Source organism: Heptranchias perlo, chromosome 36 (genome assembly GCF_035084215.1).
Source record: "Heptranchias perlo isolate sHepPer1 chromosome 36, sHepPer1.hap1, whole genome shotgun sequence".
In the NCBI taxonomy this organism is placed as follows: domain Eukaryota; kingdom Metazoa; phylum Chordata; class Chondrichthyes; order Hexanchiformes; family Hexanchidae; genus Heptranchias; species Heptranchias perlo.
Genome location: NC_090360.1, coordinates 20184580 through 20256668, shown reverse-complemented (window position 1 = coordinate 20256668; position 72089 = coordinate 20184580). Strand labels below are relative to the sequence as shown.

Genomic DNA, 72089 nt, shown 5'->3' with positions numbered 1-72089 from the left:
ATTGGCTTCTTCGACAGCACCTCCCAAACCCGCGACCTCTACCACCTAGAAGGACAAGGGCAGCAGGCGCATGGGAACAACACCACCTGCACGTTCCCCTCCAAGTCACACACCATCCCGACTTGGAAATATATCGCCGTTCCTTCATCGTCACTGGGTCAAAATCCTGGAACTCCCTTCCTAACAGCACTGTGGGAGAACCTTCACCACACGGACTGCAGCGGTTCAAAAAGGCAGCTCACCACCACCTTCTCAAGGGCAATTAGGGATGGGCAATAAATGCCGGCCTTGCCAGCGACGCCCACATCCCGTGAACGAATAAAAAAAAAAGAAAAAAAAAGTGCTTTGGCATGTCCGAGGTTGTGAAAGACGCTATATAAATGCAAATCCTTCCTTTTAGTTGTTCAGAACAGATCTGTTCACTCCTGGGGACAACTGCGGCCTGTGATGTGTAGTACCTGCCCGCTATATAACGACAACTCCTTTCCTCTTTTTAATGATGCCCTCACTCTCTGCAACACCCAAAAGCTGTCATTGCAAGAATACACCTAGAGGCATGGAGAATAATGGGAAGACCCCTGTGTGGTTGGGTCATACGGACATTCCTCTTGTTAAATGCATATCTAGGTCTTCTCTGACGAAAGGTCTTCAACCTGAAACATTAACTCTGTTTCTTTCTCCACAGACGCTGCCTGACTTGCTGAGCTTCTCCAGCATTTTCTGTTCTTATTTCAGATTTCCAGCATCTGCAGTATTTTGCTTTTGATCTCGGTCTTGATTTATTAGTCAAGGCGGTGTGTTTCGATGCAGCCAATCCTGTGCAAAGCTTGGCATCCCCGCCCCTTACCTCCAAGGAACAGTATTTGTTCTAACTACTGATCATATTCCATAACGTAGCTCCAATTAGTTTATTTTACAGTACACTTGGCTGCAGCATAGCTTTAGTCCCCGAGAACAGCTACACATATAATTCTTCACACGAAAGGATCCCTTAATGCCAATTCTCATCATAGTGTTGTCATCAAGCACTCCTAGATCAGCTAGATGCAAATTAATGCACCCCTTACAATAACAGTATATTTTGTCCATTTTTCACATCGGTCTAATGCGTGAGATGGCCCATTGAGGGGCTATTTTGAGCTCCATGCCCACACCCACTGGGAACTGGATTGAGACTGACCAAACTCATTGCACACAGGACCCTTAAAGCCAACAGAAAGAGGAGACTTTCCTCCCATGAGACTGGGCTGGATTTGAATCCAAGTTGGGCCGAATGACCTGTTTCAGTGTTGTAAATTCTATGTAATTCTAAGTCCCAGAGTCCATGTGCCCGTGCCTAAGCCACTGTGCCAACCACTTCTGCTGTGGCTCAGTGGGCAGCACTCTCACCTCCTGATGTCAGCAGGTTGTGGGTTCAACCCTCACTCCAGACACTTGAGCATGCAATCTAGACTGACACTTCAGTGCAGTGCTGAGCGAGTGCTGCACTGTCAGAGGTACCGTCTCTCGGATGAGACGTTAAACCAAGTCTGCCCTCTCAAGTGGATGTAAAAGATCCCGTGACACTGTTTCGAAGAAGAGCAGGGGAGTTCTCCCTGGTGTCCTGGCCCACTATTTATCCCTCAACCAACAGCACAAAAAAACCAGATGATCTGGTCATTATCATATTGCTGTTTGTGGGACCTTGCTGTGTGCAAATTGGGTGCAGCATTTCCTACATTATAACAGTGAGTACACTTCAAAAGTGTTTCATTGGCTGTAAAACACTTTGGGACAGGTGAAAGGTGCTATTTAAATGTACATGTTTCTTTAAACAGGTTAATCTTTCTGTTAAAATCGTGGAAAAGGGAATTTCACTGATTGTTTGTACTGTAACATTTCCATCAGTAATTCCTACTCTAGATTTCTCTGAAGGAAAAACAAATAAAGTTGAAAATTTGCATCCTGCTTTTTATTTAAATTTCAGAACAACAACTTGCATTTATATAGCGCCTTTAACATAGTAAAACCTCCCAAGGTGCTTCACAGGCATGTTATCAGACAGAATTTGACACCGAGCCACATAAGGAAATATTAGGACAGGTGACCAAAAGCTTGGTCAAAGAAGTAGGTTTTAAGGAGCGTCATAAAGGAGGAGAGAGAGGTAGAGAGGCGCAGAGGTTTAGGGAGGGAATTCTAGAGCTTACGGCCCAGGCAGCTGAAGGCACGGCCACCAATGGTGGAGCGAAGGAAATCGGAGGTGCACAAAAGGCCAGAATTGGAGGAGCGCAGAGATCTTGGAGGGTTGTAGGGCTGGAGGAGGTTACAGAGATAGGGAGGGGCCAGGCCATAGAGGGATCTAAAAACAATTTGTTCCTTTGTCAAAAGCTTAGTTCCAGGTACTGACTGTAACCCAACTTACCACCCACCTCCTGGACCAGGTCCAGGCAGTATTGACGCAGTTATCAGTACTTTGATCAGGTTGAGCCACGGTCATGTTCATTGGCCTGAGGATGGAACATTATTTTCATTTGGCCAGCTTTTAAATCAAATAACTAGAGCAGAGACAAATATTTTCAACAGGATAAGCCAGGTCAATGGGCTGAGGGAGGAAACTTGTTTTCTCAGGTCAGGTAAATGAACTGGAGAAAGGGACAACGCAGTTAGTGAATTGAACAGCCTGGAGAAAGCAACAGATCTGAACAAACACTGAGCCATAAATCATTCAGGGCTGTGGTCACTTTAAGAGCCGCAGGGAGGTGTGCTCCAGATGGATTGCTCCTGCAGCTTGGGTCTCAGTGGGGTGACATAAAACTACAGGCATTCCACCCATTGATCCGAAGCTTTATCTAGGTATCGACCACCTTCGTGGGTGTCTGAAACCGGGGCTTTCAGGGTTCTGTAGGCTCCGCGATGTCCTTCAGCTCTCTGCCTTCTGTGCCTAGGCAACAAATTCAGACCAGCATTTGCCGTGTAGCTCATTCTGGACATTTGCTACGCTGCTTTGATCTCCGCTGAGGCGAGGGGTAGGGAACTGCTGGATTGTGGGAAAGCAATTATGCAACAAATAAGATCTAATTAGGCTTAATAAAAGTTAAAGAAAATTTCTGCTCCAATTCGTAGGCGACGGAGAATTTTTATTCTCAAATACAACATTTGCCACTAATGTTTCTGTTCACCTGGGTGAAGTGGGCTAAAGGCTAGCCCCAAGTGGAGAATGACTCTCATTGTTATTACCAGTAAGGAAATGTTGTTCGGATTATCTATCGCCACAGACAAATTGCTGACAAACCTTTTCACCGACCTCCCAAGCTTCCCTCATGTGTGAGTTGCATTTAACCGGCTGTGACCAGTTTGGATGATATTAGCTTTGAGCAACCAGTGCATATTTGCTGACTGCAAGCCTTCTCCAATATCTGGTAACCCTGTACACAGTGCTGCCTGACCCCCTTCCAGTAACAACCAGTCAGAGTGGCCTGCAATCTGATCCCTATGTTGGATAAACTGACATTCAATGCAGATTCCAAGCAAGCCCCCATGTTGGATGAGCCCAGACTCCACACTGACTCGAACCCTTACCCGATACTGTATCACACCCGTTTCACAGCACTTCCCATTCAGTCACTAGTTCAGATGAACTGACCCCATTAGTAGATTGACTTGTAGCCAATCTGGAGCCTAATACACCATCCAGTTTAGTGACAACTCCTTATGGATTATCCATGCCATGTTCTCTGGAATGCTTACTTCCCTATCTGATGGACCAAACTCTTGGCCAGAAAATGATGCTGTCGTCCCCTGTACCCACTTGTTCAATCCCACGATATCTGCAACCTGCCACCGGTCTTTCCACTTTTACTTTCTCTGCGAACACAGAAAATGAAGACAATTTGCCAAATGTTCCAAAAAGTTAAGAGCTGCTTCACTTTGTTGACTCCTCGTTTGGCAGGTGTGGTATGATTGGCTACAAGTCAATCTACTAATGGGGTCAGTTCATCTGAACTAGTGACTGAATGGGAAGTGCTGTGAAACGGGCGTGATACAGGGTTCGAGTCAGTGCGGAGTCTGGGCTCATTCAACATGGGGGCTTGCTTGGAATCTGCATTGAATGTCAGTTTATCCAACACAGGGATCAGATTGCAGGAGTGAAGAGTAGAGAGTGGCCAGCAATGTTGGTCTTTCTGGATGGATGACCTAATGTGGGTCAAATAGTAGGAGGCACCCAGGCAGTAGGTCTACGGCAACTGAGTCCAAACACCGTTTACGCTATTTTCCCGAGGTTTTTGCCGCTCTTCTGCAGAAGTTAAGGCAGAAGAATAGCAGAAGCTGTGCGGGAACTCACCCCTGAGGAACCTGGCATGAGTCAATGGGCTCTTGTTTCAGACTGTGAGCCACAGCATTCCACAAATTGATCCATCTAACTGTAATGCACTTCTCCATGCCTAGCCCATTAAAAAAAAGAAAGACTTGCATTTATATAGCACCTTTCACGACCTCAGGACATCCCAAAGTGCTTTACAGCCAATGAAGTACTTTTGAAGTGTAGTCACTATTGTAATGTAGGAAACACCGCAGCCAAATTGCGCACAGCAAGAGCCCACCAACAGCAATGACCAGATAATCTGTTTTTCGTGATGTTAGTTGAGGGATAAATATTGGCCAGGAAACTGGGGAGAACTCCCCTACTCTTCTTTGAAATAGTGCCATGGGATCTTTTACATCCACCAGAGAGGGTAGATGGGGGCCTCAGTTTAACATCTCATCCGAAACCCGGCACCTCCGACTGCACCTCAGTATTGCACTGGAGTGTCAGCCTGGATTTCACGCTCCAGTCTCTGGAGTGGGACTTCAACCCACAAACTTCTGACTGAGAGATGAGAGTGCTACCCACTGAGCCACGGCTCACAAATGAAATCTTCAAGGCTGATGTTAACCCAACATTGAAAGTGGGCAATTGTGAGGTGACCTAAAAGTAAACAACAATAAAAACAACTTGCATTTATATAGCGCCTTTAACATTGTAAAATGTCCCAAGGCGCTTCACAGAAGCAAAATCAGACAAAAATTGACACTGAGACAAATGCTTGGTCAAAGAGGTAGGTTTTAAGAAGCATCTTAAAGGAGGAGAGAGAGAGGTGGAGATGTTTAAGGAGGGACTTCCAGAGCTTAGGGCCTATATGGCTGAAGGCACGGTGCAATGGTGTTGCGAAGGAAGGTGGGGGGGGGAATGGGGGGTGTACGGGTGTCGGCAAAAGACCAGAGTTGGAGGAGCACAGAGTTCTCAGATGGTTGTAGGGCTGGAGGAGGTTACAGAGACAGGAAGGGGCGAGGCCCGGAGGGATTTGAACACGTGGATGAGAATTTTAAAATGGAGGCATTCGGGGACCAGGAGCCAATGTCGGTCAGCAAGGCAGATCTGGAATATTACTTCAAACTAAACCGCAACACTTGAACAAGGGGCTATAAAGTAGCAAAGATCAAACTGAGGACTTATATCAAGAACTTCTTCATACAAAGGCATGCAACACATGGAGGGTAATTTTCGGAGAACACACTGGCAGCGGGAACCTATCCTGCCTGCAACGCATATCAGAACATCGTGGGCGCACTGTCAACGGGTAAGATTCTCCACCACCAGCGCGCGCGCAGAAAATTACCACCATGGAGTCGAATTCGAGGTAGCAAAGATTGGAATTATTTAAGAATCAAGATGCAATGTTGGTCTTTCTGGATGGATGACCTAATGTGGGTCAAATAGTCTCCCTCATCTGTATCTATGTTGTGATCTTGTGAACAACTGCTTTCCTTTATGTCCATAAATAAATAAATGTATATCCTGTGATGCTATTTTATCTCCAGGTCCTCTAAGAATTCAGCATTTCCAGCAAGTGTATCAACATGTCACTAACGGAGTGAATATTGATTGGGGGCTACAAAGATAGTGTTTTTTGCCTTCAAGTGAAAAGGAGAAATGTAAACAAATATGAGTTATCGAATGCTGCACTGAAGTCAAGCCCAAAGCCTTCAGCCTTGAATTTGGAATTTGACTGTGTGCCAACATTCTGTTTGCCCATCTATAATGTTGTGTAACAAGTAAATTTGCTGCACATTGTGTACCATGTAAGGAATGAAAACCACTGGTTAGATCACCTTGTTGCAGTTCAGGCTTCCTAAGCACAGTTTCCCTTTCAGTGGTTATACCAGATTAGCAAGTGGACCCTTACAATTCAGGAGTTTATGTCTTAAGTTGCATATCCCAAGGATAATAATTTTACTGTTTTGCAGTGATCCCGCACACTGCAATTTATATAGCATTCTTCTCATTACACCTGTCAATCGCAAGATGGAAAAACACCATACGTTAAACCAACCTCATACAGGCTAAGATCACTAATTAAATTTATTTAGAATTAAATGATTTACAAAAGTAAGGAAATTAGACTATAAAAACAGCACAATAAATGTACAAAAAAGATCTAGAAAGAGTCCACATGATATTAATTTATGCCTTTCAAGCTTCAGACTAGAACGAACGTGCTCTAATCAAGCATTTTTAAAATTTAAACTGGACAGCTTTCCTTGTATACAACACCTCTCCATTGTGAGCATTACCTTAGGAATATAGGAACATAGGAACGGGAGTAGGCCATTCAGCCCTTCAGGCCTGCTCCATCATTCAATTAGATCCTGGCTGATCTGTACCACAACACCATTTACCCGCCTTAGCTCTATATCCCTTGATACCCTTAATAACAAAAAATTATCGCTCTCTGCCTTGAAAGCTCCAATTATCGTAGCATCCACAGCCTTTTGAGAGAGAAATTCCAGGTTTCTACTGCAATCTTGGAGCAATCAACCCAAGTATATATTCTTCTGTATTACCACTCGGGTTCTCCCTGACCAAACCTCGGTGTTTTCACACTATCCTGTTGACACGTGAGGTATCCTCCTGTACGGGAATACGAGGTATGTTGAGTGAACATGCTTAACATAGTCTTCAAAATGCCCATTATATCACTCTACCGGCATGTTTACCTGGAGATGATAATGGGTGGACTGAGCTGATTTATTTGACAGTGTTTCCACCTGTGTGAAACCAACCCACGTTTCTACACATGCGCATTACAAACCTGAATCCACTGATCATCCACTGGTTATATCTTTGCCGTTCGTGAAATTCCAGACATCACTGAAATGAGTAGAATGCACAGGTAAGGCATCAGTTTGCAATGGTCAGTGTACGTGTGGTAGAGCTAGCAACTGCCCTTGATGTCAAGGGTGCAAAATTACTGGAAAGCCCGATCTGAGATGGTGCGGTGTACAAGGAGGAGCTACCAACTGGTGAGATCGGTCCCATCAGCACAGAGCGAGCGGGCAAGGGCGGGGAAATCAAGCGAGGACTCATTTTACCAGATGCCCACTGGGTGTGATTTCATCTACATGCATCCTGCAGCTGTATTCGGATGGAAGGATTGGTTTTGGGAGAACGTCTTTAAGGATGTGACAGAAGGACCACTCACAGGTGTAAGTTGCTGGGACCAAGCATACCTTCCTGCATTGTGGCATGCATTGTAATCACTCTAGGTAATACGGGTAGTGTGAGGGGGAGGGAGCACTGTGGCATGTACAATTTGGACACCTTATTCATATAAAGTCAGCGTGGGTAGTCCTACCTTGGCTGGCCCAGTGAGGTCTAGAAACTTCTTTCTCACTTGGTGCTGGCTCCACTGAGTGTTGTAGTCTACATTCACATGGATACATTAATGAATCACACCAGCACATCTTGCAGGGACTGACCTTGCAGGGTAAGTTCCGATAAGTGCTCCTGTAATGCAAAGCTCTGCACCAGAAGTGCTGAATCATAAAATTTATCTCAATTATATCTATCTATTGTGAACATGTGTTTGCTGTAAAATCTCCTGCTCTTTATATGGCCAGCGCATCATTAAGACCAGCAGGCAGCAGGCCTTTCTTAAACCTCCATTTCTTAAGGACAGCACCTCCCTTCCCTGTGACCTCGGCCCCTGAGAGAGACAAGAGCAGTAGTGTTTTGGGAACACTATCAACTTAAGTTCCCCTGCAAGTTTCACACCATCCTAATTTCAACATATACCATTGTTCATTCATCTTCACTGGGCCAATATCCCGGAATTCCCTGCCTTACACCATCACCACAAGGAGAAGGCCCACCACCACCTTCTCAGGGAAACTAGGGGCGGGCAATAAATGTGGCCTTGCCAACATCGCCAACATCCTGAGAACAAATAACAAAGAATTTGCCCTGTGTCTTTAGTGTCTTAGTTAGAAGCACTATGATGTCTGAGGTGGAGGATTGTGGGTTTAAACCCCACTGCAGGACTTGAGTATATAACCTAAGCTGAGGGAGTGCTGCATTGCAGAGTCTAGAACTAGGGGTCACAGTCTCAAGATAAGGGGTCGGTCATTTAGGATCGAAATGAGGAAAAATGTCTTCACTCAGAGTGTTGTGAATCTTTGGAATTCCCTACCCGAGGGGGCTGTGGATGCTCAGTCATTGAGTATATTCAAGACTGAGATCGATGGATTTTTGGACACTAAGGGAATCAAGGGATATGGGGATCGGGCGGGAAAATGGAGTTGAGGAAGAAGATCAGCCATGATCTTATTGAATGGCTTACTCCTGCTCCTAATTCTTATGTTCTTATGTCTTATGTCGGTGGTGCTATCACTTAGATGAGATGTTAAATTAAGGCCCTGAGTCCATGTTCAGGTGGATGTAAAAGATCCCATGGCAATACATGAAGAGGAGCAGGAAGGTGTCCTGGGTAATATCCTTACCCCAAGCAACACCATCCAAAAAACAGATTAACCAGTCGGTCATTCATTTATTCATTCGTTGTTTGTGGGAGCTTGCTGTGCACAAATTGGCTGCCGACATGACAACGGTGACTGCACTTCAAAAGTGATTCATTAGTCATTTGGGATGTAACAGAGTGTTGTATAAACACGTTCTTTATTAATCTGTAGGTGCTGCACTTTAAGAGTTTGCGTTAAATTTCAGCCCGGTTTAAAGATCGGTTACAAAAACAGAAAATTACGATTAACTATGATTATTGATTCATTTCTGCTGAAATGCTTGAATTTTTTGAGGGTATCTACTCAAAATATTTGACCCTCTTTCCCTCCCATTTCTTTTTCCCTGCTCATGCATGTCCTGATGGCCTGCACAGGTCAATATCACTCTTGGCCAGGTACCGAGAGATAGGAGAGAGTGACTCAATGAAAACAGCCCTTTGGATTGCTTCCTTCCATCTCCCTCTCCTCCACCTCCCAACTGAGAGGTGCCTGACCCTTGCTCAGAGCAGTGTGTTAGGGATAGGGAATCTAGCAAACGTTATATATCCAGTGAGTGCTGGTAATAGAATGGCACAATGATGCCTTCTAATGCGTTATTGATAACTGTATAGTTGTCACTATCTGTTCATTTTAATAAAAGATGTATTGTAGGAGGATTGGGTGATGCAGTGCGTTGTGCACTCCATCCTTTCATCTCTGGGACCCGGGTTTCATTGCAGCCCAGAAGAAAAGTCTTTTCCCTCTCTCAGCTTTAAGGGTCGGTGTATGGAACGAGTTGGAAGATATTCCATCCAACTCCTAATGTGCGTGAGCCCAAAGCACAAACTATCCACGATTCAGTAATAATCGGCAATCACACTCATTCTTCTGCAATCTCACGCTCCCAGTGAGGAAACTCACTCCCGGTGAGGAACAGCACTCCCAGTGAGGAAAGTCACTCCCGGTGAGGAAAGTCACTCCCGGTGAGGAACAGCACTCCCAGTGAGGAAACTCACTCCCAGTGAGGAAAGTCACTCCCAGTGAGGAAAGTCACTCCCGGTGAGGAACAGCACTCCCAGTGAGGAAAGTCACTCCCGGTGAGGAAACTCACTCCCGGTGAGGAAAGTCACTCCCAGTGAGGAACAGCACTCCCAGTGAGGAAACTCACTCCCGGTGAGGAAAGTCACTCCCAGTGAGGAACAGCACTCCCAGTGAGGAAACTCACTCCCGGTGCGGAAACTCACTCCCAGTGAGGAACAGCACTTCCAGTGAGGAAAGTCACTCCCGGTGAGGAAAGTCACTCCCAATAAGGAACAGCACTCCCAATGAGGAAACTCACTCCCAGTGAGGAAACTCACTCCCAATGAGGAAACTCACTCCCAGTGAGGAACAGCACTCCCAATAAGGAACAGCACTCCCAGTGAGGAAACTCACTTCCGGTGAGGAAACTCACTCCCGGTGAGGAACAGCACTCCCGGTGAGGAAACTCACTCCCGGTGAGGAAACTCACTCCCAGTGACGAACAGCACTCCCGGTGAGGAAACTTACTCCCAGTGAGGAACAGCACTCCCGGTGAGGAAACTCACTCCCAGTGAGGAACAGCACTCCCGGTGAGGAAACTCACTCCCAGTGAGGAACAGCACTCCCGGTGAGGAAACTCACTCCCAGTGAGGAACAGCACTCCCGGTAAGGAAACTCACTCACGGGGAGGAAACGCGCTCCCGGTGAGGAACCGCGCTCACGGGGAGGAAACTCACCCATGGGGAAGGGAATCTGGACTGCAACATTTTGGTGCCACTTTTGGCGCATTTCCTTTGAGTTCAGCTTCCCTGCTGGGAGAGTGGGATGGGATTCAGCCCCATACAGGCCACAAAGATGGCTGCTGTGGGAAAGGGATGCATCAGATTGGTGCATTTGACTGGCGCTGGTCAAAGGGTGGGCCTAAGGAGCATCAGGGGAGATCTTTTATTTTGGTGTTCCCGGCAGAGACTGGGGACACGGTCCCAGCCTGCCTTATACCATCCATTAATTGTTAAGAAGTGGAAAATGTGCTGTACTGTTGGGTCAGAGTAAAGGAACCATCAGCCCTCAGGTGGCTACGCTAAACCTGGCTGGGAGTGTTACCACTGGGCATCTGGATCTGGTCCCATTCTCCAGTGTTTGCGTCTCTCACCAGGAGAAGCACCAGAATTCAAAAGACAATATAAAAAAACATGTGCCCACATTTCCAGATGTATCACAGTCCCAGTGCTCCGGAGATACGATGCTCTCCACAGATTGTTCCCAACAGGTTTCAGTTGGATGGCTCCCTGGCAACATTTGAAGGGGAGCCTTGTGCCTCACCATTTACTTGCACATTTATTCTTGAGTAGTTTGTACAAAACACAAGTAGAGCAGGGAATAGCAAATTAACACGGAAATGTTGTGCCTTACTGTAAACTGGACCAATCAAATCCCCTTTGGATTGAAATACATTCATTATGGTTTTAAAAAAAGAAAGACTTGCATTTCTCTAGCGCCTTTCACAACCTCAGGACGTCCCAAAGCGATTTACAGCCAATTAAGTACTTTTGAAGTGTAGTCACTGTTGTAATGTACAAAACGTGGCAGCCAATTTGCACACAGCAAGCTCCCACAAACAGCAATGTGATAATGACCAGATAATCTGTTTTTAGGTGTTGTTTGAGGGATAAATATTGGCCAGGATAGAACACCCCTGCTCTTCTTCGAAATAGTGCTGTGGGATCTTTTACATTAATGTCTCATCCAAAAGACCACACCTCTGACAGTGCAGCACTCCCTCAGTACTGCACTGAAGTGTCAGCCAGGATTATGCCCTCTAGTCTCTGGAGTGGGGATTGAACCCACAAACCTTTATACTCAGAGGCAAGAGTGTACCCACTGAGCCACGGCACAATGAAAGTGCAGCCTATTTAAACGTATCCTAGTCTGAAGAATTCCTCCAATGTCGGTGGATTTGCTGTGAACACTGACACTGAGAATTTGGACTGTAATCAGAATTCACTGCCGGTGAGGAGAAAATAATGGAAAGAACAGGTTCGCTCTTGAACGTTTCGCAGCCGGTGTCGCTAATCGATGTTTTCCCATAATTGCTGCTGTCTTCCAGGCCAAAACAAATGCCACAGTGTGTTCCTTCAGATATTCAGGGAAAGCAAGGCCAGCCTGGGACTTTGACCCCATTTCAGGACTGACGGAAAGACAACATTTCCACCATCTACAAGGCACAAGTCAGGAGTGTGATGGAATACTCTCCACTTGCCTGGATGAGTGCAGCTCCAACAACACTCAAGAAGCTCGACACCATCCAGGACAAAGCAGCCCGCTTGATTGGCACCCCATCCACCACCCTAAACATTCACTCCCTTCACCACCAGCGCACAGTGGCTGCAGTGTGTACCATCCACAGGATGCACAGCAGCAACTCGCCAAGGCTTCTTCGACAGCACTTCCCAAACCCGCGACCTCTACCACCTAGAAGGACAAGGGCAGCAGGCACATGGGAACAACACCACCTGCACGTTCCCCTCCAAGTCACACACCATCCCGACTTGGAAATATATCACAGTTCCTTCATCGTCGCTGGGTCAAAATCCTGGAACTCCCTTCCTAACAGCACTGTGGGAGAACCTTCACCACACAGACTGCAGTGGTTCAAGAAGGCGGCTCACCACCACCTTCTCAAGGGCAATTAGGGATGGGCAATAAATGCTGGCCTTGCCAGCGACGCCCACATCCCATGAATGAATAAAGAAAAACACCTATGGTCGAGGACTTGATGAACACAGTATTTGAGAAACAAGCCAGTGATTTCACCACAGCAAACAACTTGTCAGCTCCACGGTTGGAGAGCTGGGAAATTCCTGGGAGCTGCTTACCCTATGCGTAATTGTGTCGGAAAACCTGTTTCCGCACAAATTAATGTTGGTGGAGCGAGAGCAGCTCCGAGGAATTTCCCGGCCTATGTTCAGTACAAAAAAAAAACAAGTTGGCCTGAAATTCTTCTGTGTTTGTGTCCAGAAACACCCACAATCTGGCCGCAGACCAATCTCCAGATTCCAATCTGGAATCCATTATTAAGGAAGTAGTAACAGGGCACTTAGAAAATCATAATATGATTAGGCAGCGTCAACATGGTTTTATGAAAGGGAAATCGTGTTTGACAAATCTATTAGAGTTCTTTGAGCTGTTAGAAATCATGGGGGGCCAAACAGAGTAGATAGAGAGAAGCTGTTCCCATTGACAGAAAGGTCAAGAACCAGAGGACACAGATTTAAGATAATTGGCAAAAGAACCAAAGGCTACATGAGGAAAAACTTTTTTACGCAGTGAGTGGTTATGATCTGGAATGCGCTGCCTGAAAGGGTGATGGAGGCAGATTCAATCGTGGCCTTCAAAAGGGAATTGGATAAGCACTTGAAGGACCAAATTTGCAGTGCTAGAGGGAAAGAGCGGTGGAGTGGGACTAGCTGGATTGCTCTTGTAGAGAACCAGCATGGGTTCCATGGGCCGAATGGCCTCCTTCTGTACTGTAACCATTCTATGATTCTATGATTCTATGTAACTAGCAAGGTAGATAAAGGGGAACCAGTGGAAGTAGTATATTTGGATTTTCAAAAGGCATTCGATAAGGTGCCACAGAAAAGGTTGTTAGACAAGATAAGGGCTCATGAGGTTGGGGATAATATATTAGCATGGTTAGAGGATTGGTTAACGGACAGAAAACAGAGAGTAGGAATAAATGGGTCATTTTCGGGTTGGCAGGCTGTAACTAATGGGGTGCCACAAGGATCAGTGCTTGGGCCTCAGCTATTTACAATCTATATTAATGACTTAGATGAAGGGACTGAGTGTAATGTATCCAATTTTGCTGACGATACAAAGCTAAGTGGGAAAGTAAGCTGTGAGGAGGACACGAGAGTCTGCAAAGGGATATGGACAGGTTAAGTAAGTGGGCAAGAAGGTGACAGATGGAATATAATGTGGGGAAATGTGAAGTTATTCACTTTGGTAGGAAGAATAGAAAAACAGAATATACTTTAAATGGTGAGAAACTATTAAATGTTGGTGTTCAGAGGGATCTGGATGTCCTTGTCCATGAAACACAGAAAATTAACCTGCAGGTACAACAAGCAATTAGGAAGGCAAATGGTATGTTGGCCTTTATTGCAAGGGGGTTGGAGTACAAGAGTAAAGAAGTCTTGTTGCAACTGTACAGGGTTTTGGTGAGACCACACCTGGAGTACTGTGCAGTTTTGGTCTCCTTATCTAAGGAAGGATATACTTGCATTAGAGGCGGTGTAACAAAGGTTCACTAGATTGATTACTTGGATGTGCGAGTTGTCCTTTGAGGGGAGATTGAGAAGAATGGGGCCATATTCTCTGGAGCTTAGAAGAATGAGAGATGATTTCATTAAAATGTATAAAATTCTTAGAGGGCTTGACAAAGTAAATGCTGAGATGCTGTTTCCCCTGTCTGAAAAGTCTAGAACTAGGGAGCATAGACTCAGGATAAGGGGTCGGCCATTTAGGACTGAGATGAGGAGGAATTTCTTTACTCAGAGGGTTGTGAATCTATGAAATTCTGTACCCCAGAGGGCTGTGGATGCTCAGTCATTGAGTATATTCAAGACTGAGAGTGATAGATTTTTGGACTCTAGGGGAATCAAGGAATATGGGGATTGGGCAGGATAGTGGAGTTGAGGTCAAAGATCAGCCATGATCTTATTGAATAGCAGAGCAGGCTCGAAGGGCCGTATGGCCTACTCCTGCTCCTATTATATTCTTATGTTCTTATAATCTCGTGGCTTAAAACATCGCAGAATTTTGGGCGTAAGTGTGTTACCCGCGTAGCTCAAGTCTCTTCGATCTTTTATGTCCGTTCATCAAACCTTCTGTCTGAATGAATCTCTGCCCACAAAACTGGCCATGTCCCCAACTCTTGAACCCAAGTATCCCCCAATTGCGCTTGCTCAGGGGTCTCTCAACATTGCGGCCAGATTTTCAGGCACAGCAGGAAACTAATTGTAATTAGTAACTAATTCTAATTTAAACTAATTCCCCTTACAGGTATTGGTCCAAATGTATATCTCCTTGCACAGTTTGCATCTACTTTAAAGTCTGGTGAAAATCTGGTAATATTTAAAACTCAGTTTGTACTAATTCAGGATTGTTCACTTTTCTGCTCGGCCTTAATCAGTGAGCGGGGCTTCAACCATGGCCTGGCTTATTTGGAAGCCCAGTGTCAAAGTTAATTCTTATTTAAGATCTAGGCTGTTAAAACCTGTTTTTGGGGGGTTTTGTAAACATCCTCAGGATTTCCTAAAGCACCTTAAACATTCACTCCCTTCATCACCGGCGCACCATGTCTGCAGTGTGTACCATCTACAAGATGCACTGCAGCAACTCGCCAAGGCTTCTTCGACAGCACCTCCCAAACCCGCGACCTCTACCACCTAGAAGGACAAGGGCAGCGGGCACATGGGAACAACACCACCTGCACGTTCCCCTTCAAGTCACACACCATCCCGACTTGGAAATATTTTGCCGTTCCTTCATCGTCGCTGGGTCAAAATCCTGGAACTCCCTGCCTAACAGCACTGTGGGAGAACCTTCACCACACGGACTGCAGCGGTTCAAGAAGGCGGCTCACCACCACCTTCTCAAGGGCAATTAGGGATGGGCAATAAATGCCGGCCTTGCCAGCCACGCCCACATCCCATGAATAAATTAAAAAAAACATTTGGAACTGATAGATCACTTTTTAGTTACTGTTGTTATATAGGTAAACACAGCAGCCAATTTTCACACAGCAAGGTCCCACAAACAATAAATGAATGAATAACAAAGATAATCTGGTGATGGTTGTGTTAGCTAAGAGAGGAATGTTGACCGGGACACCAGGAGAACCCCTGTTCTTCTTCAAATAGTGTTATAGGATCTTTTACACCCACCTTTCAGGGTCCAAAAAGGGCGACATGAAGTGGAAACTAGGAGCGCGACATTACGGGTCAGAAACACGCCTGTTTCTGTGTTGTACATTCTATGTAATTCTATGTCGTACCTGGCCAGTTATTTTAAACATGTTAACACCTCCGCTAAAACAGCACACCAATGAATGCCGTACAAGTGCATTAAGTGTCCGCCTGCTTCAGAGCAACCGTTCCAACTGGCAATGCTCCCAGTCTGATGGTCCTGAAATGGAATCATTCTCTCAATGCCCAGTACAAGAGCAAAAGTCCTTGATCTTTCCAGCAAGCCTGCATTGAGCTGAAAGGGTGAAGTTCAGGGCATTATTTGAGGAGGGGTGGGTGGGGAGGGGTCAATCATCCAATCTTCCTGGCTCAGGACACTGTTCAGTATCTTTTTTCAGGATATCAGGGGAGGGGGACAGTTTAGAGGTTAGTGTTTTGGCATCCTTAGAGTGGACTTCAGTGACACTTTGGCCTGATCCACCACATCTAGCGAGCTGCTAAACTGGACATCAAATGTAATCACAGTCCATGTGATATAGATTGCCTGATAGGGGTGATTCTGCAATCACTCCCTCCCTCTCAACAGGATGCGCGGGAAGGAGACAGGGATAGAACACTGGGAGTCCGGAATTGCGAAATAACGCTTGCGTGATTGGGGTGAGTGTGCGATGCCTCACTCTCAGTGGGGAGCAGTCCTTGGAGGGAACACATCTTGGGAAATCGAAGGGGCATAGTCCATTAAAAAGTCCACGCCCAAAACATTAACATGTCTTTTCACTTTACAGCAACATTTTTTTACAGAGCACCAATGAAACCTGTAGTGGAGGAGGATCATGTCACAGACTCATGCCACAGAGTCTCAGAGCGTCTTTTCCGACAAGAAGGATTAGTTTCACCGATGCAGCAAAAATCACATTTGGAAATTATTCCTCTCCAGTTAAGGGTGAAGCCCTTGATTCCTTTGCATATTAACTTCTGTGACCTTGATTCAGTGAATGTTGACGTATGTTTAGAGAAGTTCTGAAGTACCCAGCAGTCATCACTCGACTGTGTATGACGTGTGTTCCTTAACAAGATTCACCAAACGTTCATGGTCACTGAGATCGTGCAGGGATAATTTCAGATAAGAAAAATCCACACAACACATTGGGAAGCAAACGTCCTATGCCGACATCTTAAAAGAAAGAGCTGCAGATATGTAGTGCCTTATCATGTCACTCAGAAACATCCCAAAGCATCTCACGTACAATGAATGACTTTAAAGTGCACTTACTGTTATTATGGAGGTAAACTTGGCAGCCATTTAATGCACAGTGAGATCCCACAAACAGCAATGAGATGAGACCCATGCACTGCAGTTCCCTCCCTTGAACCCCTCCGCCTCCCCCTCCTCCTTTAAGATGCTCCTTAAAACCCAACTCTTTAACTAGGTTCTTGGTCTCCCCTCTTAATATCTCCTTCTTTGGCTCAGCATCCATTTTTAATGATTATGCCTCTGTGAAGCACCTTGGGACATTTTTCTACGTTAAAAGGGCTACATAAATGCAATTTGTTGTTGTGTGGCCAATCAATCTACTTTTGGTGGTGTTGTTTGAAGGAACCATATTGGCCAAGACAATGAGAGAACATCCTGCTCTCCTTCAAACTAGAGCCATGGGATCTTTGACCGCCAACTGAACTCATCCAAAGAGCAGCACCTCTGACAGTGCAGCTGTCCCTCAGTACTGCACTGGAACACCCTAGGCTACATACTAAACCCACAACTTTCTGACTCAGAAACAAGAGTGCTACCAACTGAGCCAAGCTGACACCGTTTGATTTAGAACTTTGGTAACTCACCGCTGACTCAGCAGGTTAATCCTGAATTCAGCAGCTGAACCAGGAAGACCAGGGAGATCATAGGCAGGAATAAAATGTAGAATTGACCATTGTGTACGCCGATGGACTCTCAGCGGCTAATCCCTTAGCGTCTAAGGCTAGAAGACTCTTCCCTGCAGAAATAATAAGATAAAAATTGATGTTTTATGATATCTCAGAATACAAGGCAGCTCTGTTAATGCTGTACAGTAAAGTGGGTGAGATTGGGAATTTGATGGGAATCAATGGCAGAAAACGACACCACATCATTCCTTGATACTCAGTGATCTGGTAATTCTAGCAGTGGGTAGAGTGTACATCATAAATGGGGCTTACTTGCTAGGTGAGGAGTCTCTCCCAGAAAGTTTCAATTTATTTTAATACTTTATTTGATGCACTTTCCAGCATTATGGGATCAATGTTTTCTGCATATATTAATATTTTCTGATGTGTTTATCACTTAATATAAGAGACTATACTGCATAGCGTTAGGCAGAGAACATCTGTAAGAATAAATTATGTGCTCTGTGGAAGCCTGGTATCAACCCAGCCTGTTTCTTGTCTCTTGTTCCCAAGTTGCTTTTTCTACGCTAGAATCACAAAACTGCACTGACCCTGGAAATCCATGCAGCCGACAACAGCATTCGAGCACTGAGGGCAATTGGATAATGTTCCCCTGTCCACTGTCCTAACACAGACGCTGGCCCATTTATTTTAAAACATTGGACGGGAGGATCTCAGATGAATGTGTTAAAAGTACACCCGCTAAAATGGTCAACAGTCATTTCTAAATGTTGGTCTCAAAGTGAGTCGCTGATAATATAATAGTGAAGTATAAAAAAAAGCTTCTTGTTACAGTAACTTCCCCATGTAAAGATATAAATGTGCTGTTACATTGCTTTTTGAAGACAGAACAGTTTATGTGGCAATTATGGTTAAACCACTTTTGATCACAATGACTCTGCAGGACAAGAGCTATAGTTTAGAAAGAGTAAAGATGGGAAGCAAAGGTTGCTGAGATGACAATGGACCAGGATATTGCTCAGGATATTGACCAGGATAGCATTGCATGTCCAGCAATCTGTTCGATGACCTAAGGGTCACAAAACACCCAACAAAGTTAAACTCAACAAGAATTAGAAAATGGAAGTTTGTTTCTAAAATGGTATAAAAAGAGTTACAAAGCTTCACTCAGTAGGAACGCTGGCTACCGTCAAGGAAAGTACCGTGAATGGCTTTGGGTAGACTTCACTCATGATTCCCAGGAAGCTTATAGACTGTGTGAATTGCTCTGTAAGTAGTCTTAAAATGAACGTTTTGAAACAATAATAAATTAAGTTAATTGTCAGACATATTACTGTCTCTAGCTTTTTGAATCTGTTATTAAAAGGATATGGAATTATCCCAACACCCTAGATTCTCACAAGTTCATCAGGAGTTGGCTGTCCCCATTGCCTCAACCTTATGTTATTTGTCGTATTGATGACAGAATCTGAAGTTTTTTAATTCATTCTTGGGACACGGGCGACGCTGGCAAGGCCTCATTTATTGCCCTTCCCTACTTTCCCTGAGAAGGTGGTCGTGAACCGCTACAGACCATGTGGTGAAGGTGTTCCCACAATGGTGTTAGGGAGGGAGTTCCCGGATGCTGACTCAGTGACGATGAAGGAACGGCGGCGGACCTGATCGGGAGCAGCGGAGAGAGACCGAGAGCGGGGATAAAAAGAGCGGCGGACCGAGGCCCGAGACCAAAGCGGTGGGGGACCTGATCGGGAGCAGAGGAGAGAGACCGAGAGCGGGGATAAAAGAGCGGCGGACCGAGGCCCGAGACCCGAGAGGCGGCGGACCTGATCGGGAGCAGAGGAGAGAGACCGAGAGCGGGGATAAAAGAGCGGCGGCCCCAGGCCCGAGACCAGAGCGGTGGGGGACCTGATCGGGAGCAGAGGAGAGAGACCGAGAGCGGGGATATAAAGAGCGGCGGCCCGAGGCCCGAGACCAGAGCGGCGGCGGACCTGATCGGGAGCAGAGGAGAGAGACCGAGAGCGGGGATATAAAGAGCGGCGGCCCCAGGCCCGAGACCAGAACGGTGGGGGACCTGATCGGGAGCAGAGGAGAGAGACCGAGAGCGGGGATATAAAGAGCGGCGGCCCGAGGCCCGAGACCAGAGCGGCGGCGGATCTGATCGGGAGCAGAGGAGAGAGACCGAGAGCGGGGATATAAAGAGCGGCGGCCCGAGGCCCGAGACCAGAACGGTGGGGGACCTGATCGGATCAAAAACAACAACAGAAAACCAAGGAGTGACGTCACAGGACAGCAGGTAAGTGATTGGTTGGTGAGTATTACTGTTTTTTTTTCTTCTTCTTCTCTAAATTAGGGCATTGGTTTAAACTAAGAGCTGGGAAACTAAGCAGCTTTTATAGCAGGTAGTGTGTTTTTTTTTAGTGAACCTAGGTCCCTAGTATAGTTAACATTTTCAAATTTCAACGTAATTTAAAAGGGGTAACTAAGCTAAGGCAAATCATGGCAGCAGACCTCGCACCCGTGATATGCTCCTCCTGCAAGATGTGGGAAGTAATGGACACTACCAGTGTCCCTGCCGACCATGTGTGCAGGAAGTGTGTCCACCTGCAGCTACTGACCGATCGTATCTCGGAGCTGGAGCTGCGGGTGGACTCACTGTGGAGCATCCGCGATGCAGAGAAACTCGTGGATAGCACGTTTAGCGAGTTGGTCACACCGCAGGTAAAGGCAGTACAGGCAGGAAGTGAATGGGTGACCACCAGGAAGAGTAAGAGGTGCAGGCAGGTAGTGCAGGGGTCCCCTGTGGCCATCCCCCTCTCAAACAGGTATACCGTTTTGGATACTGTTGGGGGAGATGGCTCACCAGGGGATGGTGGCAGCGGCCAGGTTCATGGCAACGTGGCTGGCTCTGCTGCACAGGAGGGCAGGAAAAAGAGTGGCAGAGCTATAGTGATAGGGGACTCGATTGTAAGAGGAATAGACAGGCGTTTCTGCGGACGCAACCGAGACTCCAGGATGGTATGTTGCCTCCCTGGTGCAAGGGTCAGGGATGTCTCGGAGCGGCTGCAGAACATTCTGGAGGGGGAGGGTGAACAGCCAGTTGTCGTGGTGCATATAGGTACCAACGATATAGGTAAAAAACAGGATGAGGTCCTACAAGCTGAATTTAGGGAGTTAGGAGTTAAACTAAAAAGTAGGACCTCAAAGGTAGTAATCTCAGGATTGCTACCCGTGCCACGGGCTAGTCAGAGTAGGAATGACAGGATAGCTAGGATGAATACGTGGCTTGAGGGATGGTGCAAGAGGGAGGGATTCAAATTCCTGGGACATTGGAACCGGTTCTGAGGGAGGTGGGACCAGTACAAATTGGACGGTCTGCATCTGGGCAGGACTGGAACCAATGTCCTAGGGGGAGTGTTTGCTAGTGCTGTTGGGGAGGGTTTAAACTAAAGTGGCAGGGGGATGGGAATCGATGCAGGAAGTCAGTGGGAAATAAAGTGGTGACAGAAACAAAAGGCAGTAAGAGAGAGTGTACAAAACATGACCGGACAAATGGTCTGAGAAATCACGGCAAAGACCAAGGGAAGTCTAGATTAAACTGCATTTATTTCAATGCAAGAAGTCTGATGGGCAAGGCAGATGAACTCAGGGCATGGATGGGTACATGGGACTGGGATGTTATAGCTATTACTGAAACATGGCTAAGGGAGGGGCAGGACTGGCAGCTAAATATTCCAGGGTACAGATGCTATAGGAAAGATAGAGCAGGAGGTAAGAGGGGGAGTTGCGTTCTTGATTAGGGAGAACATCACGGCAGTAGTGAGAGAGGATATATCCGAGGGTTCGCCCACGGAGTCGATATGGGTAGAACTGAAAAATAAGAAGGGAGAGATCACGTTGATAGGATTGTACTACAGACCCCCAAATAGTCAACGGGAAATTGAGGAGCAAATACGTAAGGAGATTACAGACAGCTGCAAGAAAAATAGGGTGGTAATAGTAGGGGACTTTAACTTTCCCAACATTGACTGGGACAGCCATAGCATTAGGGGCTTGGATGGAGAGAAATTTGTTGAGTGTATTCAGGAGGAATTTCTCATTCAGTATGTGGATGGCCCGACTAGAGAGGGGGCAAAACTTGACCTCCTCTTGGGAAATAAGGAAGGGCAGGTGACAGAAGTGTTAGTGAGGGATCACTTTGGGACCAGTGATCATAATTCCATTAGTTTTAAGATAGCTATGGAGAATGATAGGTCTGGCCCAAAAGTTAAAATTCTAAATTGGGGAAAGGCCAATTTTGATGGTATTAGACAGGAACTTTCAGAAGTTGATTGGGAGAGTCTGTTGGCAGGCAAAGGGACGTCTGGTAAGTGGGAGTCCTTCAAAAATGTGTTAACCAGGGTTCAGGGTAAGCACATTCCTTATAAAGTGAAGGGCAAGGCTGGTAGAAGTAGGGAAACTTGGATGACTCGGGAGATTGAGGCCCTAGTCAGAAAGAAGAAGGAGGCATATGACATGCATAGGCAGCTGGGATCAAGTGGATCCCTTGAAGAGTATAGAGATTGCCGGAGTAGAGTTAAGAGAGAAATCAGGAGGGCAAAAAGGGGACATGAGATTGCTTTGGCAGATAAGGCAAAGGAGAATCCAAAGAGCGTCTACAAATACATAAAGGGCAAAAGGGTAACTAGGGAGAGAGTAGGGCCTCTGAAGGATCAACAAGGTCATCTATGTGCGGAACCACAAGAGATGGGTGAGATCCTAAATGAATATTTCGCATCGGTATTTACGGTTGAGAAAGGCATGGATGTTAGGGAACTTGGGGAAATAAATAGTGATGTCTTGAGGAGTGTACATATTACAGAGAGGGAGGTGCTGGAAGTCTTAACGCGCATCAAGGTAGATAAATCTCCGGGACCTGATGAAATGTATCCCAGGACGTTATGGGAGGTTAGGGAGGAAATTGCGGGTCCCCTAGCAGAGATATTTGAATCATCCACCGCTACAGGTGAGGTGCCTGAAGATTGGAGGGTAGCAAATGTTGTGCCTTTGTTTAAGAAGGGCGGCAGGGAAAAGCCTGGGAACTACAGACCGGTGAGCCTGACATCTGTAGTGGGTAAGTTGTTAGAGGGTATTCTGAGAGACAGGATCTACGGGCATTTGGAGAGGCAGGGACTGATTAGGAACAGTCAGCATGGTTTTGTGAGAGGAAAATCATGTCTCACGAATTTGATTGAGTTTTTTGAAGGGGTAACCAAGAAGATAGATGAGGGCTGTGCAGTAGACGTGGTCTACATGGACTTTAGCAAAGCCTTTGACAAGGTACCGCATGGTAGGTTGTTACATAAGGTTAAATCTCACGGGATCCAAGGTGAGGTAGCCAATTGGATACAACATTGGCTTGACGACAGAAGACAGAGGGTGGGTGTAGAGGGTTGTTTTTCAAATTGGAGGCCTGTGACCAGCGGTGTGCCTCAGGGATCGGTGCTGGGTCCGCTGTTATTTGTTATTTATATTAATGATTTGGATGAGAATTTAGGAGGCATGGTTAGTAAGTTTGCAGATGACACCAAGATTGGTGGCATCGTGGACAGTGAAGAAGGTTATCTGGGATTGCAACGGGATCTTGATAAATTGGGCCAGTGGGCCGATGAATGGCAGATGGAGTTTAATTTAGATAAATGTGAGGTGATGCATTTTGGGAGATTGAATCGGGCCAGGACCTACTCCTTAATGGTAGGGCGTTGGGGAGAGTTATAGAACAAAGAGATCTAGGAGTACAGGTTCAGAGCTCCTTGAAAGTGGAGTCACAGGTGGATAGAGTGGTGAAGAAGGCATTCAGCTTGCTTGGTTTCATTGGTCAGAACATTGAATACAGGAGTTAGGATGTCTTGTTGAAGTTGTACAAGACATTAGTTAGGCCACACTTGGAATACTGTGTACAGTTCTGGTCACCCTATTATAGAAAGGATATTATTAAACTAGAAAGAGTGCAGAAAAGATTTACTAGGATGCTGCCGGGGCTTGATGGTTTGACTTACAGGGAGAGGTTAGATAGACTGGGACTTTTTTCCCTGGAGAGTAGGAGGTTGAGGGGTGATCTTATACAAGTCTATAAAATAATGAGGGGCATAGATAAGGTAGATAGTAAAAATCTTTTCCAAAAGGTAGGGGAGTCTATAACGAGGGGACATAGATTTAAGGTGAGAGGGGAGAGATACAAAAGGGTCCAGAGGTGCAATTTTTTCACTCAAAGGGTGGTGAGTGTCTGGAACGAGCTGCCAGAGGCAGTCGTAGAGGCGGGTACAATTTTGTCTTTTAAAAAGCATTTGGACAGTTACATGGGTAAGATGGGTATAGAGGGATATGGGCCAAGTGCAGGCAATTGGGACTAGCTTAGTGGTATAAACTGGGTGACATGGACATGTTGGGCCGAAGGGCCTGTTTCCATGTTGTAAACTTCTATGATTCTATGATTCTATGATTCTAACGGCCGATATATGTCCATGTCGGGATGGTGCGTGACTTGGAGGGGAGCTTGCAGATGATGGTATTCCCATGAGGTTGGTGCTTTAGTCTTTCTTGGTAGTATAGTTCGCTGGGCTGGGAGATGCTATCGAAGTGAGATAGGCGAGTTGCTGCAGTACATCCTGTGGCTACGATACACTGATGGTGGAGGGAATGGATATTGAGTTCACTGGTAGGGGAACTAATCAAATGGACTGCCTTGTCCTGGAATGGTGTTGAGCTTTTTGAATGTTGTTGTGGCTGCCCCCTTCCAGGCGAGTGGCGAGTCTGTCATCATACCCTGACTTGAGATATGGAGATAGGGACAATGCATTGAGGGATCAGGCAGTGAGCCACTCATTGCAAAGTACCAGCCTCTGCCCTGCTCTTGTAACCACGTTGTGGATATGGCTGGTCCATTTAAGCTTCTGGTCACCAGCGACCCCCAATTGATGGTGGGGGACTCGGTGATGGTGGCGCTGTTGGAGGTCAAGGAGAGGTGGCTGGGCCTTGCCTTGTTGGAGATGGTCAATACCTGGCACAAGTGTTATCTGATTCCTGTTATCCAAAGCCTGAATGTTGTCTAGGTCCTGTTGCAGGCTGGCATTGCCTGCCTCATTGTCAGAATGGAGCCGAGCATTGTAGAATCATCAATAAACAGCCCCACTCTTGACCGTATGATGAGGCAACAGATGAAAAGTAGAAATGATTGGAGCCAAGGGCTTTATCTGCAGTACAGTCCGAGGAGCTGACAGATGCAAAACTTCAGCTATTTAATTCAGCTCTCTGCTGTTTAGCCTTCAGCCATCCCTCCATCTATGCCATCATTTTACTTCTCGTTTTGCCCCACTCTATCTGCCTTTTGCCCCACTATCTATTTCTTGCCCCCTCTCCATTTTTGCCCCATTCTATAATTCTTGCCCCACTCTCTAATCCTTTAGAAATCATGGTTATGCCCCAGCTAGGAACATAGGAACAGGAGTAGGCCATTCAGCCCCTCGTGCCTGCTCCGCCATTTGATAAAATCATGGCTGATCTGTGATCTAACTCCATATACCTGCCTTTGACCCATATCCCTTAATACCTTTGGTTGCCAAAAAGCTATCTATCTCAGATTTAAATTTAGCAATTGAGCTAGTATCAATTGCCGTTTGCAGAAGAGAGTTCCAAACTTCTACCACCCTTTGTGTGTAGAAATGTTTTCTAATCTCACTCTTGAAAGGTCTGGCTCTAATTTTTAGACTGTGCCCCCTACTCCTAGAATCCACAAACAGTGGAAATAGTTTCTCTCTATCCACCCTATCTGTTCCCCTAAATATCTTATAAACTTCGATCAGATCACCCCTTAACCTTCTAAACTCTCGAGAATACAACCCCAATTTGGGTAATCTCTCCTCGTAACTTAACCTTGAAGTCCGGGTATCATTCTAGTAAACCTACGCTGCACTCCCTCCAAGGCCAATATGTCCTTCCGAAGTTGCGGTGTCCAGAACTGCTCACAGTACTCCAGGTGTGGTCTAACCAGGGTTAGAGTATTGAGTCCAATTCTGGGCACCACAGTTTGGAAAGAACATTGAGGCCTTAAAGTGGGTGCAGGGGAGATACACTAGAATGGTATATGATGAGGAACTTCAATTACATGAAGAGAATAGAGAAGCTGGGATTGTTCTCCTTAGAGAAGAGAAGGTTAAGGGGAGATTTGATGGAGGTGTTCAAAATTATGAAGGGTTTTGAAAGAGTAAATAGGGAGAAACTGTTTCCAGTGACAGAAGAGCACAGATTTAAGGTAATTGGCAAAAGAACAAAAGGCGAGATGAGGAGAAACATTTTTACATTGTGAGTAATCATGATCTGGAATGCGCTGCCGGAAAGGGCGGTGGAAGTAGATTCAATAATAACTTTCAAAAGGGAATTGGATAAATACTTGAAGGGAAATATTTGCAGGGCTATGAGGAAAGGGACGGGGAGTGGGACTAATTAAATAGCTCTTTCAAAGAGCTGGCACAGGCACGATGGGCCGAATGGCCTCCTTCTTTGCTGTATCATTCTACGATTCTATGATTCTTGCCCCACTCTCTCTGTTCTTTGCCCACTCTCTCTAGAAGGATATGCCGATATGGTTAGACTAAGTAGAGAGGGAGGAAGCTCTTGTGGAGTATAAACACCGGCATGGACCTGATGGGCCAAATGGCCTGTTTCTGCTCTGCACATTCTATATATTTGCCCCACTCTCTATATATTTTCCCCCACTCTATTTCTTGCCCCACTTACCCTCTATTTGGCCCTGCTCACTCTTTTTTTAAGTAAAACAATTTCTATACTTCCTTTAGGAACTGCCATTGAGCTGATAAATCCGGTACCCGTGAATTGTGTAAATAGTTATAATTTGTAATTTAATTTTCCTGAACCATTTGGCTTGAATTTTCAGCACTGTTCGAAATAAAAACTGAACTTTTACTGATTTTCACTGAAATTACCTGGCTTTTTTGGGACTCCAATTTTCCCCTTTGATTTTCTCATAGTTTTTAATGCTAAACTATTAAAGAGCCACCACAGTTAAGATGGGCCGAATTCACAGAAACAATACAGAGAGAAGCAGAAGAAAAAGATGAAGAGGCTTTCGTCAAATTCACAAGCTTCTATTACTGAAGACAGAAGGAAGAGTGGTGGCTGTAACAGAATGCGACAGGTGTACAGTTCTGAGAACCATTGACGGGGATTTACACTCAAAGTTAGGAGGAGAGTGTAATTTGTGAGCTTGTGTCAGTAACCTTGAAGTTTCGGAAAAAGCAAAAACTTTCTCCGACATTCTTCTTGTCCGCTTGTGATTGCAGATCGAAATACTTCTACCACGTGGAAGTAAGTAGTGCAGTCCAAACACATTTTACACAATCACTATTTGTCCATTGCATCATCTTGCCAAATCTGTTTCCAAAAAAAAACCTCCCCCTGGACACTCCCCTTGTACCCTCCCCTCTGTGTCCATCAATCAGATCCAGCTCCTAGACAGGACTTTCCAAAAGCAAAATGGGGGGATCTACATTGAAATATCACAAACAATTTGCAATAATTAAGAAAAATATGCAGCCGATTAAGTAGAGTTGGACTCGGCATAATCAGGTAGCGACTGACCACTGTGTACCACTTCTGTATGTTACAGTAATTGATTGTCCTGGTGTAAAACTGATCCATCCTCTGCCCCGCCTAGGACAGTATCTCCCTGCTCATTTTGAAACTCACATGATGTTGGTAACATTCTCTTTGCCTTATATAGAAGCAACAGGAATCTATCCAGCTATAGCACTGAATTCAGGGACTCAGGGACTTTTCGATCCCTGCCTCCTGACTGAAGGAAACAGTCACAGGAAATCCCACTGAAATTGGAACACTTACTACACTTTCTAACCCTAAATATGAGTCGTCCGGTGAATGGTATCCATAGCAACTTCCTACATGATGAAGAGATGTTCATGTTCACTTCAGAGTCTGTGGGAGAGGGACATCCTGGTAAGTAAGAGCTGGTAAAAGTCACTAATGCATTTACCAGACAGCTGCTAACATAGTCAGTGGCATGTGTGCTCCTGCATATGGCAGGGAGGGGGAGATCTTTATAATGTGGTGGGGGTGATAAGTGACCGACCTTGGTGTGGAGCAGGTGTACGTGACACTGACTGTGGGTATATGAGGCTGACTGCAAAGTACATGGACGGTACATGCCAGTGATTGCACAGTATCTCTACGGAGGGGTATCTGACATTATGTGATCAAGAGTTATGTGATGGTATCTGTAGCGAGGAGGTAGAGAAAGGGAGAGCTTGCATTTATATAGTGCCTTTCACATCTTCGGAATGTCCCAAAATATTTCGGACCCACTTCACCGTTGAGGTTAGTAACTGCTGCTTTATAGGAAAACTTGGCGGCCAATTTGTACAAAGTAAGGTGCCATAAATTGCAAATCAGATGAACGAGCAGTTAATCTGCTGTGGTGGTATTGGTTTAAGGATGAACGTTGGTCAGGAGTCTGGGGGAACTCACATCGTGCTGCTCTTTTACATCCACCTGAACAGACAGGTGGAACTTCAGTTTAATGCCTCATCCGAAAAGCAACACCTGACAGTGCAGCACTCCCTCAGTACGGCACTGAAACGTCAGCCGAGATTATGTGCTCAGATACTGGAGTGGGGCTTGAACCCTGGACCTCCTGACTCGGAGCTGAGCGATATCGAAGAGCCAAGCTGCCAATTATCTGACAGTATCCGGAGGGAGCCATGTGACAGTATCTGTACTGGGGACATACTGAAGGGGAGGGGCGCGTGCGACTGTACCTGCACCGGGGAGGGGCGCGTGCGACTGTACCTGCACCGGGGAGGGGCGCGTGCGACTGTACCTGCACCGGGGAGGGGCGCGTGCGACTGTACCTGCACCGGGGAGGGGCGCGTGCGACTGTACCTGCACCGGGGAGGGGCGCGTGCGACTGTACCTGCACCGGGGAGGGGCGCGTGCGACTGTACCTGCACCGGGGAGGGGCGCGTGCGACTGTACCTGCACCGGGGAGGGGCGCGTGCGACTGTACCTGCACCGGGGAGGGGCGCGTGCGACTGTACCTGCACCGGGGAGGGGCGCGTGCGACTGTACCTGCACCGGGGAGGGGCGCGTGCGACTGTACCTGCACCGGGGAGGGGCGCGTGCGACTGTACCTGCACCGGGGAGGGGCGCGTGCGACTGTACCTGCACCGGGGAGGGGCGCGTGCGACTGTACCTGCACCGGGGAGGGGCGCGTGCGACTGTACCTGCACCGGGGGTAGGATGATTCCTATTTTCCTGCTTTCATTTCTCTTTGTCTACTCTGCTCTGATGCCCCTTGAACCCACCCCAAGAAGAAGGCTCACCACCACTTTCTCAGGGCAACTAAGAATGGGCAATAAATTCCGACCTTGCCAGTGATACCCTCATCCCGAGAATGAATTTTTAAAAAAGAACCTGTTGACAAGTCCTTCTATACGCACCCTGTATGATGTATCTCTGTCTTGCCATAACCTACAGAAGTGGATCTCCATATGGTGGTGGGCAGAGACCACGCAGTCACTATTACCTTATCTCTTACACTCTTCTTTTTGCAGAAGGCAGCACACAACAGAAGAGAGATGAATTACCCATCCCTAGTTGCCCAAGTAGTGGTTTGGTACAACCGAGTGGCTTGCTAGGCCACTTCAGACGGCAGTTAAGAGTCAACCACTTTGGTGTGGGACTGGAGTCACATATAGGCCAGATTGGGTAAGGATGGCCACCGGGAGCGGGCCCTGCGGCCTTCACCGGGAGCGGGCCCTGCGGCCTTCACCGGGAGCGGGCCCTGCGGCCTTCACCGGGAGCGGGCCCTGCGGCCTTCACCGGGAGCGGGCCCTGCGGCCTTCACCGGGAGCGGGCCCTGCGGCCTTCACCGGGAGCGGGCCCTGCGGCCTTCACCGGGAGCGGGCCCTGCGGCCTTCACCGGGAGCGGGCCCTGTGGCCTTCACCAGGACTTGCCAGAGGAGGCCTGAGAGGGGGAAGCAGGTGGCCTGGCCCCAGATCCAGGTTTGTTCTGTCTGATGCTTCCTTCGCACTCCATCCTAGATACTCCTGCAAGCACTGATATGCAAGTGGACATACATTGCCACCACCGTGCCAGCTGCTTAATGTAGGCAGCTCTCCATTAAGTTGTCCTGGCGACATTCTCCAAATGGTTTATTTTTCTCTTTCTGTCTCAACAGGTATCTCAGGACCTCACCTGGCATCGCGTCACTGCATCGCACTCTGGCAAGCACCAGCACAGAGTCATCCACCCCAGGGGATTTAGATAGTCAAAGGGAGGTCAGCTCAGGAAGTTGTTTTCACAGCACACAGGCCACAAAGTATGGAAGGGCCGACAATCCATACGTGTGCGGTGCTGAGGCATGGCATGGGAAGCTTGCAGTGAGTCTTAGGAGGAGTGCCAGCTCCAAGGCAATCTGTGGCAGAGGCCATCCCAACTGTTCACACAGCTGCCGTACAGGCCCTGAGTTGCAATCTGACCTCCTCATTGGGATACCCTCATCCCGAGAATGAATTTGCTTGTCCAAATGAGGCGAGAGGCTGGTACTGGCTCCCACTGTCTCATTGCTGTGATGGGGCCTGCTCGCAATGGGGACAGCGACATCATGACTTCCAGCAGGGGCCAGACGGAGCTACCAATGGGTGCTGTTGCAGCCTCTCCCAATGGCAACGCTTGTAGGCAAAGGGAATGGTGTCACCGGGAGAGAAGAGAGTTGTGCTTTTGCTTTTATTGAAGGGGAAGATGGCTGTGAGAAGGCAGGAGTCCTGGTAGCGCCCAGGAAACCGTGTGCTGAATCAAGGCCTGCTGAGTGTCTCCCCCAGCTCGCAAAAGGCCGTGCGGTTCTGCCTCCTCAGCACCTTCAGACTCTTCCCTCTTGCGCTGACGGCTCATCTTCTGAGGCCTCCTGTCACAGCTCCTTCAGACGAAGACCGCTTTCGATGGCCAGGTGGTAGAAAAGGCAGGGCACCGCAATGATTTGTACTGCAGGATGCTCCTTAACCTGCCCGCAAGTGTTGCACAAGGATGCAAACCGTGTTTTTGATTATGACGGAGGTAATGGCCTCACTAGTTTTAAGTTTGGCTCGGCATTGGGTGACCGCTGAGGGTCAGGAGCCAAGACAGCGACTGATATTCTTGCTCCCCGAGGAGCCAGGCCTTCAGTCTCAAAAAACTGATGACCTTGTAAAATGAAGACATCACAAATGAAGCCTGGGATTGGCAGTAACTTGGCTGCTACAGTGCACGTGATCTCACACACTGTGCATTGATTGGGTAGAAGCCCTCGCAGTTCATGTAAGGGACACTTGGCAGGAGCCTAATGAGCTATATGGTTGCCATTGACAACCCCCTGGACCTTGGAGCATCTTGCCACGCTGAAGAAGTCTAAAGGCTCAAGCGTGTTGCTCCTGGGGTCATAGAATCACAAGATCAGGAGGAGGCCATTCAGCCCTTCCAGCCTATTCTGCCATTCAATCAGATCATGGCTGATCTGTACCTCAACTCCAATTACCCGCCTTTGCTCCATATCCCTTGGTACCCTTACCCAATGAAAATGCATCGATCTCAACCTTGAAAATTTCAATTGACCCAACATCCACAGCCTCTTGGGGAAGAGAGTTCCAGATTTCCAATATCCTTCATGTGAAGAAGTGCTTCCTGATTTCACTCCTAAACAAGCTAGCTTCTATTTTAAGACTATGCCTCCGTGTTCTGGACTCCGCCATCAGAGGAAATAGTTTCTCCGCATCTACCTTATCGAATCCCTTTATCATTTTAAAGACCTCGATTAGATCACTCCTCAACCTTCTTAACTCAAGGGGATACAAGGCAAGTTGATGCAACCTGTCCTCATAATTTAACTCTTTAAGCTCTGGTATCATTCTAGTGAATCTGTCCTGTATTCTGCGCCCACTCCCCTCACCCCTCCAAGGCTAATATATCCTTCCTGGGTCCAGAGGGAACTTGATGTAATTGTTTGCTCTTCAGAACAAGGCATCTGTCACTTGTTTAATGCATCGATGCACTTCTGACTGACTGGTGTCCCTCTGGAAAAACTCTGAAGCAAAGGGATCACCTGTTGGGCTGAAAGTGATGGTGAGTTCCCAGCACTCTCCATGATTCCCTCCCCTAAAATGTGGCACACAGTGCCCAGTGGAACAGCAACATCAGGAGTTAGTTTTTACTCATTCTCGGGATGTGGGCATCACTGATAAGGCCGGCATTTATTGCCGGACCCTAGTTGCCCTGAGAAGGTGGCGGTGGGCTGCCTTCTTGAACCGCTGAATGGTTTTGATACAACTGAGGGGCTTGCTTGGCCACTTCAGAGGGCAGTTAAGAGTCAGCCACGTTTGTGTGGGACTGGAGTCACATATAGGCCAGACCGGGTAAGGACGGCTGGTTTCCTTCCCTAAAGGACATTAATGAACCAGTTGGATTTTTACAACAATCCGACAGCTTCATGGTCACTTTTAATGATACCAGATATTGTAGAAACGCAGTAAGTTCCAGATGCAGCGTTGCCTGACCCAATGCCCAGTGTAAGTAATGGCTGCCTGCACCTGAACTATAACCAGTGTGAATAGATGTTCACAGGCCCAAGCAACGTTATTTGGTGTTCATTTAAATAGCGGTGCCTCCTCTTCAGTGCGATACTCCAAGAGCAAGTCAGTGTGTGCAGGGCAATAGGGATGGAAAGCCAGCGTAATGAGTCTTAAACCATTTATCCTCTGCAATGTGCTCCAAAAATGGGCGCACTTGGGGAGCAAAGCCCTAATATCTGTATGGGGGCGAGGTGGGTAACATGATAATATCGGTACAGGTGAGGGATATGTTATAATATCTATACGGGGGGGGGGAGGGGGGAGTGATCTGTTCGAGGGATAGGTGACATTATCTATATGGAGGTATCTGACTGTATTTGTATGGGGTTTACATGACAGTATCTGTCCAGGGGATAGGATATGGAAAGAAAGAAAGATTTGAATTTATATAGAGCCTTTCACAACCTCAGGACTTCCCAAAGCGCTTTACAGCCAATGAAGTACTTTTAACGTTTAGTCACTGATGTAATGTAGGAAATGCAGCAGCCAATTTGCGCACAGCAAGATCCCACAAACAGCAATGGGATAATGATCAGATGGTCTGTTTTAAGTGATGTTGGTTGAGGGATAAATATCGGCCAGGATACAGGGGAGAACTCCCCTGCTCTTCTTCAAATAGTGCCTTGGGATCTTTTAAGTCCACTTGGGAGGGCAGACGGTTTAATGTCTCATCCGAAAGACGGCACCTCCGACAATGCAGCGCTCCCTCGGTACTGCACTGGAGTGTGAGCCTGGATTGTGTACACGAGTCTCTGGAGTGGGACTTTGAACCTATGAACTTCTGACTCAAGCAAGAGTTTTACCCACTGATCCAAGGCTGACACCATGGATAGTAACTATATGGTAGTGTTAGCGTGGATTTTGGACTGTTGAATTAAAGGCAACGATGAAGTGACTAATGGGTACATGACAGTGGTATTTACCCTAAAACCACATAAATACCACTGTCATGTACCCATTAGTCACTTCATCGTTGCCTTTAATTCAACAGTCCAAAATCCACGCTAACAGTAGCTATGTTGCACTGTGTGTACAGGACAGGGGGTAGGGGGACGATATCTGTGTAGAAGTGTAAATGCCAGTATCTGTTACGAGAAGGTTTCTTAGACTCGATGTGGTGAATGCTGCTCCACGGAGATTTGTGTTGGGGCTGCTCTTCTATCCATTATTCTTAAATGATCTAGACTGAATCATGTGGGAACAATATCAAAATTTGTTGATGACTCCAAATTGGAGGGAGGTATTGTGACAAGGATTGTGAATGCTGCAGGACATTGATAGTCCAGAAAGATGGGCAGATAGGGGGCAGATGCAGTTGAATGGAGAAAAATGTGAAGCAGTATATTTTGGAAGGAAGAATAGAGAAAGGAAAAGTACCTTAAATTGAAAGATATTAAATGAAGTAGAGGGGTAAAGGGACCTTGGTGTGTAGGCACACAGGTCATTAAAGGTGGCAATGTAAAGAAAGCAAAACTTCCATTTATATAGCACCTTCCATGACCTCAAAACGTCCCAAAGCACTTTACAGGAATAAATATTGGCCAGCAGAGAACTCCCCTGCTTTTCTTCGAATAGTGCCATGGGATCTTTTACATCCACCTGAGAGGGCAGGCGGGGCCTCGGTTTAACATCTCATTTGAAAGACGGGACCTCTGACAGTGCAGCACTCCCTCAATACTGCACTGGGAGCATCAGCCTAGATTGTGTGCTTAAGTCTCTGGAGGAGGGGGCTTGAACCTATAACCTTCTGTCTTAGAGATGAGAGTGCTTCCCACTGAGCCATGGAAAACAAGGCTATAACACTGGTCACATACAAGGCTGGGGTTAGGCCACAGTTGAAGTATTGTGGACAATTTAGCGAACTCTATTATAGGAAGGATATAAAAGCAATGGAAAAGGTGCAGTGTAGACTCACTGGAGGGGGTTACCAGAGATGAAGGGCTACAATTGTGACAAAATTTAAACCTTTCCGTTGAAGATTTCACTTGGTATCAGCTGGTTTAATTCAGTCAATAAGGGGTTTTAAAAACCCCTTCACTCCCAGAGCAATGCCCTACTCATTTTTGACATATTTTGTTGCAACATTTGCGTCCATTTCTCGGGCGTAAAAGAGATGCAACAATAATTAATTTAGTGCAGAGACCTGTGCCACTGCTAAATTGGGCAGGGCCTTTTTGTTAGGCGGACCTGGTGGTTGCCTGAATTGAGTGCAGCTTCATTTTGATATGGAGGTCCCTGCGCCTTTTTCAAACCTGGACTTGCTAAATTCTTTTACACTGGTCAAAAGCTTGTGATGTTCAAGTTCCGACTCGTATTTCCAGGTCTTGAGGTACCTAACCAGTGGTCCTATAAAAGGGACCGATTGAGGTCGCTCAAAAAAAAAAAGGTCGCTCAAACCCCCCAGATTTTTGTTTGTTATGGAGTCGGAAGAAGCAGGAATGTTCCTCCTGGCTCCACAAAACAGCTGCGATTGGTACCAGGCCACCCTCGACCCCACCTGATAATTCAGATAGGCAAACTGCCAGGATTGACACCAGAAGCTCACCTGAATTACGATGGTGAGGCCCGAGGGCGAATCTAGTTCGGTCTTCAGGCCCTCTCCGTCTGGAACGTCATCGCTGTGCACCGTTGGGATCGTGCCCGGTTTGGGGCGCTAACAAATTTAGGCCCCAAGGTGTTTTAGGAAGGGACCAAGATATTCAATTCAAATACAAACATTCTGTGTGATCTACTCAATATATATCTTTGATGGGCTGCTTCTTTTGAACATATCGGACATTTATTTAAATTGTACCGGTCTAAAGGTATTAATCAGCTTGTCTTTTTCAAATCAGTGATTCTAGAGCCTTTGAAGCGAGTCTGTCTGGAATCTTTAGAGTTTGTTATAAAAGATCGTTTAGCTCAGCAATTGCAAACTTTTTATTATTTTCTATTACAATGAAGAACTAGCAAAGCTTAACTAATGTAAAAATATATGTTGTGTTACTACTATTGTTCTATTACTGTTTAGTAAATTTTATTTGGCAGAGTCTGCTTTAGCGTTGACTACCAAGCAACAGGGATAGTCACTCTTTGTTAGCTGTGGGTCAGTGGGTAGCACACTTGCTTTGTTGTTAGAAGGTTACAGGTTCAAATCCCACTCCAGAGACTTGGGTACGAAATCCATGCTGACATTTTAGTGCCGTATTGAGAGAGTGCTGCACTGTCGGAGGTGCTGTCTTTTGGATGAGACATTAAACTGAGGCCCCGTCTCCCCTCTCAGGTGGATGTAAAAGATCCCATGGCCACTATTTCGTAGAAGAGCAGGGGAGTTCTCCCCGGTGTCCTGGCCAATATTTATCCGTCAACCAACATCGCTAAAAACAGATTATCTGGTCATTATCACATTGCTGTTTGTGGGAGCTTTCTGTGAGCAAATTGGCTGTCGTGTTTCCTACATTACAACAGTGACTACACTTCAAAAGTACCTCATTGGCTGTAAAGCACTTTGGAACATCCTGAACCAAAATCAAAATACTGCGGATTCTGGAAATCTGAAATAAAAGCAGAAAATGCTGAAAATACTCAGCAAGTCAGGCAGCATCTGCGGAGAAAGAAACAGAGTTAACGTTTCAGGTTGATGACCCTCCTCCAGCATTTTCTGTTTTTGTTTGGGACATCCTGAGGTCATGAAAGGCGCTATAGAAATGCCTCCTTTCCTTCTTTTCTTTTGGCAGATTAATTCCCAACTATAGCAACATAACCCTGCCATTACACAAGGAATCCCAACCAAATGCTCCAGCCCATTGATGTGGAAAATGTTTCTGTAGATTTGAACAGGGCTCTATGAGCAGATCCCATGCTGGTCAGTCCCAATTATACCCAAGCTTTCATGGCCCATGCCCTGACTGTGCTGAGCCAATCCTTGGGCAGGAAGATCAAGCCCTTTACCTGAGTCACAAGTTACCGCCATGCAATGTGGCCTATTTTGCAACTGAACTAAAATGCTGAAGAGGCCACAGCCATACTTATACGGGACTGCGCCTACTGTATGCTCTGCCCACAGTCCCTTGGTGGGATTACAGGCAACTAGTGACACAAATGCATATCTGTTGCAATGGAAGTCCACACTGTGAGACTATAACAGATTTCCACTACCCTTTGTGTGACGAAGTGCTTCCTGACATCACCCCTGAGAGGCCTAACTCTAATTTTAAGGTTATGCCCCCTTATTCTAGACTCCCCCAGCAGAAGAAATAGTTTCTCTCTATCTACTCTATCAAATCCTTTAATCATCTTTAACACCTCAATTAGATCACCCCTTAATCTTCTATATTCAAGGGAATACAAGCAGAGTCTAAGCAACCTGTCCTCATAATTTAACCCTTTTAGCCCTGGTATCATTCTGGTGAATCTGCACTGCACCCCCTCCAAGGTTAATATATCCTTCCTGAGGTGCGGTGCCCAGAACTGAACATAGAACTCCGGAAAGGAGGAACTTTGCCAAATACTCCTCGTAGAAAACAGAGTAAGAAAGAACGTGAGGCGGGATTGACTCCAGGGAAGGGAGGCTGCTGCTGGTGTGACCCTTGCAGGTTCCTCTCCCTTTCCCCCCACCCCTGGACTACGCAGATTACCCCGTCCCTGGAATTGGGAATGGGGTCTCCGGCCTTGGACAAGGGTGGGCGGGAAATCCGCTCTGTTTCGCACGTAAAGCCGGCACAAGCGAGTCGCCAGGATGTCCCCCCGCCCCAGTCTTAAAGAATTGGATCTGAGGTGAGGAACAGCAGGGGCTGGTCCTGCCAATGTCAGTCCAGCTTTACCCCCAACAAGAATCTTCAGAAGAAAAGGGGGCACAATACTGGGGGGGAGGGGAGGGGGGGGGGAGAAAAATCCATAACTGACTGAATTGCCTGGGACATAAATGTAATTGGATTATTTCAGAAGAGGGTGGGAGTGACTTGAAGGGCCTTTTCCCTTTAATCTGGTTCAGCTGTCGAGCAATTAAGCTCCTTCCAGACCCACAGCACGAACTGACACTGACCCTTAGGAGCAATTGGTGTGCGACTCACTCCCAGTCCTCCACGATTACACATATCAGAATGTGTAACAGGCAGCCGAGAGGGAGCTCCGTGTAACCGAGGACTCTCTGTCTCTGGATCCAACCTGGAGTGAAATCGTCGTCACCCCGTCCTCTCCGACTCTGTAAACCAGGCTGTTTTATTTTTCTTCTTCTTGCTGCGACCTTGTTTTAAAATGTCTCGCTTTCTGTCGTGTGGAATTCCGAAACCAGATCTATTTGTATTCTGAGAATCTCTCTCTCTCTCTCTCTCTCTCTATTAATAGGATGCTATATGTTCTAAGTGATTCCCTAACAAGATTCAGCAACTTTCTTTACAGTTTCCAAAAGTCTGGCGACTTTCTATCTGTCGATGTGGCCTGTCCAACCAGTACCACCTGGCATTGGATTAAAGACAGGGCCTGTGTTTGAAGGGTGGGAAAGAACTCGCAATAGTTCGCACTACGGGGAAAGGGCGGGGGAGTGGGACTAGCTGGATTGCTCTTGCATAGAGCCGACGTGGACTCGATGGACCGAACGGCCTCCTTCTGTGAAGTAACCTTTCTACGATTCTAGGGTGCCCTGTACCAGGTGCAGAACCTGGGGTAACCTGCCATCCTGAATTCTTATTTCCCCTGAAGGCACTGGCTTTAGGCTAGGGTACAACCCCGTGGACACCAGTTGCACTCCTGTACTGCAACCAGATCCCGGACAGTGACTAGACACATGCTATTCAACCGCAGGAGGCATTATAATTTGCACACAGCAAGGTCCCACCAACAGGTCATGACCAGATAACTGATTTTTTTTTAGTGAAGTTGGTTGAGGTATTAATACTGGCCAGGACACCCAGGAGGACTCCCCTGCTCTGCTTCGAATAGTGCCATGGGATCTTTTACTTCCACTTGAGAGAGTAGATGGGACCTCAGTTTAACATCTCTGGAGTAAGACTTGAACCCACAACCTTCTGACTCAGAGGCGAGAGTGCTATCCACTGAGCCTCAGAATCCAGGCCTCACCTGGTCTCCTGGTCTCACCTCTCACCCCGACATGTGCTAACCCAGTGAGTTCCTCAACCGCAGTCTGGGGGAGGAGTGAGTCAGGAGTGACCGATGCCAGTCTCTCTCCTGGCGTGTGAATTTGGCCGCGGCCACGGGTAATCGAATAAGTCCGAACTATACGATTGCACAAGTGTCTCACATCCAGTGGTCTGCCGGCTGATTCGTGGCTGTTTCTGTGCAACTGTGTCGATCCCAGAGGTGTATCAGTCTCCCCGGCTGTGAATGCGGGTCTGTCTCCTCAGGAGACCAGTGGCAAGTACTTGTCTCTATCTCACCAGCAGTCTTCAGATGGAGATGTATTTGTGCTCGGAGTGTCATCAATTGTGTAGTGTGAACCCGCGACCTCCACCACCTGGAAGAACAAGGGCAGCAGGTGCATGGGAACACCATCACCTCCAAGTTCCCCTCCAAGTCACGCACCATCCCGACTTGGAAATATATCGGCCGTTCCTTCATCGTCGCTGGGTCAGAATCCTGGAACTGCCGACCTAACAGCACTGTGGGAGAACCTTCACCACACGGACTGCAGCGGTTCAAGAAGGCGGCTCACCACCACCTTCTCAAGGGTAACTCGGGATGGGCAATAAATATCGGCTTTGCCAGTGACGCCCACATCCTGAGAATGAATAAAAAGAAGTCGGAAAATGGCAGTCTAAATAATTAACTGCCATTAACCCATTGCGGACTTTTTGAGTTTTCATTGTGCGAACGATTGCACAGAATTATGGAGAGAAATATTTTTGTTTAAATTTCTAAAGAATATTATGAACTGGAACCAGAGATGTTAATGCATTTCCTTTTTCCCCTTCCGCAGTAAAACCAGCTACGCACATAAAAACAATGTGAAGAAAGGAAAGTTAAACTTTCCCAGTCCATGCTGAGTTAGCTGATTTCCTTCAGGCATCGGTTGTGGCTCTACGATCGTTCTCAAGTGTCCCTGAGCCAAGGTGGGGAGAAATCAGCCAGCTGTATCCCCTCCTGATCACTGCCCAGTGACCCCACCTGCACAGCCCACTTGGGTGGAAATTGGAAGAGAAGAGGGACAGCTCTCTGCTTCCAGTACATCGTCCAGCTCACAACACCTTCATATGTACAGGAAAACTCGGGTACACTGGTCCTCGGGTACACTGGTCCTCGGGTACACGGGTCCTCGGGTACACGGGTCTTCGGGTACACGGGTCTTCGGGTAAACTGAACCTCGGGTCCTCGGGTACACGGGTCTTCGGGTAAACTGAACCTCGGGTCCTCGGGTACACGAGTCTTCGGGTAAACTGAACCTCGGATCCTCGAGTACACGGGTCCTCGAGTACACGGGTCCTCGAGTACACTGGTCTTCAGGTACACGGGCCCTCGGGTACACGGGCCCTCGGGTACACGGGTCCTCAAGTACACTGGTCCTCGAGTACACGGGTACACGGGTCCTCGGGTACACGGGTCCTCGGGTACACGGGTCCTCGGGTACACTGGTCCTCGAGTACACGGGTACACGGGTCCTCGGGTACACGGGTCCTCGGGTACACTGGTCCTCGAGTACACGGGTACACGGGTCTTCGGGTACACGGCTCCTCGGGTAAACTGGACCTTGGATCCTCGGGTACACGGGTCCTCGGGTACACGGGTCCTCGGGTACACTGGTCTTCAGCTGCCCTGATACACGCGCCACGGGTGCTCTGGTACATAGGGGATCAGGAGCTTTGGTGCACAACATCTGGGGATGTGCAGATCTGATATTGACCCCTCCACAACTTCATCTTTCAGTATCATTTCAAAAACCGTCTCTTCGCCCGAGCTTTCTGTCGATCTCCTAGTCACGCTCTTCCTGGCTCAGTGTTCGACTCCACGTCCGACACCCATCCATGAATCACCTTGGGACGTTCCATTGTCAAAGGCGCTTATACCAATTCTAGTTGTTGCTGATGTTAATGCCATCTTCTCTTCTTCAGATAAAATCTGTGATCAGATCAGTGATGCCGTGTTGGACGCCCATCTGCAGCAGGATCCTGATGCCAAAGTTGCATGTGGTGAGTGAATTGCATCGTCATCAGTCTAGAACAGTGTCGTGTTCGCAGACGTTTGATATTTGGCCCAGTGAGGATTTGGAATCATTTTCATATTAGAGCGATGCTATTAAATTAAATTCAATTCAGCTCAACAGAGGTTAAATATTCTTTTCTCTTAGAGGCCTTTAAAATTCTGAAGGGGTTTGATAGGGTAGACCTATCCAGCGTTAATTGCCTGTACACGAATTAATCATGGTATCTAAGTGACTTAATTATTGCAATATATATATAAATGATATATCCAACATTTCAATCACATTGCCTTCACAATGGAGTACTGTAACCAGAAATCTTACCTCAGGAAGGTTCGAGCTGGCTTGAACCTCTCTTTAAACAAAGTGCAATGGAGCTGCCCCTGATCAGGAGTCAGAAACGAGACAGGATGCTGAGGCTGGGGCTGCACCTGATCAGGAGATCATTGCAAGGTTCAAGGCTTGAGGCTGGACCTCACCACACCATGTGTCACCATTGACTAGAAACTTAACTGGACCAACCACATAAATACTGTGGCTACGAGAGCAGATCAGAGGCTGGGTATTCTGTGGCGAGTGTCTCACCTCCTGACTCCCCAAAGCCTTTCCACCATCTGCAAGGCACAAGTCAGGAGTGTGATGGAATACTTGCCTGGATGAGTGTAACTCCAAAAAAACTCAAGCTCGACACCATTCAGGACAAAGCAGCCCACTTGATTGGCACCCCATCCACCACCCTAAACATTCACTCCCTTCACCACCGGCGCACTGTGGCTGCAGTGTGTACCATCCATAGGATGCACTGCAGCAACTCACCAAGGCTTCTTCGACAGCACCTCCCAAACCTACGACCTCTACCACCTAGAAGGATAAGGGCAGCAGGCACATGGGAACAACACCACCTGCACGTTCCCCTCCAAGTCATACACCATCCCGAATTGGAAATACATCGTCATTCTTTCATCGTCACTGGGTCAAAATCCTGGAACTCCCTTCCTAACAGCACTGTGGGAGAACCTTCACCACACGGACTGCAGCGGTTCAAGAAGGCGGCTCACCACCACCTTCTCGAGGGCAATTAGGGATGGGCAATAAATGCTGGCCTCGCCAGCGACACCCACATCCCATGAACGAATTTTTAAAAAACCACGACAGAGGCCTTGGGCTGGGGGAGAGGGCTGTGATCCATCTGGCCTACCCGAAAGCACAAAACTTTCCTGGGCAGTCTGTTTCACACATTCACCACCCTTGTGTGTTTTTTTATTCGTTCATGGGATGTGGGCGTCGCTGGCGAGGCCGGCATTTACTGCCCATCCCTAATGTGTGAAGTAAAGAGTCAGTTCCCCGGGTAGTTAGAGTTTATCTGTACCCCTCGGGATCTTGTAAACTTTGATAAAGCAGTCACTGTGCCTGTCTTGGATCTGAGAGTATCACGGACGTAGAGTCTGTGATTGGGGAATGTAACTGGTTATTTTTTAAAGAATGTAGGTGATTAAGGAATGTGATTGCTTGCCATTTGTGGAATGTGATTGGTGAGATTGCCAAAGTAAAGACTGACCAATTAGAAAGCAGCAAAACAAAGACTCGACAGAATTTAACCCATGGGAGGCAACAGTACGACAGATACAGGCAACAAAACATAAATAATTATAGACCAGAGCCCAGGTACTCGCCAATGTTCAGTTAAGGGCGACAATCCCAAGGTTCTGTATGGTTGTCACCAGGTGGGGATCGCCTGATGTTGAGCAAAAAGCAATGCTATGGAGGTGGGCTTACCCAGAATCCAAAGCTCTAGTGAAAGTCTTCTATTAGATCTATAGGTCTATGGATTTAATGGATGGTTTTCCTTGGCACTATGAATGCTGGAAAGCCCAATTCCATATCATCCTTTTGTTTTCTTTCACTCCCCTGTGCGAGAAAGCAAAATGAAAGCACAACGATGGGATTTACACCACAGTGCAGACAGGTGCTATCTTGTAGGGAATAGTTGTAGGCTTGTGGGAAGGACCAGATCCAGAATATTACATAGAATTTACAGGACAGAAACAGGCCATTCGGCCCAACTGGTCTTTGTCTGCGTTTACGCTCCACACAAGCCTCCTCCCACCTCTCCTCATCTCACCCTATCAGCATATCCTTCTATTCCTTTCTCCCTCATGTACTCATTCTGCTTAGAATTTACAGCCTAGTTGGAGACAAACCAGACCTTTGTTTGTGTCCAAAGAAGACCTTGTGTCTGGGGGCCTTTAACTTGGAGTTTTTTGTTGTAAGTTTGTTGGGCCGGATCACCATTAAACAGCAGTCCCAGTGCGCTCGGTGCTTTGAGAGTGTCTGGGCCAAGAATAGACATGGTACTGAGCCTGTCGGTGGACGGGCCAAGTAGCAAGACGTTCGATAGCAAGACTGTCATAGCTCACCATGATGGATCAGTTCAGCCAGGCCTGGTATGTGGACAGATGGTGCTCCATGTGTTAAACTTTTAAAGTTAACCTATTATTAGTTTATTTTTGACAAGTTATTCATGCGATATTAGTGATTCTACTGTGGTTGGAATGTGGCTGGGCATCATGTCAAATGGGAAAGAACTCCCTCTCTTTAAACCCTGTGCCACTTTATATCTAACACGGATTCAGTGGGTGCTGGGCAGCGCACCAGGGTAGCACGTTGTCCTTTCTGTTACCCACAATGATAAGATGCAGGTCCCCTCTCTCCCTGCCAGCTCTAAGGTTCCTACAATGAGTTGGACACTCTTAGCCCAATCCCTGGTGGGCACAGGAACGGAGCGCAAAACTACCAACAATTCAACATTAGTTTGGTCAACGCACTCCGACAGGCCACAGGGAATCCCTGTGTATGAATTGGAAAATTGCCACAGTAGGGAGTGTTCTCCGAAGCTGTTAGGAGAAGGGCTTGAAGAACCCTGAGGGAGTGCAGCAGCTTCAGTCTGTATCTCCCTGACCTGGCTGTGCTGGACACTGAGTGCTCGAAACGGAAAGTGTTTCATTCCCCAGTGCCGACACCTCTCCTCATGGTGACCAACAAAGCAAATGTTCTCTAAATCTAAGAGATTTTGCCGAGATATCAGCCTCCGAGCTCATCACCATTTCCCTCCTGTTTCCCACAGAGACTGTCTGCAAGACCGGGATGGTACTGTTATGTGGGGAGATCACCTCTCGCGGTGTTGTTGATTACCAGAAGGTGGTGAGGGACACGATACAGTACATTGGATACGATGATTCCGCCAAAGGTCAGTGAGAGAGAAACCTGACCGTTCAGTGTCAACATTATTTCAACCAAGATCACAGGAAATGAACCGTCATTTAGAAGTCTCCCTCTTTCAATATGAATTATCTCTCAAATTAACTCTGTACCGATTCCATTCAATTACTAAACATGGAATATTCTAGAAATGAAAACTATCTTAAAGAACATCACAAAGAACAGATTATCTGGTCATTATCACATTGCTGTTTGTGGGATCTTGCTGTGCGCAAATTGGCTGCCATGTTTCCTACATTACAGCAGTGAATACACTTCAGAAGTACTTCATTGGTTGTAAAGTGCTTTGGTCCTGGCGCTATATAAATGCAAGTCTGTCTTTATCTCAAGGTATCTTCAGTTTGCTGGGCTCCTTTCCTGCAGGTACCAACTTGAGCTGGGGGTAGTTCCCTGGGCAGCAGAGACCCTCCAATACCTTGTCCAAGTCATTATTCTTCACGTGTGAGCCTAGATAGTGATATTGAACCTTGAGGGGCATCACAGCCAAACCCAGCCGCTTCCACACAGGGGCACTTTCCAGCCAGTTCATTGATGGTGCTCAGGGGGATTAATCTCTGTCGGTGCTGCTCAGGGAAAATGTAGCATCTCGACTGCTGCTATCCCAGTTGAGATCAGCACAAAGCAGAGAGCTCCTAATCTGTGTTGCTCAGTTGCACGTTGTCTGTTCAGATCGAGGGGAGATTTCCATTACCATTCACCCAAAATCTGCAACTGTTAAACTCATTCACCAGCACCAGCAGAACCCCACCTGACTCACACCAACACCAGCAGAACCCCCCCGATCACAGCACTGACTCACACCAACACCAGCAGAACCCCCCCCCAATCACAGCACTGACTCACACCAACACCAGCAGAACCCCTCCTGAAACAGCACTGACTCACACCAACACCAGCAGAACCCCTCCTGAAACAGCACTGACTCACACCAACACCAGCAGAACCCCTCCTGACACAGCACTGACTCACACCAACACCAGCAGAACCCCCCCGATCACAGCACTGACTCACACCAACACCAGCAGAACCCCTCCTGAAACAGCACTGACTCACACCAACACCAGCAGAACCCCCCCGATCACAGCACTGACTCACACCAACACCAGCAGAACCCCTCCTGAAACAGCACTGACTCACACCAACACCAGCAGAACCCCTCCTGACACAGCACTGACTCACACCAACACCAGCAGAACCCCCCGATCACAGCACTGACTCACACCAACACCAGCAGAACCCCCTGATCACAGCACTGACTCACACCAACACCAGCAGAACCCCTCCTGACACAGCACTGACTCACACCAACACCAGCAGAACCCCTCCTGACACAGCACTGACTCACACCAACACCAGCAGAACCCCTCCTGACACAGCACTGACTCACACCAACACCAGCAGAACCCCCCGATCACAGCACTGACTCACACCAACACCGGCAGAACCCCCCCACCCTGATCACAGCACTGACCTCACTCACTGACACCAATAACAATCTCCCTATTCCCAGCACTAATACACTGCTCTCACTCACTTGCATGGGGGTATGTACAGTGTATGACTTGTCTAACTCCCTAGATTAGCAATCAGTGCCATATAACCCTAGAAATTGAACTGTGCTGTACTAATGTACACAGTGCAGAATGTGTTGATTATTCTGTCTATTTGTGAAGGAGGTGTCGGCCTGTTCACTTTCAGCAGGGTAACGTCTTGGAATTTTACAAGAACGTATTAAAATCTCGTTTGCTGATATTGCGGGTATTCATTTTCAGCTTCTAAACCTTCTAAGATTTGTACAAACAAAATGATTCTCAGCGAGACAATAGCAATTTAATCATTGGTAAGGTTTCTGTTCCTGCAGTGTTTTAAAACACTGGACACTAGACACAGCTCTGGTCACTGGACCAGTGAGTGTGAAAGCAAATGGCAAATGGCCTACATTTAGATTTCTAAATTCCGTGCTCTGTGTATATGTTGGCGACAGGGTTCTGGTGTTCAGCTCTAACCGTCTTTTGCCCGTGTACAGGGTTTGATTACAAGACGTGCAATGTTCTCGTTGCTTTGGAGCAGCAGTCACCAGACATCGCACAGGGAGTTCATCTAGACAGAGACGAGGAAGATATTGGTGCTGGAGACCAGGTGTGTTAATGACCTTTGCCACTCGGTGACCGCTACATTACTGAGACTACTGACCACCACAATCCACTAGTCACTCCGAGGCACTGAGCACAGAGTTTTGTGTAGCTGACCTTTACAAAATACTGACCATCATGAAGCATTAATGACCGTGGAAACGCAATGTTGCTCATTATAGGCACGCAATTTGCTGCTAATGTTTGTGTTACACTCTGCATCTCAACTCCTTGCATTCAAAGCACAGGGTTTCTGACCTCTTCAAGCACTGATCACAATTAGCAAATTCCTAGGAGGTTCACTGTTTAGGGATCAAAGTACAAATCTCCCCCTCTCTCCACATTTCATCCGAAATGAAATCAAGTTCTGTTTTCTAGCTTCGTGTCCCCGCAGTTGTAGCAATTGAGTGTTGGGCTCCAATCTCAAGTGTGAGTCTCTGCCTTGGCTAACATTGCAGTCTCACGCCCTTGGTCGGGCGAGTCTCGCGCCCTTGGTCGGGCGAGTCTCGCGCCCTTGGTCGGGCGAGTCTCGCGCCCTTGGTCGGGCGAGTCTCGCGCCCTTGGTCGGGCGAGTCTCGCGCCCTTGGTCGGGCGAGTCTCGCGCCCTTGGTCGGGCGAGTCTGCCACTTCTAGAGTAAAACCAAAGTAACATCTGGAGTACTCGAATTTATGGGGTTGAAGAGAAGCTGGTCGACACCAGCTTCCTTATCTGGCTGTAGGCTGGCAGCGGCAGAGACTGTCTCCAGGGGGAAGCATGGTACTGACTAGCACAGACTGACTTGGGCCTAGGACAGTGAGTACTTTGTGAGTAGCTCAGACTGTCTTTGGCCTCTGAAGAAGGCAGCCTTGGGACATCCTGCAGCAGTGCAAGAAACACATGTGACTACATCACAGTTGTTCACTCCAGGCTCATTATTTAAAATCCTTGAAACTCCAAACCAGGAAGCTCTGACTATGAAACTATTTATTGCTGGGATCCCATCATTGTTGACGGCATTGAGTCCTACAGCAGAGTGCGGGTGATACAGTCCCAAACTTGAAATAGAAAAGTACGTGGTACAGGGAACGACCCCTTAACGTAGTCTTGTTTAGGTGTTAGCCGCGTCTCAGTGGTAGCACTCTTGCCTCTGAGTCAGGATGGTCATGGGTTCAAGACCCATGCCAGAGACTTGAGCATATAATCCAGGCTGACTCCCCAGTGCTCGTACTGAGGGAGCGCTGCATTGTTGGAGGTGCCGTCTTTTGGGTGAGACATTAAACTGAGGCCCCGTCTGCTCTCTCAGTAAAAGATCCCATGGCACAATTCGAAGAAGAGCAGGGGAGTTCTCCCTGGTGTCCTGGCCAATATTTATCCCACAACTAACATCACTAAAAGCAGATCACCTAGTCTTTATCTCATTGCTGTTTGTGGGATCTTGCTGTGCGCAAATTGGCTGCTGCGTTTCCTACATTACAACACTTCAGAAGTAGTTCATTGGCTATAAAGCACTTTGGGGCATGAAAGGCGCTAAATAAATGTAAGTCTTTCTTTCTTTCTAACTTCAGAGTTTGTGCACAGCACTCTAAATTGAGGTTTTGTCTTCTGTTTGCACACTAATAGTGACACAGTGCAGTTTACACACAGTACCTGATTTTCCGGGTTCTATAGTACAGTGTGGTGTAAACCAGCCCAAAGAATATGCAGCTCATATGATCTGAGCCCAAGTTAGACGCAGTAGTCAATAAGCTACAAAGGGAGCCATTGCTATCAATCAGCCTGGAGATATTGGACTGGTTATAAATAGTTTGGGATCTAACCCAGGCTCCACCGAATTCAATGGAAACGGGACCCTGACAGTCGATACCGTGATGTGTTTCTGAGCCAATCTGTACTCTATGAACTCTGCTGGTCAAAGCAGCAGGTGTCTCCGGGGTTATTAGCAGCCACAGAACAGCACTGACCATTGCATCAGCCAGGGCCCGTGATTCCAAGAAGCAGAGTGCAGCCCTGAGTCTCGGGTCTTGTGCTGTAACGCTGGGCTGAAGAGAATAGTTTTGATTCGTAGCAAGGATTACTTTGCCACATTTGGTGCCAGGAAGGGGATTTGGGCTAATCTGACTGAGTTACATTCAGACTAAAAATCCAAAAGCAAAGTATGAAAACAAATTGCAAACTCGCAGACCCTAACACGATCCACGAGAGACCTCGAACACCACCCCTGTCAGCGGAGAACGGATGGCGGTGACTGAATTGGGCGATGCCAGGCCTCTGGAGGAGAGGGGCTATCACACTCAGGTTTCCGTGTGTGTGCACTATGAGACTGTCCCCTTAACTCCAGAATTTGTGCACAGCACTCAAAATGGTGGTTGTCTCATCTGTTTGCTCGCTAATAGTGACACCGTGCAGTTTACACACAGCACCTGACCGTCGAGGATCTATTGTACAGTGTAGTGTAAACCAGCCCAAAGAATATACTCAATAAGCTACAAAGGGACCCGTCAGCCTGAAGATATTGGACTGGTTATATATAGTCTCCACTGATTTCAATGGAAGCAAACCTGACAACTGATAAAGGGATATGATTATGATATGAATCTAAATTCCAATTACAGATGAACCAAATGCTCCTTCCTGCCACAGACGGGTGCCATGGTGATGGATAACATTTGTGTTTCTCTTCCTCTGCCCTCCCCCCTTCCCCCACCCTTCTACTCTTTGCTAACACACATTGGCTGAATTAACATCTGTGCACAGTTCTGGTCTCCATATTACAAAAAGGATATAGAAGCACTGGAGAAAGTGCAAAAAAAGATTTACACGGATGATACCAGAACTGAGAGGGGACAACTGTCTGGAAAGACTGAACAGGCTGGGGCTCTTTTCTCTACAAAGGGAAGGCCGAGGGGTGACCTGATAGGGGTCTTTAAAATTATGGAAGGGTTCGATAGGGTAGACATAGAGAAGATGTTCCCACTTGTGGGGAGTCCAAAACTAGAGGTCATAAATATAAAATAGTCACTAATCGATCTACTCAGGAATTCAGGAGAAACTTCTTTACCCAGAGAGTGGTTAGAATGTGGAACTCGCTCCCACAAGGAGTAGTTGAGGCGAATAGCACAGATACATTTAAAGGGAAGCTAAATAAACACATGAGGGAGAAAGGAATGGAAGGATATGTTGAGAGGGTTAGATGAAGTAGGGTGGTAGGAGGCTCGTGTAGAGCATAAACACCAGCAAAGACCATTAGGCCAAATGGCCAGTTTCTGTGCTCTCAGTCACTTGCACTCACTCAACCTGCCTCTAGAGGTCAGCAGTGCAGTGTTTTCACATTGTCCCTGGGTGACTTGCCCCACCAGCAAGTGAGGAGATCAGCGTTCAGGAGATGAAAGCCAAAATGATGATATTTAGAGAACTGTCTGCATACTGCCAGGTTAATGAACCCTCCCGTAAATGGATATACCCCATTTGTATAATTCATGAGCAAAAGTTCTGTATAAATAGTCTTTGATCCTCAAAGCGAATCAGGTCAAACTCCAGAATATTCATCCATTTTCACATCTCCACTATTCAACCCCAGCCTGCTACCCTCACCCTCACTGACACTATTGTTCCCCCCCCCCCACAGACCCTCCCCCCCCCATCTCAGTAGCAGAGGAATGAGCAATATCTAATCACAGGGTGTATTATTGTCAGTTTTTTACAAGGTGTCAGCTGTGGCTCGGTGAATGCCTCTCTAGTCTCTGAGTCCCCAGGTCGTGGGTACAAGTCCCATTCCACAGATTTGAGCACGTAATCTAGGCTGATGCTTCAGTGCAGCATAGGGAGTGCTGCACTGTCAGAGGTACCGTCTTTCGGGTGAGACGCTAAACCGAAGCCCAGTTTGCTCGCTCAGGTGGACGTAAAAGATGCCATGGCATTATTTCGAAGAAGAGCAGGGGAGTTCTCCCTGGTGTACTGGCCAATATTTATCCCTCAATCAACATAATTAAAACAGATTATTTGGTCATTATCACATTGCTGTTGTGGGATCTTGCTGTGCGCAAATTGGCTGCCGAGTTTCCTACATTACAACAGTGACTACACTTCAGAAATATTTTGTTAACTGTAAAGCACTTTGGGACGTCCTGAGGTCCTGAAGGGCACCCTATAAATGCAAATCTTTTCTTTTATCTCCAGTATTCAACCCCAGCATGCTGCCCTCATTGACGCTATTGTCCCCCACAGCCATCACCCCCCTCCCCCCCAATCTCAGTAGCAGAGCAATAAGAGATCCCTAATCACAGGGTGCATCCTTGTCACTTTTCTCCCCCCTTTTCCCCCATCGCTTGCTGGGTTCTAGCTCCGTGAGTGCTGACCACAGGCCAGTGCTACGCCCAGGTGCCCACCATCTTTGTGTGAGGCAGACTATGTGGGGAAGGGATTATCCAGCCGAGCCTCCTCTTGTCTTCCCCTGACATTCAGGCACTCACACTATCTAGCGGGGGTTCATTGCAACATAGGAACAGGAGTAGTCCATTCAGCCCCTCGAGTCTGTTCCGCCATTCAATTAGATTATGGCTGATCTGTATCTTAACTCCATTTACCCGCCTTGGTTCCATATCCTTTGGTACTCCCACCCAACAACCTACTGATCTCAGTCTTGAAAGTCAGGGTGGGGTCAGGTCGATGGTTGGAAGTTCTGCCCTGACCCAGGTATAAATGGGAAAAAGAAAAGCAACACCGTCATTTTCTAAACACGTCCATGTCCCTTTTCCAGGGCCTGATGTTCGGCTATGCCACAGACGAGACGGACGAATGCATGCCGCTGACAATTATCCTCGCACACCGGCTCAACGCCAAAATGGCCGAGCTCCGGCGCGACCGGACGCTCCCTTGGCTCAGACCTGACTCCAAGACCCAGGTGCATTGTGCTTTTGCTGTCTCTCAACGCGCGACTTCCCAGCGCTGTTGGCTAAGAGGCCGCAGCACGGCTTGGCAGCGTTTCAGGCGGGGACGCTGGTGGAGTTCCGTGACCCGAGGTGTCCGGTCCTCCAGCACTGGGTCTCCGTCACCGCGCCGAGCGCAGAATTGACCCGGTTGCTGTGCTTCCTCTGTAGGTGACGGTGCAGTACAGCCAGGAGAATGGGATGGTTGTCCCCACTCGTGTACACACCATCGTCATCTCTGTGCAGCACGATGAAGACGTGCCACTCGACGAGATGCGCGTCGCCCTGAAGGAGAAGGTAATCGATGCCGTGGTGCCCAGCAACTACCTGGATGACAACACTGTGTATCACCTCCAGCCCAGTGGCCGATTCGTCATTGGAGGGCCTCAGGTTAGTCAGAAGAATGTCGTTTGTTAAGAGAAATAACACCAGATTGGCCGGCTGGTTAGGGGGAGATTTAATAGAGATGTTCAGAATTAAGAGGGGTTTTGATAGAGTAGATCGGAATAAACTGTTTCCACTGGCAGGAGGGTCGATAACCAAAGGACATAATTGGCAAAAGAACCAGGGGGGAGATGAGGAGAATTTTTTTTACGCAGCGAGTTGTTATGATCTGGAACGCACTGCCTGAAAGGGCGGTGGAAGCAGGTTCAATAGTAACTTTCAAAAGGGAATTGGACATTTACATGAAAAGGAGAAATTTGCAGGGCTATGGGGAAAGAGCAGCATGATGGGACTAATGGGATAGCTGTTTCAAAGAGCTGGCACAGACACAATGGGCTGAATGGCCTCCTTCTGTGCTGTAACTTTTTATTCATTGATGGGATGTGGGCGTCGCTGGCAAGGCCGGCATTTATTGCCCATCCCAAATTGCCCTTGAGAAGGTGGTGGTGAGCCGCCTTCTTGAACCGCTGCAGTCCGTGTGGTGAAGGTTCTCCCACAGTGCTGTTAGGAAGGGAGTTCCAGGATTTTGACCCAGCGATGATGAAGAAACGGCGATATATTTCCGAGTCGGGATGGTGTGTGACTTGGAGGGGAACGTGCAGGTGGTGTTGTTCCCATGTGCCTGCTGCCCTTGTCCTTCTAGGTGGTAGAGGTCGCGGGTTTGGGAGGTGCTGTCGAAGAAGCCTTGGCGAGTTGCTGCAGTGCATCCTGTGGATGGTACACACTGCAGCCACAGTGCGCCAGTGGTGAAGGGAGTGAATGTTTAGGGTGGTGGATGGGGTGCCAATCAAGCGGGCTGCTTTGTCCTGGATGGTGTCGAGCTTCTCAAGTGTTGTTGGAGCTGCACTCATCCAGGCAAGTGGAGAGTATTCCATCACACTCCTGATTGCATAGATAGAATCCGGCCCATTAAACTTTCAGCCGTAGATATTACCAATTTAAATTTCTACCCCATATGCAGCTATGATAACACCATCATCGTATAAATGTAACTTCTGCAAGTACTGTGTGATGAAAAGGGGTGATCTCTCAATCCTGTACTGCCAGCAGGAAGCCACGTTCACAGGGAGTGTGAGACAGAGAATCAAAACCACAGAGTTGATGCTCTATCCCCAACCCCTTTGAGCGTGCTTTCTCACTGGGAGCACAGAAGACACCAACCCCCTCAATATGTAGGCCAGTGAAAAAACTTGCTATTTACAGCACAGAAACAGGCCATTCGGCCCAGAAGGTCAGTGCCAGTATTTATGCTGCACACGAGCCTCCTCCCTCCCCTCTTCATCTGACCCTATCAGCAAATAATACGAAAAGTGATGGACAGGAAAAGACCCACTGGTCCATCCAACCGTCCCACACAACTGTGATACCGTGGGCTCAATTTTCAAATGGAAGTGTGCCCGGCATTCCCGAACTGGAAGTCCCGCCGGCAATTAAAGCCAGCAAGACGATACTTAAAGAAGCGAATGTACCTCATTAAGGTACTTTATTTCTGACAAATTAGGTAGTTAAAACGATTTTAAACTTACCGGGGCAGCTTTCCCACGGCTTCTGACTCACGCGTGAGGGGCCAGATCAGGCAAAAATAAACTAAATAAATTAAATAAAATTACATTTCAGAACGTCAAAAATTAAATTCACCTACCTTTCCATCGATGTCACCTGCACCCCACCCCACTCCTACCCCGATGTCTCTTCTCCGATCTCTCACCCCACTCCGATGTCTCTTCTCCGATCTCTCACCCCACTCCGATGTCTCTTCTCCGATCTCTCACCCCACTCCGATGTCTCTTCTCCGATCTCTCACCCCACTCCGATGTCTCTTCTCCGATCTCTCACCCTCCCCCGATGTCTCTTCTCCGATCTCTCACCCTCCCCCCAATGTCTCTTCTCCGATCTCTCACCCCCCCCGATGTCTCTTCGATCTCTCACCCTCCCCCCGATGTCTCTTCTCTGATCTCTCCCCCTCCCCCGATGTCTCTTCGATCTCTCACCCTCCCCACAATGTCTCTCCGATCTCTCACCCCCCCCGATGTCTCTTCTTCGATCTCTCACCCTCCCTCCGATGTCTCTTCTCTGATCTCTCCCCCTCCCCCGATGTCTCTTCGATCTCTCACCCTCCCCACAATGTCTCTCCGATCTCTCACCCACCCCCCGATGTCTCTTCTCCGATCTCTCACCCACCCCCCGATGTCTCTTCTTCAATCTCTTACCCTCCCCCCGATGTCTCTTCGATCTCTCACCCCCCGATGTCTCCCGATGTCTCCCCTCCACCGGCATTGCAGCTCCAGTCGGCAGCCAGCCTGTCAATCACGTGGGCAAAGGTAAGTTTTTTTTATTCGGGTTTTCCGCGCACACCTTGACCCCCCCACCGCTGCCATTCCGCCACCATTTCAAAATTGAGCCCCTTGTGTATCACCATATATATATACTCTCCACTCTCCACCCCACCCGAAACCACGTAATCTCACGGGAGAGGCGAAAAATTGATAAAAACCCAGGCCAATTTGGGGGGAAAATCTGGGAATTTCATCTCCGACCCTTTTTGGCGATCGAAACTAGTCCAGGAGATCACGCTGGCCCTCATAATTCGATGCAGTACTTGCCTTTTGTACGAGGTGACCTCCGCCCCAGTCAGAAACAGGTCCACCTCTTGCATGAGGGAATTCAGCGAATCGGTATCCACCGCAGGAGTCTTCAATCCTTTCTGCCACGTGTTTATCTGGCTTCCTCTTAAATCGTCGATGCTATTCACCTCAACTACTCCACGTGGTAGCAAGTTCCACATTCTCATCACTCTCTGGGTAAAGAAGTTTCGCCTGCATTCCTTATTAGATTTATTAGTGATTATCTTATATTTATGACCTCTAGTTCTGGTCTCCCCCACAAGTGGAAACATCTTCTCTACATCTACCCTATCGAACCCCTTCATAATTTTAAAGACCTCTATCAGGTCACCCCTCGGTTAAGTAGCTTATCTGGCTAGACACTCCTTGTATGACTGAGGGAATCATCGTGTGCCTTATTTTTGGGTTGTTTAGGGTGATGCCGGAGTTACCGGCCGGAAGATTATTGTGGACACGTATGGGGGATGGGGAGCTCACGGCGGAGGAGCCTTTTCAGGCAAGGACTACACCAAGGTTGATCGATCGGCAGCGTATGCTGCTCGCTGGGTGGCCAAGTCTCTGGTCAAGGCCGGTCTGTGCAGGCGTGTCCTGGTGCAGGTGAGGATTCAGTGGTTTGGAGACCAGAAATGACACTGGGATGTTTAATGCATCTGTATGACGCTACTCTGTCCGCTCTTTTACCAGAGGCATTAGTCAGTTTTACTTTAAATGGATTAAAGCTTCCATTAAACTGACACAATAATGCAATACAAGCAACCTTTCACTAATATCAAATCCAGTGATTTACAGACTGGTACGTTTTGGCTGATGGGGGGAATTGAGTGCATGATTTGGGCCATATTGGGCAGTGTGGAGTTTAAACAAAGCTGCTACAGGCAATAACTCCGTGTTTAAAACATCTGTTGAATCAGACCAGCTAGTCAACAATATATGAAGTACCTGGGGTGTTTGTGTCAGAAGGTGCTTAATGAGAGCCTATGGGCAGGCCATGGGCACCCTGGGAAAATGGTGGGCCTTCTCTTTGAACCTCTACAGTCCATGTGGTGATGGTGCTCCCATGATGGTGTGAGGTAGGGAATTCCAGGATTCGGACCCAATGGTGATAAAGGAACAGAGATTAATGTCCAAGTTGGGATGAGGTGTGACTTGGAGGGGAACTTGGAGGCGATGGTGTTCTCATGACATTGCTGCGTGTGTTCATGTGTTTGTGAGTGAGTGTGTTTGTGTATTTGTGGTTCTGAGTGAGTGCGGTTGTGAATGAGTGTGTATGTGTCTTGAGTGTGAGTGAGTGTGGTTGTGAGTGAGTGTGTTCGTGTTATCAGTGATCAGTGTGAGTCTATGTTTGCGATCGTCACCTTATCCTCCTATTTTTTGCACGATGATTTTAAGCCGCGTTCTATAACAGTTTGTTCAGTGAAACCACTTTTTCAGCACATACTTACTGCTGTAAATTTTCAGGTTGCTTATGCCATCGGTGTTGCTGAGCCTCTCTCCATCTCCATTTTTTCATACGGAACTTCACAAATGGGCGACAAGGCGTTGATGGAAATTGTGAAAAAGAACTTTGACCTTCGACCCGGCATGATTGTCAGGTAAAATGAACTTGTTGCGTTTGGCTCTGGGAGTGAAAGGTGAGGATTGGCAGACGAGATCTCACCCGAGCCGCACACGCAGTGCTTAGTGTGGTGGATGGCTGTTATCACGATGATGAGGAAGTAGACATAAGGATGACTATCCATGCCATTCCCTGCCGCTCCCTGATACGTGTGGCCTGTGCGTGAGGCTCCTCCCGCAGCCCGTACTTGTAAAATTGGACCTGTAGTTCAGAAAGGCATTCACTCAGACAAATGCTCCTGTTTACAGTTTAAGATGACCGCTGGTGTAACTCAGCACAATAGCTGCCAAACTCGGGTTGCCAACTATGGTTGGGCGTATTCCTGGAGGTTTCATCACATGACCTCCCGCCTCCCACCACCTCACCCATTTGCCCCCCCCACCAGTCTCCAATATTTTTATAACTAAGAAGCAAAACTGTTCAAAGAAAATGATGAAAACACACCATTTTTTTTAATGCCCAATGATTTTTCTCCCGGGTTTTCTCCCGGCAGTGCCTTGGACACTGATCTTTAATTCTTGGAGACTCCAGGGCAGTCCTGGAGGGTTGGCAACCCTATGGCAAACATAAATGGCTGCAATTGGAAGCACAAGCTGCCATCTTTCCCTGGCCGCAGCCCATCCCTCAGTCAGACGTCGGGCAACCAGAAATAAAAGTTCTAATTTTTCAAACAGCTGCCCCCTGGTGTGTGGAATCCAGCCTGCAGTGTGACTGGGGTACGTCCCATTGCACTGTCAGCCCCGGAATGTTATACAACTGTTTTTACGTGAATCAGTTCCATAGTACAGCTTAACCTGAGCAGAGCGAGGAACAGCAAACAATTCCAATTGAAAATGAAGGGATAGTAGACAGCATCATACACCAGAAAGGAATGGCCTTCATTACCTCCATTTAACAGCAATACCCCAGCTAAGATACATTGGGCAGAGGGACCTATGGTTCTCTGTATTGCAAGGTGCCTTAATCCTTTTCACGTGGGCCTCTCTATACCAAAGTAGCTCCAGTATGGTGCAATGCTCTGATTTTTTGTTAGTTGACTTTGACCTACGTCCCCCCAGAGGTCAGTGTTGGGACTGTTGCTCTTCTCAATATATGTAAACAATCTGGACTCGGGTGTGGGGACACAATATCGAAATTTACAGGCAACACAAAAATAGGTGCGTGGTTAACCGTGAAAAGGACCATAAGGGACTTCAGGAGGACATGGACAGGTTAGTAGATCACACAGGTAGACGTCAGATCAAATTTAATGCAGAGCAATGTGAGATGATAGCTTTTATAGGAGGAAGAATAAGAAGAGGACGTAGATACTAAATGTTAGAACGCTAAATGTGGAAGGAGGGGTTGATAAAGCTGTTTATATATAAAAAAAAGCAGATGTGGTCCTGGGCTTTATAAATAGGGAATAGGGTATAAACACAAAGACTGAGTGCTAAACATACACAAATCATTGGTTAGGCCATTGTTAGAATATTGTGGCCAGTTTCGGGTGCCTTACCTTAGGAAGGATGTCAAGGTCATGGAGAGATTCACTGGTACAAGAGACTTTTGTTAAGAGAAAATGGGGCTCTTTTCATTAAAGCAAAGAAGGTTAAAAGGAGCTCGGGTTACAAGCGATTTTGATGAAGTAAATCAGGAAAATCTATTTCCACTGATTGGCAAGTCAGTGAACTATTGATTCTACGGCCGGGAAATTGCTCAGAGCTGCTCCCGATCCACCAGGGTTACTTTGTTGGAAGTGCAGCACAAACCCCGTTTACACACCTACCCGTCTACTGCCGTGCAGATCACTGCCGAGGCAGTGCCCCACAGCAGGCGCTTGTCTGGAGTAAGCACGGATGAGGCAGGTGTAACCACATCTGGCCCATCCACACTCGCATGCCAATGGGGAAGCGGGCAGGACAAGCAACCCCATAGCAACAGATGTGGCAGAGGCAATTTTAGGGCCATCTCAGGACCCAGAACAAGAGTGCACAAGATTGATAGAACCATTGAACCATAGAAAAGATACAGCACAGAAGGGGGCCATTCGGCCCATTGTGTCTGCGCCGGCTCGAAGAACAACCAGGTGCCCATTCTAATCCCACCTTCCAGCATCCGGTCCGTAGCCCTGCAGCTTACAGCACTTTAGGTGCAGGTCCAGGTGCTTTTTAAAAGAGTTGAGGGTCCCTGCCTCTACCACCAATTCGGGCAGTGAATTCCATACACCCAACACCCTCTGGGTAAAAAAGTTTTTCCTCATGTCCCCTCTAACCCTTCCGCCAATCAGCTTAAATCTATGTCCTCTAGTTCCTGAACTCTCCGCTATGGGAAACAGGTACTTCCTGTCCACTCTATCTGGGCCCCTCATAATTTTGTACCCTCAATCAAGTCACCCCTCAGCCTCCTCTGCTCCAAAGAAAACAACCCCAGCCTATCCAATCTCTCCTCATAGCTGCAATTTTCAAGCCTTGGCAACATAATTGTAAATCTTCTCTGCACTCTCTCCAGATCAATGACATCATTCCTGTAATGTGGTGACCAGAACTGCGCACAATACTCCAGCTGTGGCCTTACCAGCGTTTTATACAGTTCCATCATTACATCCCTGCTTTTGTATTCCATACCTCGGCTAATAACGGAGAGCATTCTGTATGCCTTCTTCACAACCTTATCTACCTGTACTGCCACCTTCAGGGACCTGTGCACATGCACTCCAAGGTCTCTCACTTCCTCTACCCCTCTCAATATATTCCCGTTTACTGCGTATTCCCTTTTACTGTTTGCCCTCCCTAAGTGCATTACCTCACACTTCTCCGGGTTGAACTCCATTTGCCACTTTTCCGCCCACTCCACCAACCCATTGATATCTTCTTGGAGTCTACAGCTATCCTCTTCACTATCAACTACATGGCCAATTTTTGTGTGGTCTGCAAATTTGCCAATCATGCCCCCTACATTCAAGTCCAAATCATTAATATATACCACAAACAGCAAGGGACCCAACACTGAGCCCTGTGGCACACCACTGGAAACGGATTTCCATTCGCAAAGACATCCATTGACTTTTACCCTTTGTTTCCTGTTACTGAGCCAATTTTGGATCCAATTTGCCACATTTCCCTGTATCCCATGGGCTTTTAACTTTCTGACCTATCTGCTATGTGGGACCTTGTCAAATGCCTTATTAAAATCCATGTAGACAACATCCACTGCACTACCCTCATCAATCCTCCCTGTCACTTCCTCAAAGAATTCAATCAGATTTGCAAGGCATGACCTTCCCTGAACAAATCCATGCTGACTATCCCTGATTAAACCATGCCTTTCCAAGTGACAATTTATCCTATCTCTCAGTATTAATTCTAATAGTTTGCCCACCACCGAGGTAAGACTGACCGGCCTATAATTGTTCGGCCTTTCCCTCGTACCCTTTTTAAATAATGGTACTACGTTTGCAGTCTTCCAGTCCTCCGGTACCTCCCCTGTATCTAGTGAGGATTGGAAAATGATCCTCAGAGCATCCGTTATTTCCTCCCTGGCTTCCTTCAATAGCCCAGGAAACAATCCATCCGGCCCTGGTGACTTATCAACTTTCAAGGATTCCAGTCCCTCTAGTACTTCCTCTCTATGAGCTGTGCGAGAGCAAGGAGCACAGGTGGACTATCAGGCCCATGATTTCCAATGGCGCTTTATTCAAGTAGGAACTTGATTGCTTCATTACCACTCAATTTCTGGACTTCGCTTAAAACAGCCAAACATCAACTAAGCAAATAGATTAATGAGCTATATAGCCAGAACAGTAGAGCACAAGTCAGAGGAAGTCATGCTTAAACAGTACGATGTTTTGATCCGACTAGATCTTGTGTCCTCTTCTGGTTACCAAGACACATTCAAGCCTTGAAACTGCTTCTGAGAGAAACCATAAGGCTGATTCCAAGGGTCAGAGGACTGAAATGTAAGGACAGACTGGAGGAAATTGGGCTTTTCAGCCTTTAAGGGAGATGATGAAATGTAATCTTATAAGATAGCATACAATGTAGAAAAGATACATTTGGAAGACTACGTTAAACTGCACCACGACACAGGATCAAACTAGCTAAAGACAAATTTAACACTGATATCAGGAAATTCATCTGCACACAAGTGATTAACACTTGGAATGGACTCCCAAGATGAGTATTGGAGAAGAAAAGCCATGAATCTTTAAGAAATAGTTGAATGCCCCAGTTGGGAGAGCTGTAAGATCCTTCTGGGTGGATGAACTAAGATGGTTTGGATAGTTGCTCTCATCTGTCTCTATCTTGTGCGTTGTCCTTTGCATCTACCTTGTGACCTTGTATCAGACAAAAAATGTTTCCTTTTCTAGGGACCTAAATTTGAAGAAAGCAATCTACCAAAAAACAGCGTGCTACGGCCATTTTGGCAGGAGTGAATTCCCTTGGGAAGTGGTCAAGAAGCTGAGCTACTAATATATCCCGACTTGGTCCTAAACCTGCTGCTGTTTACACCAGTGAACTGGGGAGGGGCATCTTGTCCCGAAATTCCACTACGAATTGTCTGCTGCCAGTAATTGCTTCAGTTAGGTTCGGATTCTTATCTACAGGAGGGACCAAAACACTGAAAACAAACCACAATAGTAAGAAGCTTTCACCGGCCTTAACATTGACTTGTTGGAGACAGGTTGCTTTTGGTTTCCTGGGAGTTTCCATCTGCAATCTGAAACTGCAATCCTTTCATTTAAGGAAACGTAAAAGTTCCATTTGAAAATGCACAAAGGCACCCGCAGAATTCCACAGTCCAAGTGGCATCTTCACCTCTCAACCTTCAAGCCCAGTAACATGGGGACACAGACCATAACAAATTGGGCCGCAAATGACCAAAATGTAGGGTGCTCGTATTCTGCTGTGGGTTATATTGCCTGAAGCGTTGAGGTGGAAAGATACATCAGACTGTCTTTGTCATTTCAATTCTGTTCTCCTTCCACCAATTACTTTAAATCTATGCCCCCTGGTCACTGACCCCTCTACTAAGGGAAATAGCTCCACCCTCTCCACTCTATCTAGTCCCGTCATAATTTTATACACCTCAATTAAATCTCCCCTCAGCCTCCTTTGTTCCAAAGAAAACATCCCCAGCCTATGCAATCTTTTCTTGTAGCTAAAATTCTCCAGCCCTGGCAACATCCTCGTAAATCTCCTCTGTATCCTCTCTAGTGCAATCACACCTTTCCTGTATTGTGGTGACCAGAACTGTACGCAGTACTCAAGCTGTGGCCTAACCAATGTTTTATACGGTTCTAGCATAACCTCCCTGCTCTTATATTCTTTGCCTCGGCTAATAAAGGAAAGTATCCCGTATGCCTTTTTAACCACCTTGTCCTGCTATCGGCAGGGATCTGTGGACATTCACTCCAAGGTCCCTTTGTTCCTCTACACCTCTCATTTATTGTGTATTCTCTTGCCTTTTTTGCCCTCCCCAAATGCATTACCTCACACTTCTTTGGATTGAATTCCATTTGCCACTTTTCTGCCCACCTGACCAGTTCCTTGATATCTTCCTGCAGTCTACAGCTTTCCTCCACATGGCCAATTTTTGTGTCATCTGCAAACTTCTTGATCAAGCCCCCCACATTCAAGTCCAAATCATTGATATATACCACAAAAAGCAAAGGACCTAGTACTGAGCCTTGCGGAATATGCCTTCCAGTCGCAAAAACACTGTGTCAACCATTACCCTTTGCTTCCTGCCACTGAGCCAATTTTGGATCCAACTTGCCACTTTCCCTTGGATCCCATGGGCTTTTACTTTTTTGACCAGCCTGCCAGTTGGACAAGCCTTGCTAAAATCCATGTACACTACATCAAATGCATTACCCTCATCGACCCTCCTGAGATTTTCCTGTGTCTTAGCCAACATTTATCCCTCAATTAATATCATTATCTTATCATTCATCACATTGCAGTTTGTGGGACCTTGCTTTGTGCAAATTGGCTGCTGCGTTTCCCTGCATTAGAACAGTGACTACACCTCAAAAGTACTTCATTGGCTGTAAAGCACTTTGGAACGTCCTGAGGACGTAAAAGGAGCTCTTTCTTTCTAATATACAAAAAAAACCCACTAAAAATAAATGCTTTAATTCTGTACTCCCAGTTGCTTTATATCTCTCTCTCTCCCACTCTCCATCTTATTTTGTTCTTGATATCGTGCTAATTTATATTCTGACCTAATCTAATCGATCCTCTGATGTCTCGTTTCTCGAAATCTTTTGACATTCCTTCGTTCTCTTCTGTTTCTATTCTGGTGGATTTGATGCTGTTCTTTTTTTTAAAAAAAGTGGGTTTTTGATTAGCCACGTGATTTTTTGTTTATTTGTCAAGCCAGTTAAAAGATTACACGCTAGATGCTCCCAGGGCAACCTGTGACTCTGTTCAAACATCAAATAAGACCAGTGACACACTAAGGATTAAAACGAGATCAGAAAAATTGACTGTGATGGATTAGTGCATGCGACACACAGCTTTGTGGTGATGCGATGTATGGGATATGCAGCCCCCCATGGTCGAATCCACGATATCGGGGATTCGACCATGGGGGGCTGCATATCCCATACAACTTTCCAAAGTGAATGGATGGAAAATCGAACCGGGCACACTGATCTCCATGCACAATTCCCGATGTGCATTCCCATCGCACAAAGTTCTGTGTCAGGAGCTCTCCTTTGCAAAATCTATTTCTTCTTAAGGCTGCACTTTTTGTACAGAAAAACAAAATTAAATGATGTTTCTTATTGTTGTTATCTGAGCTCCCCTCTACACCTCCAGATGGCGCCATGTTCAATAATGCTCCATCTCTACTCAGTAAAGGCAAGGAAACAATCCCAGGAAACCAGACTCATCTCCATCTCCCCTGTGTGCTAAACTTGGCTTCTCTCACCCGAGGGGATTAGACCTGTCTCACATTGCAGGGAAAGCTAGGAATCCCCTCATTTCTCACCACTTCCGTTGGATAAAACGTGTACAACCCCAAGGGAGAAAGTTGGACAAAGAGCTGCCAGCAACTCGGGACACAATATGGACACGGAAATGAGCCAATAAAGGATTCCAGGAATCAAACAACATTTCAGAATGGACTCTTTGACTCCTGGGCCAGTTTACAGATATGGTAGCACTGTAGTGGGACGACTATGTAACTTCACGCTCCTGGCAGGGAATCTTGCCCTCTGAGAGCGTGTAATCAGAAATTCCGCCGCATTCGCTGGAATTTCCGATATGCTCTCTCACCAGGCAAGGCTTCCCTCAGGAAACACAAAGTCCGGAAATTACCCCTGCTGTGTTTATCTGAAATTCCTCTCGCTGCTCTTTTAGCCTGTTTAAAATAAATGGTTTGCAGTTGAAATGAGCCAACCGAGGAATTTTGGACAAACACGTTAAGCGTTCAAACGGCGTAATGTCTGGGCGCATGTTGCTTCACCTCTCAACGCTTGAGTTCTTGTCTTGCTCCTAATGTAGGGAAAGCTCGTTATGTTGCCAATTATTAAGTAAAATCAATTCTTGGGGGCATAAACTTGGGTACAATGCACAAAACTATCTTCAAATTGGGCCCTAATTCACACTAATTTGACCATTTACCTCAGAAAGGTCACAGGTGAAGAAAGCATGGCCAATAGATTTCACCTTGGTGAGGTGAGGTGAGGATTGAGCTACAACGTCAGGGTAAATCATAGGAAGCTCTAGACATGGAGAACAAATCTGCCAATCTCCATCCTAACTTGCCGTGATAACGCAGATATGCAATTAAGATTTAACATTCTCTTCTTGAGCCTAGCAGCCAAAAGACCTTGTCAAGAGTCTGACAGACACATGACGTTCTTTGGCTTTGAAGATCAGTGTTGCTGGCAGCACCAAGGTGAGGTGGCACAAAGTGATGGGCATCGAGCTACGGGAAAGACAAAACACCAATAGGCCACTGTCATGCTTCTCCTGGCAGTTGTCCAAGAGTGGCATTGGTATTGCTTGGGAGTAGGCAGCTCTGCACCACCCTCTCTGTGGGTGGAGGTATACGGCCCTGGAGAACCATTAAGAAGGGGAGAAGATGAGGAAATAAAGAGTGCCTAGTAAGAAAGTACCTCACCCCTGAAAGAAAAAAAAATCATCACTGATGTTCTTAAAGAATATATTTATCATTCATCAGTTTGAAGTCTTAATCGAGCACTGGTAATTGGCACCTGTCTCCAGAATGATTCGCTGCTGACTGAACTGTAAGGGTTAAAGTTTCCACCCCCATTTCCCAGCATCCACCAGCATTACACCATTAGTCAGATACTAGTTAAAAAATGCACTTTCAGTTAGTTCCAGAGTTGATCTCTGGACCATTTATTGTGGTAGGGAATATGACGTTTTGTCACCGACCCCACACTCTTTCAAATACATGCGAAGTCTTCTGGGGTAATATCATTACCATGTCTCATGGACACCGCTAAATTCCACAAGGGTCTTCCAATGTCATGAGGCGATTGCCTTTGTTTTGCTTTCTCCATCTCTCCCTCTTGTTTACTATCTCTATTTCTCCCTCTTCTTTAACTATCTCTATTTCTCCATCTTGTTTAACTATTTCTTTCTCTTCCTCTTGTTTACTATCTCTATCTCTCCCTCTTGTTTACTATCTCGATCTCTCCCTCTTGTTTTACTATCTATCTCTCCCTCTTGTTCAACTATCTCTCCCTCTTGTTCAACTATCTCTCCCTCTTCTTTAAGTATCTCTGTCTCTCCTCTTGTTTAATTATCTTTCTCTCCCTCTTGATAAAATATCTCTATCTCTCTCTTGTTTATTATCTCTATCTCTCCTTCTTGTTTTACTGTCTCTCCTTCTTCCCCCTCTTGTTCATCACCTGATCGTTAATTTCTGATTGACCTTGCCTTCTCTTTTGCTGTTTTCAAGTTCTTCCCCTTTGTTTCTCAATTTAAAAACACACCCAGTCCTCATCCCTTTACCATTCCCTGGTCAAAAACAAGCCAAAGTAATTTTTGTTCAGTTTTTTTATGGCGCAGTCACACACACAACATTAGTTTAATTGACACTGACCCCCCAGATTAGTTTTATCCTATCCTACACCAATTCCCATTTGCCCATTACTCTGTCCTCACTGTCTCACACTAGCTCCCAGTCCTCCGATGCTTCAAATTTAAAATTTTCATTCTTGTCTTTCCTTCCTTTGTATCTAAACCCCTCCATGGCCTTGCCCCTCCCTATCTCTGTCACCTCCTAAAGCCCTTCAACTCCCTCCCCCACCAAACTCTCTGACTCCGGCATCTTGTGTAGCCCTCCTCCCTTCATCCCACCATTGGCAGCTATGCTTTCAGCCACCTCGATCCCACTCCCTGGAATTCTTTTCCCAAACCCCGCTGCCTCTCTTCCTTTAAGACCCTCCTTGAAACCTACCTCCTTGTCCAAGCTTTTGGTCACTGCTCTTAATCTCTCCTTATTTGGGCTCAGCGCTTTATTTTCTTTCATCATGCCTCTGTGAAGCATGTTCTACATTAAAGACGCTAAGTTGAATGCAAGTTGGTGGGGTTGATGTGATGGGAAGTTGATCCTCATGGATTGCCTGGCGCTGATACATGAGACAGGACTTAAGACACTTTAGCACAGGTGGTTCTGTTGAGTTGCTTTGCAGTTCTAAAACTAGTGCATCGGGCAAAAAGAATAGTGCAGGACACATGGGAATGCAATGTCTAGGCCAAGGGCAGGAATTAAATCGTCACCTTGATATGAGGGATTATTCCAATCTGCTCCTCAGACACTAGTTACACTATAACTATTTAAACCAGATTAGATAAACCATCATATAAATGAAAGCTAGCAATAGCCGATGGAAATTATAACTCATGCACTGTTCTGCGGGTAAAGAACCGTACCTGCAAGCTTCTTTTAGGGACTAATTTTGTCCTTCCTCTTGGCTTAATTCATGGAGGGGTGTTGGATACCGCAGACATGTTAAGCGGGCTAATAATGGGAGGGAGCTTTCTCTCTCTATCTGCTTTTAGAAAGGTGTGCTGTTATTGGAGATGTCATGGTAAGATTTAAGTTTGGCCGTGTGGCAATTGTTTAGGAAAAATAAAACAGAAGAGATACAGGATCAAGAATTGTAGTACGTGAGGTGTTCCTAGAACTGGAGTTTGTACGTTTATAGCAAAAGACCTTGTTACAGTCTTGAACCAATCCGTTGCTCTGCCCCAATTCCCAAGGATGAAGAACCCAAGTGTTGAAGCACTTTTCCTCCTGATAAGGTCACTAGTTTAAATTCCAGTCCACCTGTCACTTGAATTTATTTGTTCAGTTGCATAATATTGTGTTGAACCCATTGCCAGTCAGGAACCTGGCCGGAATATTTTGCAGTGAGTAAAACCTGATATCCTCTGATTCTCTGCTCGCTTGGATGGCACCTTTCACCAGGCGGCCTGCGAGCAGCCTCTCTATAAAAAGATCTGCAGCCCAGGTCGTCTTCTGCTTGCATTTGGAAATCCCGTCTCCCTCGAGGGGAGAAAAATTCATGAAGTAATTTTAAAAGAAAACACAAAATCATTATGACAGCTTGGGAGGAACAAGGGATGAACACAGCAGCCTGTATGAAGTAATATATCATAAGGTTATGGCTGCAAATTGGTCAGGTGAACAACCTTCTTAACTTGAATAACGAAAGCAAAGTGAACTTATTGCCTTTTCCCTGAGACCTTGCCTGCAGCACTAACCATCTGCCATTTAACCCTTTAAGAAGTTATCTCTCCCTTTAGTGAAAAATTCTAGTCTAATTTGAGCAGCGTTGCATCATTTATGGCATCATCAACAAACCTCCAAAGACAAAACAAAGCTGTCAGTGGTGTTACCAAAGGTTTTGGAGGATGGAAATGTTACATTTCGACCTCCAGCCAATGAAGCACCAAACTGATGGGTTCCAGTGCCATCTAGCTGCTCCGGGAGGTAAGGAGCGTTGCCCTCACCATTCTATGTGTGCCAACTGTCAGATGGTTACAGAACAGCATTAGCAGAAACATGGCAGCAGGTTGCCTGCCTGCCCTCTCAGTCATGGAATGGTAAGCGGAGTAGGTCACTTGCCCCCACTACTGCCCCCCTCTTAGCTGCGATACAAGGATATATTTTACAAACACACGCTCCTGGCACTGAGCCTTGCTCGCCAGAGGTGTAATGTGGGAAATGGTGCGTTGCCTACGAATCTCCGTGCAAGTTCCCAGTATGTGTTCCTGGCGGGCAAGGCTCTGTGCCAGCAGTGGGACTCTTTAAACTCCTCTCCGACCCCTTCAGGCGATCAAAATCACAAGGACCAAGTGTCATCTATAAAGACTCTTACCTTCTTTATGATGTGACCTCTGCTCCAGTCAGGAACCAGTCCAGCTCCCTCTTGATGGCATCTAACAATAATTGCACTAATAATGTCAATGATGGGATATAGGTCCAGTGCCAAACAGTTTGCCAAACAGCATGTGATTCCTCCCTACCAGGGTAGGGTGTATGACGCAGGGCACAGAGGTCATCTGCCTACCTTCTTCGCTGGGAAAAAGGCGTGCGTCACTAGCCAGCCATTGCGCCCAAGGAATGGTGCATGGCAAGGAATGATCTAAATCAGAGAAGGGGAGGAATTAGAAATTAACTTCTTTTAATTAAAATAAGATTTCAACTACCTGAAAAATCACAAATTTTTTGATGGGTCTCTACTGCTGCTGAAATATTGTTGGGCTCCATTAGCAATTGGACATCATTGATGGTGATCCCTTTCACTAGTTAGTGCTACGAAAAGCCAGACAGTTACTTCTGATAAGTGCTCCACCAACTGAGTAGACCTATCAAGGGTTTGGTTTTGATAAACCTGCAACTAATCCCCCAGTATATCACATCATTCTACCTTACAGTATGTAGGGAACTGTTTCTAACTACTCGAGGTTTCTAATTCTCATTTTGTATTAGTGATAGCGTCAAAGGAACTGTTTTTCCAACAATTAGCTCTGTTAGATTCTGTGATGGAATTTTTTTGTTGTTGTTTTTAAATGTCTGTTGGGATAGATTTTACCAATTCAGCTCCCGACTCAGAGCTTTGCCCACTGGGAATTCCATGGATGGAAAACTTGGCAGCTCCGACTGACCTTTGCCCTCCGAATTCCAGTTTTGTGTTCCAGATAGGCAAACTTCTGAGTCGGGGGCCAGGATCGTAAAGACTATCCTGTTAACTTCACTTCGACTGGACCAATCAGACACGAGACGAGATGTCTGATGGTCCGAAGTGATGTCATGATGCGATGGTGACATCACCATGGTGGTTTACGCCAAACTGAAACACGGGCTGATCTTATATCGATTATTTCTATAAGAGTAGAAACATCTCTTGGGGATTTCATCTTACGCCATCACTACCCATCGTTTCTAGTCATTGTTTGCGCTGTTCGCCTGGAAGTCTGGGAAGCAGGCCGACTACTCAGGTTGGCCCATGATGCACACAGCATGAGTGGGGGCTAGGGAAGGAGATGTCAGCTGCAAAAGTGGGCAGAGGTAGGGAGCTGTGTAACCATCTAACCGAGGTTCACAAGTAGGTTGGTTTTGTCAGTATGAATTCAGTGATCATCTTCTTAATCGGTGTTGCTCTTTAGCAATGTGTCAGATTGCTTCCGTTTTCTGTTTGCTGCAGGGATCATCAGATTATTTAGTGTTAATCAGTTGAAAAATCAGTGAAGTGTTTCCCCGATGCCTCAGCTGGTAAAAGCACTGCCGATTGTGATATCGAGCTACGCTGATCAGAAGTGCTCCAGGATTTGACCTACAGTCCTTGTCGAGTTCGCTGATCTTGGCCTGGGCTTTAGTGGCCTTCTAGGTTAGGGAGGTGAAGGATCGGCCAGGGGGGGGCCTCCACTCCTGTGTGTTATCCCTGCTGGAAAAGGCATGTGTCCGAACCTAGGGAATGAGGACAGGGTTGGGCTCCGTTGTGATGACCCCCCAACGGGTCGACACCTGGGTGAAGTACCAGAGAAGAGCTGGGGCCTGTGGAAGCAAATCCTCAGCGTAAAGCAGTGCCCACGGGCCAAGAGAGGAGGAAGTTTCAGGAGAGGGTATTTAAGAAAACAAGATCAATACCTGAGCATTCAGTTTTTCATTTCTGATACCATGGGCAAACATTCACTGTGAAAATGATATCATAATTTTATAATGTCCTCGAGCAGCTAGCAGGCAACTCAATTACTTGTGTTCAGACCCGGTTGCACATTGGTGTTGTGTTGAGGGCATCATGTCCTTTTATTTTGGAATTCAGATAAAGTAGGAATTTGCAGGGAAGTCCGTGTGTAGAAGATGCACAGTTCCCGGCCATTCATGGTGTTAAGTTCCTGCTTATCAAAAACAGATGAGGCTTTGCACATGAACCTCAAATATTGGGAATCTCCTTGCAATTTTCCATTTTTGGAAGGTCCAAGACAGAGTTCGGGTCAGTGCTGACCTCCAACAGGACAATGTGACCAGCAGCTGAAACCAGCTGCTCCAACATCTCAGGACAAAGTGGGGGATTTGTGGGTCGTCACTGTCCCACCATAGACACCTGCTGCCTCCCTGCTTGACTGCAATGGGACTGCAACATGTGACCTTACTCACTAGTATTTGTAAAGTATGTGACATGGACCTCAAATGGCTACACCAGTATAAACCAGCAAATACTGATGTGCATCCTATGTTTTTCATTAACTTGTGAATGTAATATATATATTGCTGTGTGCTGCTATCTGAAACTCTATCCTGTATAATTAAAATAATGATCAGTACTGTGATTGTCTGCTTCAGTGTCTTGAGATGTCAGTCGGTGCTCAATATATAATTTGACAGTCTTTCAGTTGATAAGGGATAAAATCACTGAATTAACCAAATGTGGTTTAATGTTGGTCATTTTATTTTCAAATAAACCCAGTCAACATTTGAGAGTTTGTAATTGGCACAATCCAATCGACTTTAGGGTGTCAAACAGAGCAAATGGAAGGACCCGATTGAGTTTCGACCCCCATTGAGGCTTCATACGCTTGTCAAATTATTCCCACCTCAGTGCCAGCGAAGAAGGTTCAGGAATCCAGTTGATGTCCTCTTTCGGGAAGCACTAGCGAGGTGAGGTTTGCTGTGGCTTGTACTTTAACACATGGCGGTGTAATCGATGGTGGTCCCAGAGAGACACTTTGGTTGGTGTTGCGTACAGAGAAACAAACCAGTTTACAAGCTCCTCTGGACCACTTGAGAAGTTGTCTGCAAACTGGGAACTTTGGCTTCGTTAGAAACTGTTTATTTTTTAATGTAAATTGAAGTTTTGCTGTGAACTTGGTACAATAAAATCAGTTTTAAATTAATTGACTTACATTATGACTTACATTTAGTTCACTCTCTATTGGGACATTGGTCAGGTCTCTTGCTGGATCGCAGAACCTGAACAAAGGCAATTATAAATGATTCTGGGTGGAAGCAATTTAAGTGACTGGCGATACTGGGGGCTCGCTTTCTTTTGGGAAAGGAGAGAGTTTGAGGTGATCCAGGCTCTCTGTTGACTGAGGAGATGGTTCATATCCCACAGCCCATATTAGAAACCTCCCTGAAAGGAAGGAAGTGAGGCGGAGATATTTTGACCCAAAGGTATAACAATGCTGGAGTACGTTGGCAGGGAACATAGGAACTGCTGGGCGGAAAAAGGACCAAGATCCATCTGGTTCGCCATCTACCATCCTGGTAGTCGCAAGATACAACAATAGTGGTGTCCACTATAATGGAAGCGTCAGAGAAGACAGAGTAAATGGTTCAAGAGGTCGTTACATGAGAACCGTCAATGCAAATAAAAATCGGGTGGTTTCTGTAAAAGGAGGCCAATCCGCATTGCCAATTTGACACCCAGATGGCAAGTTGAAAATCTGCCCCTTAGAGATTGCTATCTTGATATTCAGATGGTATAAAATATGCAAAGGTATTATTCACAGGGTATCATCCAACACTAGGCTCCATGTGACACCAGGTTGCAGTTTTGTCAATAGTGCTGCGGTAATTGCTGATCTGAATTTTCCTCTATTTTTCCACCCTGCACATTCTCCCTCCTCTCTGCATCCTCGGTGTGTTGAAATAAAAAGGCCTAGTTCCTGGTCTTGGCAGTGAAGAGGCAGGACTGGAGCACCGAGAGCTTCCCCTTCACCCGGACCGTGAAGGGCTGAACCCATTGGATCTTCCTGGTCTTCCCTCATTTAGTACCTGAGGTGAACTCCTGACCTGGATCGGGCCTGCAGGTAAGAGTTGTCAAAGATGGTGGGAATAGTACGAGCCACCAGCCCTTAAAGGGCTGTCTTCCAGAATTAAAGGCTGGCGGCCACTTAAAGATCAGTAGCCGCACCCCTTTAATTCTGGCACCAGGCCTGGCTGATGGCTGGTGAAATGGACTTGTCGAATGAGATGGGTTGCCCTGTTTGGCACTGATCACAATATTCCTGGCAGGAAGTGACAGCCAGGAGCAGCACTGTGGTTACTCATGGAAATCTAGGAATAGTTGTGGAAGAATGATGGAAGCTGCCAAGGTAAGCCTACCCAATAGAATGAACTGATCAGATAGAGGGCTCAGGTAATAAATGTTATTTCTGCACTACAAGCTTAGATTATGTGTTTAAGTTTCTGGAGTGGGATTTGAACCTACAACCTTCTGACTCAGAGGCAAGAGCACAACCACTGAGCCACAGCTGACCCTACCATGGCTGGTGTTTTTTGCCTGTGTTATATGGGTGCGCCGTGCACACAGCACATTCCCCCTGAGAAAATCATGCTTGGATTTATTAGGATGAGTTTACTGTTTAAACTAAGCTCTTGCACAATTTCCCATCCCCCCATGTTGTATGCTGGTGAGACCAAGCCAGCCAGAATATATGCCAAAGATTCATTGCACAATCTTCTACTCAAACTCATTCTTTCCCAGGACTTCAAAACTGTGGAACTTTTTCCCTCCCTCAGTCGCTCCTTTCTCCTGTTAACCGACAATTTTTTTTAAAATCGCCTAACCACTGCTTTATGATCTATCTTATCTTCGCTCTTACCTTCTTCAATCCTGGTGGTGTTCTGCACCATGGGTCTTGGCCCCTCACCTATGTTTAGAACCACAGACGTTTACAGGACAGAAGGAGACCGTTTGGCCCGTTGAGTCTGGTAGAGGATGGATTGTATTTAGATTAAATGTTCTATCTATGCCTCAAAATCAATAAGGTTCTTCAAATGTTGAGATCAGGCGTTCATAGGTTTATTAAGCATTCAGTACATGCGATAATACTTAGGTATACACTTAAAAGACAGTATACCTGATGGTTGGGGACTCAGATCTGAGCTCAGTATTTAGGCCGATCTATATACCTTTCTGTGTTACAGGTTCCTGATCGAAATGTCCATATATGGTAAGATACGCAGACCTGATCACGTCTGGGTCATGTGTATAGCTTTACATCTGCAGAGTAATAGCGAATGGATAATTTTACAACATTTCTATTGATTGACAGGGGAGAAGATGTAAACATCTTGCTTTCCACTTTCTCATGAATGCGACTTGGTATCAGGAGAATCTAAATCGACCCAGGCCTTGTCAATAAC

General features: G+C 46.7%; 1 protein-coding gene across 3 annotated transcripts; it reads left to right on the top strand.

The window, feature by feature from the left end:
- The first annotated feature begins 27458 nt into the window (after window positions 1-27458).
- Window positions 27459-69832, top strand: LOC137304185 (S-adenosylmethionine synthase-like). Of its 3 annotated transcripts, none has more exons than XM_067972707.1 (9): window positions 27459-27674; window positions 40379-40456; window positions 43592-43714; window positions 45773-45885; window positions 50615-50758; window positions 50955-51173; window positions 54266-54448; window positions 55310-55443; window positions 69451-69832. In XM_067972707.1, exons 1-9 carry the CDS (start codon window positions 27581-27583, stop codon window positions 69500-69502), a joined length of 1140 nt encoding a protein of 379 aa, XP_067828808.1. In that variant the 5' UTR covers window positions 27459-27580; the 3' UTR covers window positions 69503-69832. The 3 variants fall into 3 exon arrangements, with proteins under 3 accessions (XP_067828808.1, XP_067828807.1, XP_067828809.1); XM_067972706.1 differs by having other exon boundaries at window positions 59815-69832; XM_067972708.1 differs by lacking the exon at window positions 27459-27674 and adding an exon at window positions 37453-37520 and having other exon boundaries at window positions 59815-69832.
- The last annotated feature ends 2257 nt before the right edge of the window (window positions 69833-72089 follow it).

What these genes read in the sequence shown, in the direction of transcription:
- LOC137304185 (XM_067972706.1), top strand. Translation starts at nt 27,581, where the DNA reads ATGAGTCGTCCGGTGAATGGTATCCATAGCAACTTCCTACATGATGAA. An exon ending in TGTGGGAGAGGGACATCCTG is followed by an intron (nt 27,675 to 40,378) that starts GTAAGTAAGAGC and finishes TCTCTTCTTCAG; the next exon opens with ATAAAATCTGTGATCAGATC. An exon ending in CGACCCGGCATGATTGTCAG is followed by an intron (nt 55,444 to 59,814) that starts GTAAAATGAACT and finishes TTCCTTTTCTAG; the next exon opens with GGACCTAAATTTGAAGAAAG.